Source organism: Stegodyphus dumicola, chromosome 3, assembly GCF_044657685.1.
Source record: "Stegodyphus dumicola isolate Sdum_Otavi_A_Nest chromosome 3, ASM4465768v1".
Lineage (NCBI taxonomy): Eukaryota > Metazoa > Arthropoda > Arachnida > Araneae > Eresidae > Stegodyphus > Stegodyphus dumicola.
In genome coordinates, this window is record NC_140770.1 from 22,092,103 (window position 1) to 22,164,191 (window position 72,089).

The 72,089-nt window shown below is 31.0% G+C and overlaps 2 protein-coding genes across 2 annotated transcripts; one reads left to right on the forward strand and one right to left on the reverse strand.

The window, feature by feature from the left end:
• Nucleotides 1–7,065: 7,065 nt before the first annotated feature.
• LOC118192421 (NAD(P) transhydrogenase, mitochondrial-like) lies at nt 7,066–56,044 on the forward strand. The gene is made up of 16 exons (XM_035363386.2): nt 7,066–7,184; nt 13,953–14,233; nt 17,806–18,172; nt 22,654–22,841; nt 24,331–24,486; nt 28,533–28,737; nt 29,197–29,406; nt 29,519–29,608; nt 31,589–31,858; nt 33,824–34,069; nt 34,990–35,235; nt 38,776–38,964; nt 45,675–45,826; nt 45,941–46,205; nt 47,023–47,234; nt 52,179–56,044. The coding sequence occupies exons 2-16, from the start codon at nt 13,958–13,960 to the stop codon at nt 52,326–52,328; spliced, it is 3,222 nt and encodes a 1,073-aa protein (XP_035219277.1). The 5' UTR covers nt 7,066–7,184; nt 13,953–13,957; the 3' UTR covers nt 52,329–56,044.
• Nucleotides 56,045–64,569: 8,525 nt separating this feature from the next.
• AP-2sigma (adaptor protein complex 2, sigma subunit) lies at nt 64,570–65,687 on the reverse strand. The gene has a single exon (XM_035363385.2). It carries the CDS (start codon nt 65,565–65,567, stop codon nt 65,139–65,141), a length of 429 nt encoding a protein of 142 aa, XP_035219276.1. The 5' UTR covers nt 65,568–65,687; the 3' UTR covers nt 64,570–65,138.
• Between the last annotated feature and the right edge of the window lie 6,402 nt (nt 65,688–72,089).

Below are 72,089 nucleotides of genomic sequence, written 5' to 3' on the forward strand. Positions count from 1 at the left end.
TGTTATGTACACTGCGAAAAAAAAAAAAAAAAAAAATGGTGGGGGGACAATTCTATATCTTCCAGTCTACTGGATCGACTGACGGAATTCAAATTGCGTTTTTCATGTCTCGAAAGCACGAATTAGGATATATATTAGATTTAGATCTAGCATTGTTCTAACATAAGGATTTGGGCACAGAATCGGACTTTTTCTGAAATGACATAATAATTTGTTTTCCATATCTCGATTCTACGACTCAAAATTAAACCTAAATATTAAATTTTGTAAAATTTGGTGCGAAATTTCAAAACTTTATCTTGGCGTATTTTTTCCAGTTTGGTCCAAGAATAATTCACTTGGAGAACTTCTTAATTTATGGCAACCTATTTTCCTTTTCCTTTCTACATTATGCACGAGAGATCCTTCCTACTTTCAAATAATTTTGACAAAGTTCCTAAACCAGATTTTTGTTTTATCGCTTTCAATAAATATGCCAAATTTCAAAATGCGGCAATATATAAACTCATGCATAACTTTGAAAATTTTGAATAAAAAAACTCTAATATTTTTGAAGGTATACTTAGAAATATATCTACTTTAAGATAATGTAAACATTTTATAGGTTATAATTCAAAATTGTTTTCGAAAAATTTATGAAAATTATGAAAAAATACAAATTAAAAAAATAAATCATAAAAAAATGAGCGAATTTTATTTGGAATGAATGTAAATTTTTGAAGAAAGAATCAAGTAAGTTTAATAAAAAAGAGAAATATTAATAAATATACACTGAAGTGCCACTGAATTAGGCATAGATATGGCTATGCAAATTTTATAGCGCTGCACGGCATCTGTGCTCAGGTGAGGAAGTTGTGGTAAATGCACATACAGCTGTTACTATGGTAGTTGTTAATCAGTTGTGATGATATGAGACGGCTCAGCTGTCCTTTACACAGCCAGCGAAGCCAAACATTAGCTCAAATTACCACCCAGCTGAATCAAGGCACCAGTTGTACAGCAAGTGAATGGACCGTGCATTGCTTGCTTCACTATATGGGCTTCCGAATCCGTAGACCCACATTATTGCTCAATGCATGCCATCGAGTTGCACGTCTTGCCAAGGCAAGAGAACATACAGAATGGACTCTTAGAGGACAGGCTCATGAAGCCATGGATCCTGCACATCAGGTTGGAACTGTACAAGGTCTTGGCGGCTTAGTCATGGGGTGTTCCCTCTTAACAGTGTTTGGAGTCTTTGGTACTTGTACCAGCCTCCTTCAGTATGCTTTGGTACATAGAGTTGCTGGGCGATCATCCCAATTCGTTTATGCCGTCCTGTCGCTCACATGGAAAGGAACTATTCCAGCAAGATAACTGCACCTCTCACAGGTCCCATTTGGCTATTACCTGGTTGGATGACTACTCCTCTGACTTTTCTGTCATGAACTAACTACCTAGAAGCTCTGGCTTAAATCCTATTGAGCATCTTTCAGATGTTTTGGAGAAAGGTATGAAGCCACACCACATAACACTTGCTACCCTTCCTGAATTATGGAGAGTTCTATCCGATGTTTGCCAAGACACTGCCGTAGAATGCTTCCGCAAACTTATTAAATCTATGGCTCGGCGTGTGCAGCCATTATCAAGGCCAGAGGAGGCCTAACTCAGTATTGACTTGTTATCCCTAATTCAGTGGCACTTCACTGTATATCAAATTCAATTACCATTGAGGAACTAAAATTGTTAGAGTTAATTTTTTTAAAAACTACTCGTGCGATTTTTACAAAACTTGGCAGTTTGGTATAATTTGAGTCGTAGAATTGAAATATGAAAAAAAAAAAAAAAAAAAAATTGGCATGTCATTTCAGAAAAGTCCGATTTTGTATCAAAGTGCTTATATTAGAACAATGCTATATATGATTCTAATATATATCCTAAGTCGCGCTTTCGAGACCTGAAAATCGCAAGTTGAATTTCGTCAATCGGCCCATTAGAACGGGAGGTATAGAACTGTCCATTTTTTTTTATTTGCGTAGTGTACAACCTACTTTTATATCTTAAACTCAGTCCTTGTTTTTCTGCATGAAACTGAAAAAAGAGAATGAAAATTCTTAATTGATTGCAGATCGTAATTAATGAAACTGCAGCACAAATAAACGTGAAAGTTAATGCAAGTACCTTGTCCACACTTGTTAATATTTTAATTAAATTTATGAATAAAATGTGGCACTAAAATATACATTTTCTTCTCATTGGGATGAAACTGTTTCTTCGACTTTTTTTTTTTTTTTTTTTTTTGATATCATCAAAGGGAAACTTGTCATCTCTGCTTTCAAAATTATAAAATGTTGTAGTTACTTAAGGGGACTCATACACCTTAAAACCCATAAGATCATCGAATACGTGACTGTTGCAAGAATTGGGACAACTCATTTATGCTAAAAGCAATTACTTCCATATTTTTACAGCTGACTACATAATATAGCTGCTTTCTGAAATAGTAACCAGAAAGTTTGTGTTGCCACAAATATTTTTATAATTTAATTCGCTTTGTGACAAAATGTTTCGTCATGTTTCCACCTTGCGCGCACAGGTTAAAACATTCTTTTGCATAATATTATTTCATATTTAATATATAGCTTTTAAAACATTTGAGAACTACTGTGAACCAAAAATTCTGAAAATTTCATGTTAAATTTTTATTTTATTTGTAATTGAGTTTATAAAATGTATTTTATTAAAAAATTCTGTAATATTTTCGTGCAAAAAAAATCTTTTAATATTAAAATATTCTTCAGATTTTTGGTTCAGTTAAAAAATAGTGCCCATATAAAGAATTCCATCCAATTTAAAGAATGTACCATTAGCCATTTTTAAAATATCATGCGCGCAAGGTGGAAACATGACGAAAACTTTTGTCGCAAAGCGGATTATTTTACAAAAATATTTGTGGCAGCACAAGTTTTCTGGTTACTAGTTCCCAAAGCAGCTATATTATGTGTAGTCAGCTGTACAAAGATGGAAGTAATTGCTTTTAAAATAAATAAAATATTCCAATTCTTGCAACAATCACATATTCGAAGATCATAAGGGGTTTAAGGTGTATGAGCCCCCTTAATGCTAGTCAATAAAAATATCCTATTTTGGGGAAATAAATAAATAAATAAAAGGTCACAAAAAAGGTTACAAAGGTCACAAAAAAGGTTACAAAAGTCACCCTAAATCCGGACTCGAATTCCGAAGATGATATTAACAATTGTATGTATCCTTGTAGCCTTTCTGCAGGTGCAGTATTGGTCCACCCCCCTGTGGCGCAGCCTGGGCAATGCTCTCCTTTATAATACTGCTATGTGAAAGATGGGCTGTTTCTTGATAAACATCAAGATCTCTCTTTGTAAGAATTTACTAAGGAACTCTTTATCACAAAGCCCATTGTGGACACATCTTTTAAGTTACAGAAAAGTGCTAAGATAATGGTAGAATGCTCTCTAGAGTGGACGTATCAAAGTATTAACTTATTTATGATGGATCTTTGGGAAGAAAGTATCCAGCCTTTTTTTGGAGGGGAGATAATAATAATAATAACAATAATAATAATAATCAGATGAAGACGACTGAAAGAGAGTATGTGCTTCTTTTCCAAGTCTTTCGTTATTTATTTATTATCAGAAATTTAAACTCTTCCCTCAATTCAAACTTTCAAATTCTTCATTTATTTATTATCATTTATTTAAACATAAACTGACATCCGGTCTACAGTTTCGTTGTATCAGTTGCACATTCACCCTTTATAATTATTTATGGATGATATGGATAGATTTATTATGGATTTGGCCATAAAATGCCAAAAACAACAGAAAGAACCTGCGAGTATCACGTTACAGGGAAGTAGAAATGAAGACATCTTGTTATATACTGTACTGTTACTATTAGTGTGTATTCTTATTGAAATGTAGATATCTATTAAAGAAATATTTTTATAGTTACCTACAGTTTACCTATGACTATTTTCATTTCTCACCGCATGTTTTGGAAATTAAATGATTGGTATAATTTTATCCTATCCATTTTCGGGAGACAAAATTAAGTAAAAGAAAGTGTGGGGGGGGATACTGTATTTTATCCTAACGATTTTCGGGAGACAAAATTAAGTAAAAGAAAGTGGGGGGGGGATACTGTATTAGAGGAATCCTTTTACGACGAATACATTTTAGGCTCATGACTGGCTGAGCGATGAACAGTGGTTTTTATATCTGGGGTTCGAATCCCGGCTGGCTCCATGGTCGCCTTTGTGGTTTTCTCCATCTCTAAACGTGTACATAAGCCAGTTTCTCGTAGGAATTTCTCCACGAATGCCTCTCTTCCCTTAGGCAGACAGCACTGGAATGCTCTACTTTAATCAAATAATCCAAAACTGAAAACGTCTTAGGATCTATACTTCTGTATTGATTAAAATTATTTATTTTTAGTCCAAAAGAGCAGTTTGCCAGAAGAACTATTAATTTCGTTTTGGCATTTTTCGTTGATTCACTACAAGCGTTGTTCCAATTTTCAAATTGTTGCCACCAAATATTACAGCCCTGTATTATATTTAAAGAAATTAAATAATGAAGACTCCGCATGAATGTATCGCATTGTGATAACACAACGGTACCTAGAGCCATCAAATTTTGAATGACGTAATCCTCCTGCGAATATGGGCATCTGGAAGTCCAAATTTGAAATTTGGAATTTGTTTTATTATTGATTTCATATTTTGTAAAACTTTAACGAATTTTTGATTAACAGTCTCAAGGATTTCAATACCGGCGATGTCAACGTTGTACAGAAAAAAACATTTTTATCTCCAGCGCGTGAGACTGTGTATGGGAAATTCTAATGATATACTGAATTTTAAATTATTTTGCGATATTGCTCTGGAACTGAATTTTATGGTTTAAGTGCGAAGAACATGATATTTAATAAAAAAAGGTAACACGCAAAATGTTAAAAAAATGCCTCTTTGGACGTAGTTTAAAATCTGAAACCTTTCAGATTTTTTTTATATACTATATTTATTATTATTTCTGTACTATATTTATTGCTATTTCTGTACTATATTTATTCTTATTACAATGTTTACTGTTATTTAGAACTATATTTATTGATTGTTTTATGACTTGAATTCTTTACTTAATCTGACGTCTCGCAAGCGTCTGAATATTGAAGGCGACACGCCAGTTGCTTGAAAAAGTCTACAAATCGTCGAATCCGCTCATTTTCTGTTGAAATAATAAGCTTCTATACTTTATTATTACCAATCTTAGAATACTCGAACTTAAGTCGTATAACTTTTCATCTGATGTTATTAAAATACACAGAAAGAACTATAGAAAATTAATTAACAAGGACTCCGGTGCGCCATAGCAAACATTTTGATTTCTACTGAAATAAAGATGAATTTTTACCAGATCTCATTGCTTTGTAAATGAAATTAAGCAGTAAAAAATGTAGTGTGACATATATTCAAAGTCACTGACACTACATATTGCAGCTTATTCGATTATGAGGAAATAGTTAATTTTAGTATGTTTGATTATGGCAAATCACTCGAGGGCTGTCTGCCTAAAGTAAGGGATGCCTTCTTGGAGGACCTTTCTAAGGGAACTGGATCTTATCTACGTTACACAGAGGGAAACAACGAAAACGTCCATGCAACCAGCCCGTTTGCCTGGAATCGAACCCCGTCAAACTACCAGTGTTCAGCGACATTAACCACTCTGCTGCTGATCGACGAAAACAGGGTGAAGGTAGAGTCGTAGCTAGGGTTTTTAGCGCCCAGGGTCAACTGAAGATTTCGCGCCCCCTACTGCTTGCCAAGGATGGAAAACATTTAATTCTAAAATGTCGTAACATCAGTTTGGCGCCCCTTGGATTCTGCGCCCGGGGACAGATGCCCCCCTTGCCCCCTCTAGCTACGCCTCTGGGTAAAGGTTAGCTGCTGATGGGGAGAGATGAGTGAAAGAAGAAGCGGGTCGTTTTTTTGCTTTATACCAGGTAAAAACTACAAATATGTCAACGTAGAAATTCATCAAAAATTGAGCCTAACTACATTTGTTTACTAAGTTTTTAATAGAAATTAAGTTTAATAGAAAAAGTTGTAGAGACATTAGGTAATTTCGAAGCAGGAGAGATGAAAAATGAGCAATGCCCTCGCTGGGACTTGAACCTCGGACCTCTCGAATGCGCGCCGAGTGTGCTAGCCATTACACCACGAAGACATGCTAAGAAGGTGGGAGAAATACCTTATAATGTAACTAAATAATGACGCACAAGGAATAACGGAGGATAGTATAGTGATATTATAGTACATTAGTAATGTCTATAGACTTAGTTCCAAAATCACTTCATTTAAATCAATTTGATATTTTCTTTAATAAAACATAGCGTAGCTGACAAGCACTCTTTCTTAGTACATTCTAAATCCTGGATCACTCTTGTTACTAGTACAAGAATTTGCACTGATAAGAGAAAAACGACTCTTTAAATCTTGTGTTGTAATTAACTCAAAGGCAACGGAAAACAAATTATTTCAAGATTTTAAATGACAATGCTTATTTATTTTCCAGATTCTAGTTTTTTCATGGATATTTTTGTCATGAAATAAAATTTTTTAAGTATTTGCTTATTGAAGGAAACAAATTTTATCTAGCAATAAAAATGTCTGTTAATTTTCTAAAATTTGTACTTAAATACTTATTTTTAGAATTTTAGAAAGAAAGAGAAAAACATTTAAAATTTAGTTTCCATTAACCGAACTTTGTATAATTCGAAGCGACAGTCGTTATAATTATCTCGGATAATCAAGTTCTACTGTATTTAAATAGAGAAAAAAATTAAAACTAGTAAATAAATTAAAAACTTAATTTTACTGAGTACAGATAGAAAAAAAAAGATCTTATAACCTGAAATCCGGATAACTAGAATCATAACATAGTTCTCATTTAGAGCTAACTCGGATTTGAACTACTTGTTCTCACATGGTCCGTCTTGGCTACTTGGCATATTCTACTTGGCCTAATTCTCGCGTTTGTTATTTAGATCATGGCAACCCTGTTTAGACGTCGGAAATTGAAAATAAACGACCAGCGTGGCGGAGAGTGTTAACGCGTTTGCGGACATTCACGCAAGTTATGTGATAGATCTGTGATAGATACCAATAGGTAGGTTTGTAAGTGCTTATATATTTGAAAAGTATTTTCAGTTATAATCCATTTTGTGATTGAATTTAAAACTAAATACTAACTCAGCAAAGCAACTTTTGTAAATGTGCAATAAGATTACAATTATTTCAAGTATTCGAATGTGGTTTCTGATTGTTTATTAAAATAACAATTCATATTTAATGTTATATCTTTGCTGTAAATAAAAATAAAAATTATTTGAACATTCTTGATTTCAGTAGCTGTTTAAATCTGTAACCACGTGCAATGTATGACAGTCTGTTGGATAAATAGTAACCCTGATAAAAAAATAAATAATACCTTGCGAAAGCTAGTAGTAGTTTAACAATGTAACGACACTTTTAATACTAAATAGATAACTTTTAATGACAAGCAATATTAGAAACTAATGGTCCTCTTGCATTAAACGTTGTGAATGTAAACGCCGGTTGCCGGCGCGTTTTTATGTGAATACAGGTCCTTGATTGAGTCGAATCTATTATCTTGCTGTTTACTCCCATAAATATAGATAATGAGTGTAAACTTAATAATTTAAATAAAAACATAATATAATACATAACTAATTTAGTATTAACATTTCATGAAACTCTTGGTAGATTTTTACATAGAGTTTCATGAAACTCTGTAGAATTTAATTTTGGAGGGGTACAGTCATTATCATACTGTCAAAAGTTGTGCAGTTTTCTTATTTATAATTCTATTATTTAAAAATTGAATTGAATTTATATTCATATATGTGCAATTATGTCAGGTTATTTAAGTGCATATTCATTTATTAATTATGTCATAAATGATGAAAGTTTAATAAAATACCAATTAGCAGTCAAAAACATTATTTTATCAGGTAAACGGTATTCCTAAAATAGTTTTTAATTTATACGAAATTATATATTAATGCTCATTCTGCATTTTTTTAAAGGTGTAAATTCAAAACCTATTCTAGTTGTTCAGTGATAGCAGCAACAAATGGTGGTAATAATGCAAAATAAAAAATAAATGCATTTAAAATCCATTCCATATTTAATTTAGAGGGAAAAAAATAACTGCATGAAAAAACAAGCATAGCACAGTGGGGGAAAAAAAAAAAATTGGGAGAGGGGGCAAAAAATGTCACCAACCCCCTAATGACATGAAATGAAAGATGAAAATATCATTTTTTATTTTTTGTTTTGGCATGTTTTACTTATCCGTTTGAGGTTTGCCACTATGCTTCTGTTTTTTGCTTTTTGCATGTGGTTTATTCCAAATTAAAACTTCTGTTGCAGATAAGGTATTTTGCTTTTGATACAATTTTCTTTGGCATATTTGATATTCCGGTAGTTTAAGTACATATATTACAATCACAGAATCAGAAGGATACATAGTTAAAAATAAAAATATTTTGAATTTTCCTTCATATTCAGATTTCAGAGGAAATTAGTTTTGAGTTATTGAAAGATTAAATGAATTTAAGATTTTATGTTTAATAAAATGTTTTTATTAGTGCTAGGTCACATCATTTGAATAATTAAAAATAAATATTTAAAAATAGGATTTAGTGAATATAGTTATAATATTAAAACAACTTACCAGTCGTGAAAAAAACAAAATTCTTCATTTATTCTAAATGAATTGCATTCCAACCTTTTTTTGAACTATCATGAACTTTTTATAGTTCTCTTAAAATATTGTCACATGATTAAATTCTGTATTGAAATAGATTGATTTTGACAGAATTGCACTTAATAATTATATATATAAGTATATATACTCTATAAAAATATTTTTGCAGTTGAAAATAATGCAATCACAAAAGCAGACTATTTCAATGAGTATATAAACCCCAGAAAACAGTGGCGTAGCTAGGGTGGGACAAGGGGGGACACTTGTCCCCGGGCGCAGCATCCAGGGGGGCGCCAAATTGATGCTACGAAATTTTTTAATGAAATGTTTTTCATTCTTGGCACACAGAAAGGGGCGCAAATTCTTCAGTTGTCCCCGGGCGCTGGAATCCGAGCTACGCCACTGCCAGAAAATGATTCGTTATCATTCCAATTCTATATTATTTCTCGTGCAGGAGTGAAAGGTTTTAGTAATTCCACAATAACCATAACAGATTCGTGTCTTTCCGTCCTGTAAGTGGGACATAGTTTGATCAAAGATGCTTTTCTTGAAAATGGACACACCTTCTCTCAAAATAGAATTTCTTTTTGGAGTGTTTGTAAAAGAATAAAAAAATTTGCTGACTGCAAATAATATTGTTAAAGAGGCTGATCAGAAATTACCAAATTAAAGATTGAGAAGCAAAGTGTACAAAAGAGTGTTGAAGTTTTCTCTCACTTCACCTTGTATGCCTTTGAATGTGTCGGACATGGCTGCGGCACCATCATAACCTTGACCTCTCATGTATTTCAAATCTAAAAACCTATTGATATCAAACTGTCTATAATGGCATTAGCCAAATCTTTTCTGTAACTCTACAGGTATGAATTGTAAAACATTTTTCTGTTGTAGTAGTTCTTATTTCAATTTCTTTTACATATCACAAATAGAAATTTACTCTGGTAATGAAATATGTGTATTTTTATCAGCTGTAATTGAAAATTATTTCCTTATATTCTCTTTTTCAGTTATGTTTACCATAACAAGCATTTATAATTTCATTTGTATGTTTGGTAAAATATACATCGCATTATTGTGGCAGGATTCTAAATGATTTTTTATATTTCATCTTCTGTATTTATTAGAAATCCAAGGGGTTGTTGCAAGTTTATTTCATTCTGATGACATTTAACACTATTGTCATTTACTTTCATTTGCCCTGAATCGCAATAACCTTTTTGTGGAAATTTGTTTCTCTTGCATATTATAGTAATAAGCTTTTCTGATTTTCTTTAATTTTACGAGCATTGGCAATATCATTTGCATCAACTGTATTTATGGTCAAGAATGATAATTTTAAAGTATCATGAGATGACAAAGAATGCTTTTGATTATATTTCTGTTGGTGGTTTCAGAATTTTTCTTTAGATTTTTCTCTATTGGCGGTTGTTTGATTAGACTGCATATTCCTTGGCAAATGATATGAATATTACACAATATTTACAGTACACTCTTTAAAATACACCAGTCAAAGGTAATCAAATGATAATGTGTATTTAAATTTTACATTTACGTACACTTTCAATTGCCACATGAAGAATGTAGAAACATGAACTTTGTCGTTGGAGCCCAAGTGTTTTCAAGAAAATCAGGTTTTTTTATCAGTCAATTAATATGCGATTTACAAAAGCTGATACCTCATATATTTTATCTGCATTTTATTTTTCAATTTGTCGTTATGACAATTTAAAAAATAATTTAAAATAAAATATCTCATCTAAAATTGGTACGGTCAAAAGTCGTTAATCCGGACTCGTCGGGACTTCGGCGATTCCGGATTATCGATTTTTCCGGTTATAGATCATCAGTTTAAATCTGGTAAAATGGCATGCAGAAATTCTAAAATTAAAAATATGAAACCGTAACTTACGAAATAAAGAACAATTATGATCTAAAGGGTATCAAAATTTACAAAAAAAAAAGCTTAATATTTATTTGTTTACTTTATTAAACATTTCTTTCAATGTAAGTTGTTTAAGAGTCTTCGCTTTTTATGTGATGATACATTCTCTTTAATTCTATAAACAGACATAATTTCTTGTTCAGTTACAAAGTTCCACTGTTCAAGTCCTATAATTGTTGTGTCGAGAATACCGACTAATTTGTCAATCGAAATTTTTTCGTTTTCAATAACCTCTGTCACTTTCTTTGCTATCGGAAGCGAATTATAATGACGAGGCATTTGATTTAAATCATATCAAAGATGGAGTACTACATTTAGTAAGCAATTATAAGCCAAATAAAATAAAAACATTTGCTCTTAAGATAAGTATAGTGCTGACAGATCAACTTCCAATTCATTGTGCGGCGGCGCAGCGTTAAAGATAAACAAAGTTTAGATAGATAAACAAATGTTAAAGTTTAGATTAACAAAGGTTTTAACCTTTATCCATTTTTGCAGCAATTCCACTTTTTGTTGAATGGACTCCGAAAGATACTTTCGCTTCGTATATCCTTTACATATTAGTAAATATATATCGGAAATTCTATTTGACATAATCAAAAGTTCAAGCTTACTTTTATAAAATTGCTCTAACAGTCTTCAAAAAATAATACGCCGGATCCAATTCGAAGATTAAGAAACAACGCAATCTGCAACATTAACTGAAATAGATAATTAGATAATTTTAGCTTAGCTTTTCCCGTCCGTTATACATTAAACGCGTAAACGTATTTTGCACATGCGCACACGCAAATTCGCAGCCATAAAGGTCTTACACGCATGCGTCAACGCGTCGCATGCGCAGAAAGTTTGTAGCTTTGAGGTCCGGATTATAGATCATTCCGGATTATGGGTGTCCGAATTAACGACTTTTGACTGTATCTTATCTACTACCAACCATCAATAGTGCTCCAAAGGAATACTTTCACAAATTTTCATCTTCGGGATATCTGATTGGTTGACCTGCACAAAAACCAGTTCTTTCAAGAAAACCTACAAGATGCAGATTTTTAAACAAAACATTTTCTTCTCAGTTGCAAAGTGTCCACATAGCTAATCGGGAGATCTGCTGCAGAGAAACATGTTTCGTCTATAAAAGGAGAAACTCATACAAGTTACTTTATGCTTCACACGTTGTTAGATGTGATCGCCTCGTTGCTTGGTTTGAAATTAGCAGATTGGCTTAGATTTTCTGCCTGTGTAATTTTCAGTTGCTCAATCATAAAATTAATGATGTTTCAGTTTATTTAATCGTGTTATGCTTCGCCAATGCTATGAGGTAAGAATAATTAGAGTCTGGAGTATAAGTCTAAAGAAAAGATAAAATGAATGGGCTCATTTTAGCAATATCCTGATATTCAGAAATGTTTTAAAACAAATGGCAGGAAAGAAGGTAAAAAAATAGTGGATACCATTTAACTGAGGATCGCATAATGAAATTTTTCTTCAGTAGCTCATGGATGAGAGAGACAGAAGCATTGCTGACTGATTGATTGATTGTAAAGAGGCAGTGGGACCTTAGGTTGTAAAGGAATTCAAGTGCCCATTTCTTAATTTTTTAATTTTAAGAGCTATTTTGGCAAATGAGATCATATGTCAGGCTTGGAGCTCAATTCAGATCAGCAGCAGGATCCTAGTTGACTCTTTAAGGTTCTCCCATGTATTTTAAATTTGGACAGTTTGAGATATCTGATCACTTCTTGGAGGGTGCTTTTAACAAATCTAACAAATGTGATTACTTTACTTGTATAAAAATGGTTAACCATCTTGCAACATTCACTAGCTTGATTACTAATGGTATCATTATCGATTATCAATGCACTACAGCCACGTCTATACCTCCCGGGGTCATGGTGCTTGTCTGAGGTAGGGTTATGCTCACAGAGACCTTTAAGGAGGATATTAGGTATGCCTTTGACCCCACAACTTCAGTGGAGTTGTCTGGAGTGGTGTCGCAGTGATGAATCCCGCTTCATTCTTGAAGCAGATGACCACCGTATTCGTGTCTGGAGCGGATGGGGCCAGCGGTCCCAATCATCTTTTGTTTTACAAAGGCATACAGCCATAACCATGGTGTGGGGTGCTATTTCTTATGACAGCAGGTCGTTTTTGTCATCCTCTGTACATCTTTTAACAGCTCAATGATATGTTGATAATATCCTGCGGCAGTTTGCATTACCCTTCGTGGCACGTCATTCTGGGGCCATTTTCCAACAAGATAATGCCAGGCCACATACCACTTGCATATCTTTGGACTGTCTCCATGCGGTTGATACTCTTCGTTGGTCAGCAAGGTCACCAGACCTTTCACCAATCGAGCATGTCTGAGACATAGTAGGCCACCAGGTTTGGGCACCACAAAATATCGCAGATCTGGAGCGACAACTCGTGAATGCCTGGCAGAATGTGTCACAGGGAGACATTGGGAACCTCTACCACTCCTTGCCTCGACAAATTCAAGCATGCATTTCTGCCAGGGGTGGTTCGACCAACTACTAATTTGAACAATCAATGGGTGATTGTGAGCCATGAAAAGGAACTATGACCTTGATTTTTTTAATCATTTTATTACCTGTGTATGAGCTATACACATAATTCAGTTTTATCTAAAAAAACCATTTCCTTCATGGTGTTTAAATTTTTTTGCAAAAGAGTGTACATGCATACATGAAAACATCCATCCATACATGTATGCATACATTTCTGTACCCGGTCCCCTGATAACAGAACAGTACCTGTTAAAATTATGAAATCATTATTATTATTTTTTCTGCATGTATGTTAAAATATTAGTTAATTTAATTTGAAATAGTAGTAGTAGCAATTTTCTGACTCCAATGTTTTTAACTACACCAGTATAATAAGGTTGAATTAATAATGATGCTTGCAGGTATTTTTTATTCTGAATTCTCCAAGAAAATGAAATTTAAATAAAATTTTATTTTTATGTATTAATTAAATATTTATTTTTGTTCAGTTTATGTTGTGCTTTTATTGATATGTGACAATTTTTATCCTAATTACTATTAAAATGTTTAAAATTTTAGTTTAAATTTGTTTATTATTTGCTTTATTATTTTAAAATTTTTTGCTTTTGGAATTTTAAGATGTGGAAAATTTTTTTTAATGCTATAGAATTTTAGTAATTCATATTTTTCTTTTAGGCACAATGTTGTTTCTATTAAAATCATGCACCAACGTTAGCCAGGCTAGCCTGTCTGCAGTTCTGAAAGGTCAATGGACACTATCTGTTAAGGGTTTGCATACGAGTGCATTGTTGAAATGCAAAGCAAAACAAGCTGAAAATGCACCAAAAGGAACACAAGTTCAAGGAATACCATACTCAAAACTTGTTATTGGAGTTCCAAAAGAAAGCTGGAAAAATGAAAGACGTGTAGCTCTGTCACCAGCTGCTGCAGCTACTTTAATCAAAAAAGGTTTTCAGGTATGTAACAAGAAAAGTAATGATAGTGAAGTTTAGTGACATTTATTGTGTATTATGTCACACACTGCTCTTGTGATTTTAATGTTAGCTTTGTAAAATATTTTATTAATACACTGTTCTCAAATTCAAATTGCACACAGCCCAAATGCATGATCTAAAAGCAGGTAATGGGTCGAAGTACAGCAAAATTAACTAAAGTGTAAGCACTTGCCCTACATATTTGTCAAAACATAAGTATGAAAACAATCTAAAGAAAAAAATTCCAATTTATATTTATTTTCTGTCTGAAATCTAAAGGTGGTATCTGCAAGAAATTTCTGTTGGTTATACTTTTTAATTCAAATGTAGTGACAGCTAAGTGTCAAAAGTTTAAAACTGACATTCATTCAAATAATTCTAATATATTGAAGTAACCACTTAAACTATTATCATAATAATTTACAGGAACTGTTTTCGAGGGCTGTATATTGCTAGTTTGAGACCATTGCATTAATTTATAGAACAAAGTTTGTATATCATGTTTACAGCAAAACTTTTTACATAATATTTTGAAGTATGTTGTTATACAACAATTATGTTTATCAAGCATTAAGCTCAATATCAGTATTTATGAATAGTTTCTGTAACAGCTAGTTTTTTGCTATATGAAATTATTGCAACACATAATAAACATTTTTCTATAAATTGAAGAATAAAATGAAATGTTATAATTGTTGCGTAAAAAGTAAATTAGAAATTTGCATATTTGTTTGTCATAAAATATAATGCTAAATCAGTATATCATACACAAAAGGTTTTCAATGTTGATGATATGGGCAATGCACTGTCTTAATTTTCTAGGATGAAAGAAATATCAGGCAGGTTGTTTTTGGAAGCTTATTTAAAAACTTAACAATTGTAATTCATGCTAAACAGGAACAATATCACAGTATTTTTAAAGAAAGAAAAAATCCCCACCGACACACAAACTCTTCTTTTCCTAATCAGCTGTCGAAACATTCTCTTCCTTATCTTTTGTACTTTCTTAATAGTAACAAAAAAATAGCTACAAAATAAAGTCCAAACTACCATTTCGGGTATTTATTCTTCAGCCATGAAGAGAGACTCTAAAAGAGCTGACTACTCAGCTGGACTTTTCCGATGGAAAATAAAAGAATTGCTAATTGAAAACTGCTGTAATGGTACAACATTCCTCCTTTGGAGGGTGGGTGAGTCAACTCAGAAAATTTCGTATTAGCTCCTAAATTACATCACCTAGAGATACATAAATATCAGTTAAATGATAATCAGAGGAACGCAAATGATCAAAAATAATTCTGGGTTAAGCATTATGGATTAAAATAAAGTTTTACATTGAGACCAGTGTAGAAACATAATACACATTCTGAAACCAAACCAGTTAGCAAATTTGTAATTAGAAATATTTTCTCTGCAGTTAAAACACTGGTTATTGCCACAAACCAAAAAAAAATGTAGTACAGATACTAATTTAATACTGTAACTAAATTATAAACAGTAAACATAAAATTTTACATTAACTGAAACGTATACAATATCAAGTACGGTCAAAAGTCTGTAATCCGGACTTGTCGGGACTTCGGCGATTCCGGATTATCGATTTTTCCGGATTATAGATCATCAGTTAAAATCTGGTAAGATGGCATGCAGAAATTATAAAATTAAAAATATGAAACCGTAATTTATAAAATAATGAGCAATTTTGATCTAAAGAGTATCAAAATTAACAAAAAAAGAAGCTTAATATTTATTTGTTTACTTTATTAAACATTTCTTTCAACGCGCGCATGCGTAAAGCATACATTACGCATAGCCAAAATTAGAAAATTGCAACCAGAAAACTATTTGATTTGTATTCGTGATATTTATAATGACAAGGAATTTGATTTAAATAATATCAAAGACGGAGTACATCGAGATGAAATACTACATTTAGTAAGGAATTATAAGCCGAATAAAATAAAAAATCTGCGCTGAAGATAACGATAGTGTTGATAGATCAACTTCCAGTTCATTGAGTGCCGCAACCCCCCCCCCCCCCCGCGCAGAGCAGCATGATATTGATAAACAGGTTTCGGAACGGTTAGATAAACAAAGGATATGCCTTTATCCATTTTTTTGGAGCAATTCCACTTTTTCTTTGATGGACGTCGAAACATACTTTTGTTTTGTAGATCCTTTGGGAGCTCCAGCATCGGAAATTCTTTTTGACATAATCGAAAGTTCAAGCTTACTTTTATAAAATTGCTCTTACAGTCTGCAAAAAATAATAAGCCGGATCCAATTCGAAGATTAAGGAACAACGCAATCATCAACATTAACTGAAATAGATAATTAGATAATTTTAGCTTATACCGTCCGTTGTACATTAAACGCGCACGCGAAAACGTATTCTGCGTTTGTGCAGACTCATATGCGCAGTCGTAAAGGTCTTGTGCGCACGCATAAACGCCTAGGCGCATGCGTCAATGCGGCGCATGCGCAAAAAGATTTTAGCTTTGAGGTCCGGATTATGGGTGTCCGAATTAAAGACTTTTGACTGTATTGGTTTTATACATTTATCTTGGCTAACAGAAAGCCTTGCTGATATTTATTAACCCTCTCACTGCGTATCCCACAATTTCCACGGGCAACGTAAAAGTAGCAAAATTTGTGCAACCTGCAATTTCTTCTGGGATGCATTTTTCCATTTATTTAGTTGTGTATCCCGTTCATGATTTTATGTAAGCTTTTCTATGATGGTTAATTGTTTATTCAGATCTGGGTTAACAGATGGTGTTAGTTGTCCATATTTCTGCGAAATATATAAGCATATTTTGCACTTATTTTTCAAAGCTCAAAGATGTCTGTAATTCAACTCTCAATCCCATGAGACTAACTGCTGAGCATTTTGCTAGCCATATACCCCCCCCTCCAAAAAAAAAAAAAAACTCATTAAGAAGGGGTATCATAGACAGTGTGTTGTTTATTGCTAAGAGAAACTGAAACTGGCAAAAACATTCACAAGCTAATCTCTTTGCAGATATTGTAATCTTGTTTCTAAATTACTGCAATCAATGACATCAGAATAGTCATGAACATTTGAACTGGCATCAGCATGAGAAGGAACTATTTCATTATCAATCTGAATAAAATCATTTATGATACAAGATACATAATTATTTCCTTTAGGCTTTTTAGAATAAGGTTTTAACATAATGAGATAGTAAATCTAGGACTTTTCTTTCTTCCCTGGTAAAGTTACAATGCAGTTTGTTTCAGTTGATTTTCATTTTTTTCGGGTCCAGTTGAATGAACCAAATGTTTAGTTTGGTTGGGAAGTGGCTCAAACTGGCACAAGCTCACCTTCCATAATTTCTTATTTCATGTCATTTTTAGCATATTTATTTTCTCTTTTCATTTAAAAGCCAGTTCTTGACATTTCCCCCGCCAATTTGCGAGTCTGAAAATATACTTGGCTACAGAATATTTCTCCTTCATATCAATACAATGTTTGCATACAGTTGTGATTTTTTTTTTCTGTAATTAATTTTTATGTGTTATTATTGTTACAGGTTAATGTAGAGAAAGATGCTGGATCTGAATCAAAATTCAGCAATGCAGACTATGAATCTGTTGGAGCAAAAATTACTGATCTTTCTTCCTCTTTCCTTTCGGATATTGTTTTAAAAGTACGTGCACCATCTGCTGCAGAAGTAGGGAAATTTAGAGAAGGTAGTACTGTTATAAGTTTTCTGTATCCAGGACAAAATCAAGATCTTGTCAAGTCTTTAGGAGATCGTCACATGACTGTATTTGCGATGGATTGCATTCCAAGGATTAGTAGAGCTCAAGTATTTGATGCGTTGAGTTCAATGGCCAATATAGCAGGATACAAAGCTGTTGTCGAAGCTGCTAATAACTTTGGAAGATTCTTTACAGGTTAATACTAGTTCTACATTTAAACTATTATAATTGACAATGAAAAGTTTAATTGCTATAAGCTTAAGTTTGTCTATACATGTTGTTTGAAACTGTGTGTTACTTTTAATTCATTAATAAGGTATTATTTATATCATTTGGTACAGTGGCATTTAATGGGAGGAAATCTTTTTATATCAGAGTTATATTAGAATTTTATTACTACTGGCCCCAAACTACTATCTGTAATTAGGGGTATGTGTCAGTTATCCTGACTCACATTTTCTTGGTAACACTTTTTTTTAGCCAAGAAACAAAACATAATAAAAAAAAGGAAATAATGTCTTATTCTTTTTTTAGCTTTATTATTAAGCATCACTTTCATCGCACTTACCGTGGATAAAATTTGAGCAAAATCACAAACTATTTAAAAATAGCGTATCTTTAGAATTTCCAATAGAGTGTTGGGTGTTGTCATACACTTTTTTATATTCACTATATTATTTCTTTGAAAAACTCGGACCTCAAGCAGCCAGCAGTCTAAAAGAATTATCATAAAAAAAATGGATTTTAATAAGTTCAGAACTGTTATTTCATAAAATATGTTTAATATTTCCAATTGGGCATCTCATGGTTTAAATTCATTTTGGTATACATAAATGAGTCAGATTAAAAAGTAGAAAGAATATTTTTGAGAATTGCCTTAATTGCTTTTCAGTCACTTGGCTTGCTACTCAATAAGAGAAAGATTAAATGTGAAACTTAAATATCTTACACATTGCTGAATGGCAATACTCTGGTGTGTAGAGATAAATATATAGAGACAGTGACAATACATTCTTTTCAAATAACCGAATTTATGTATTAAAACTGAAAGATAAATAAATGTTACATTTTACTGAATGGTAACAATTGGTGCATTAAAGATAAAAATGTTTTATTTTGAGCAATGCTGTCACTTCTTACTTTCAAATCACTGGGTTTTTTTTAAACAAAAGTTCCTTAAATTTGCTCAAAATATGAAATAAAGCAAAAACAAATTCAAAATTCGGACTTTGAGGTTCTTTTGTTCTGATGGAGTATTTGGGTGGATTAAAAATTTGGTAGCTCTAGCTGTTATTCTTTTTTCACAATGCAAGGAACATATACATACATTTTCAAATACTTAATTATTTAAATAAACACCAGAGGATAGATAAACTATCAAATAGCTGAGAAAACTCAACTTTATTTCGAAAGAATTGATAGCTATGCAAATGATAAACTGTAAAAAACAAGGGCTTATAATTTTTTTTTTTGATGTTGCATGTGGTTGTATATAACAAATGAAATATTGTAATGTAGTTTTATAAAACTATTGTTTTCGATAGAAACAAAATCCAGTTGCCACCATAATTGCTTAAAAAGACTTCCTTCTTTCAAGTGCTTATGTCTTAAGAACTCTAATAAGTAAGTGTTGAATACTGCTTTGCAGTACCTCATTGTTTCTTGTTATGCTGTTTCATGCAGCCATTTGAAGCTCTGAGCATGCATCTTTGTGCTGGATCAATCAAATTATATTTGTGATTTAGAATTTGATGAGTATACACAGCTTCATCCAAGTGTTGCATTGAATAGCCTTTCCAACAATTCGTACATAGAGCTGTCTGCCACACTGTATGTAATTTCTATTAAACTTTTTTTGTGTTCTATAATCAGTTGAAGGATATCAGAATGTCATTAGAGTTTGTTCTGACACCAGAAAATTCCTCATACAAAAAATTATCGTAAAAAAATGCGAGCTGGAATAGTATATAAAGTAAATAGTCTTTCCATCAATGATGCAAAACGCGATCTGTTTTGTGATAGGTGCTGAAAATGCTGTCCTTTCACATTCAAGTACAGTTAAATATGTTTATCCAAATCTGAAGGACTTTTTTAGAGCATTTTATGTTAATGTCTTAAAATCTCTTTGCATATAAAATCTTTCAGTTTGATTTTACTGGATAACTTTGTTTGCCCGGCACTCAGTTGTCTGACAACCCAATTTTCTGATGGGTATGTTTGCCTGACAGGTATATTTGACCAACAGGTTACTTTTGTTTTTCATCACTAGATAGCAGATAATAGAACATCATAAAAATGACCCTAAATATGTATTGGGGGGAGGGGAATAATTTAATTTATGAATATTTCATTCATATTTGGTATGTATGGAGAACTCCCTTTTTCACCCTGCTTTTATGCATTTACTGCTGTTAGTATCTCTTTGCTTGAATGTTTTCATGTATACTACTCCTTCTTGAGCTTATTCTTAAAGAATTTCCTAATTTCTTTTTCAACGAGATAGAATCCCCCACAGAGGTGTTGTTAGCACTTTTGGTCACTAATTGGAGGGTCTGTGTGTGTTAACTTTTGTCTCCCGTGTTCTGTATACATAGCCGAAAGAAAGAATGTAGAAAATTAACACTTCACCTTACCGGCTAAAATTTAAAAGAGAAATGTAAGACATCACCATACCTCATTCTTCTAGACTCTTATTGTCATTTCAGTTTCATTCTTTGCCACATATTAGGTGAATGCATTAGGGGTTTATATATCCTCAAAGGTTTGGCTATTTCAACATAGCAAAATGCAGGAGGGCTATCTACCTAAAAACGAGAATATCTTCATGGAGGATTTTCTGAGAGAAATTGGCTCAGTTTCACATTCATGGTAAAAACCACAAAAACTTTCATGCAGCCAGGCTTCACCAGTGGCCAAGAACTCGTGAGCATCAAATACAGGGAATTGAACCTGTATTTGATCACAGGCAAACTGGCTGCTTCATTGTTGGGTTTTGTGGTTTTACCCTATGTGTAATGCAAATACAAGTCAGTTTCTCTTACAAAATGCCCCTCGAAGACTCTTCTCTTATTCAGATAGCCCTCGTGTTTTTTGCCATATTCAAATAACCTGACTTAAGCAGTGTAGCCACCCTGTTCTCCCTGATGTAAAGCGAGGCCAAACTACAAGTTTTCAATAATTTTGCTGCTTGGTCTCTGGTTTGCTGGATGGATTGCAGAGAAAGAAGTTGACAAGTACTGATCTTACATGTACCTTTTTTTTCATAAATTTAGATTTTTAAATAGATTTAATTTGTAATATGCTATATTATTTTAAGTTTTATTTTTTGACCCAAAACCTTGTTCAGGTTGTTTATTCCTATAAATAAAGGGTGTTTCACATTAAATGTTACCAAAATATATCCATGAATGTTGCAATTTATTTTGATAAATCAAATTTACAGTGAAACTATACTTATCCAAGTTTCTATAGATGTTCTATATTTGCCCCCTCCGGTGACATGGCAAATACCTATCTGGTATGCCAATCCACCATTCAGAAAGTCCTGGGGAAATGGAGGCACTTGTCTTCAACATTTCTTAGGAAAAAATCACAAGAGGTTAGATCAGGGGATTTCAGTGGCCTGCAAAGCAATGCCATATTGTTTGACCTAGTGCGGCTCATTCACCAATGGAGTAAACTATCGTTCAGATAACTGTTTTACATTTTTATGCCAATATGGTGCGACATCATCATGGTGCAAAATGAAGCCTAGAACCACTTCCTCCAACTGAGGGAATAACTGCTTTGATAGCATATCTTCGTAAATGCACTCACTAATTGATTTTTCCATGAAGAAAAAAGAACCAAAAAACAATTGTTAGAACTGGTGTAGAAAACATTCATCTTTGGATAATCAAGCTCATGTTCCATTACGTGTGGATTTTTCATGCCCCAAAATCATAAATTATGGTGATTAACTTTGCCAGCAATGTGAAAAAATGGCTTCATCCATAAACATAAGTCTGGCTGTGAAACCATCTACCTCCAGCTTATCTTGCAGATTCTCACAGAAAGTTTTATGCAATGGTTTATCAGAAGGTTTTAATGCATGCACCATCTGAAAAGTGTATGTCTGGAATTGCAGACATTTCCGTAATACACGGCACGCTATTAGATGAGGCACATCGAGTTCAGAACTTGCACAATGTGCTGATTTTCTGGGACCTTATTAGAACATTTTGTGATTTTTTCTAAACACTTTGTGTTTGGCTGCTGTTTATTCGGGTTAGTTTTTTGTACACAAGCAGTTCATGGCCTGAAGCTGCTTCAGCCACTTCTTTGATGCTGTGATGATGTGGTGTTTCTTTTTCTGGATTTTAGACCAGATTTTTCATGAAAATATCTTCGAACGATAGTAAGTTATAAAGTTTTAGCATATTCCAAAGCACAGTACTCTTTTCTCTTGCATGGATGATGCCATTTTTGATTAACAGTGCCTCTAGCAGCGATTTTGCAACCAGAAATTTTTTTGCTGTTACCAGATAAAATTTGTATAATTGTAGTTTTGTTTTGGCTTAATAAATCAATTATGGAATTTGTAATTTGCTATTTTTATGAAACACCTTACACAAATTTAATTTAATAACTGTAAATATTATAAGGGTAATTATGTAAACAAATTTATTTCCATTTAGGTCAAATTACTGCTGCTGGTAAAGTTCCTCCTGCTAAAGTTTTGGTCATTGGAGGAGGAGTTGCTGGTTTATCAGCTATTGGGACTGCCAAAAATATGGGGGCAATTGTCAGAGCATTTGATACCAGAGCTGCTGTGAAAGAGCAAGTTGAATCATTTGGAGCTGAATTCTTAGAATTAAATGTTAAGGTAACCTTTTTTCACCATCTTTCTTAATATGAATACTGAAGGACTAGTTTGACCTTAACCTTTTTCTGCTTCTGGCATAGAAAGAATAAAGGGTTTTCTTGAATGCTAGGAGTCCTGAACCTCTTCGTGTGCCCATTAAAATCTTCTTTTTGTTAAAATTTTGTATTCTTGCACATATTGCTTATGAACATATAAATAGAAATCCCGAGTTATACAGTTAAAATAAAAATTAAAACAAACTCAGGATTTACTAATTATGATTCATTATACAGTCAAAAGTCGTTAATCCGGACTCGTCGGGAGAGCGATTTCGGATTATCGATTTTTCCGCATTTTAGATCATCAGTTTAAATCTGGTAAGATGGCATGCAGAAATTATAAAATTAAAAATATGAAACCGTAATTTATGAAATAAAGAACAATTATGATCTAAAGGATATCAAAATTTACAAAAGAAAAAAGCTTAATATTTATTTGTTTACTTTATTAAACATTTCTTTCAATGTAAGTTGTTTAAGTTGCTTCGTTTTTTATGTGATAATACATTCTCTTTAATTCTATAAACACACATAATTTCTTGTTCAGTTACAAAGTTCCACTGTTCAAGTCCTATAATTGCTGTGTCGAGAATACCGATTAATTTGTCAATCGAAATTTTTTCATTTTCAATAACCTCTGTTACTTTCTTCGCTATCGGAAGCGAATTATAATGACGAGGAATTTGATTTAAATCATATCAAAGACGGAGTACATCGAGATGAAATACTACATTTAGTAAGGAATTATAAGCCAAATAAAATAAAAACATCTGCCCTGAAGATAAGGATAGTGCTGACAGATCAACTTCCAATTCATTGCGCGCCAACGTTAAAGTTTAGATAAACAAAGGATATGCCTTTATCCATTTTTTGCAGCAATTCCACTTTTTGTTTAATGCACTGCGAAACATACTTTCGCTTTGTAGATCCTTTACATATTAGTAAATATATATCAGAAATTCTATTTGACATGAAATGGCTACTTTTTGTTTTGATGCAGATAATCAGAAAGTAATAATATTTTTATGCTGTGAATCATGAAATTTACAGATATATAGTTACTGAAAGTTTTTACCAAAAATAAAACAGTCTGCTGCTGGACCTAGCAATTGCAAAAATAAGCAAATTTTATTTTTTTTTTAATGCTATTTCTTAAATTTGCTGTCAAAAGACTTGAATAAGTTGCTAGAAATGGTTTGAGTAAAATATTCTTGAATGTTGCCATAAATTTTGCAAAAATGCAAAATTTTTGAAACTGTTAAAGCATGATAAATATTTATTCAATTCCAGGCAGCAAATAATTCATATTATTCATTCTTAGAATAACAACTGTTTAAAATAATTTGTATTTCTTAGAATGACAACTGTTTAAAATATGGGCAAATAAAAACATTAATTGAAATATTTTCCAAAATATATATGTAATAATAATAGTATTTATATTTGTGAAGGAATCTGGAGAAGGTGTTGGTGGTTATGCAAAAGAGATGTCGAAGGAATTTTATGAAGCCGAGATGGCATTGTTTGCAAAACAATGTAAAGAAATTGACATTTTGATAACTACAGCACTCATTCCTGGAAAACCTGCTCCTCGTCTTATTTCAAGGGTAAAATATGTTATGCTAATCTACGTTTAGAGTAGAAATAAAACATTTTAATTTAAATTTAATTTCATGTGATTAAAATTTCATAACCGTTTATTTTCTAATAGTTAGATTCTGCTGTTAAAATGACTTGCATTTAATATTTTTTCCTCTTGTGCAATTAACACATTCACTGCCAATTCTTATTTGAGGGATTGTCATCAGTGATCATCAAATTTTGTTTATGTTATCTATGAACTCCTTTTACAATATTTTTTTAAAAATAAATTTTAGTATATTCTATGGGCCTATTAATGAAATATTATAAAATAATGTGGCTGCAGTACTTGGTCAGTGCTATTGATAACAATTGATAATTTTCTTTTTGAATTATTATTTTCCAAGGAAATGTATTAAATTTTAAAATTGTTTCTGATTGCTATAAAAGAATTCACCTTTAAATAGATCATTATTTACATCAAGTTCAACCTTAGTGAGCAATGGAGTAGCCTCATTGGTTTTACTCATATTTTGAATGAAGTTATAAATAATTTGTATAAATTAGCCATTTTTTGTGAAATTTTTAATATACATATATCTAAAATATATAATATAATACAATTCCAAACCGCAATTGAAAAATATTGGGAAACTTATTTGGATGCCATGCCAAATGCAAAAAACTTAAAACTTTTCATCAGTGCTTCGAACTTACTAAAGCATATTAAAAAAAAAAAAAAAAAAAAAAAAAAAAACTGGCTCCAAATAAAACCACTACACATGCGCATGATGTCCTCATGTGCATGTAATTCTGATAGAACTCTGATAGAAGCTTTTGGCAGTGTCAATGTTCAACGATCTTTGTGCAAAAATTATATTTAGTGAGCAAATTAAAAGATCTGCTGATGTTTAAAGCAAGCTACCAGAACATGCATTACTGACTTCCATGTTTGATCAGTGTTAGACTTATTTTAGTGTTAGGGATTATGTGTAGAGATTACTTTTTTTGGCCTTCCTTTATCTTTTAAGTCTTTTATTTAATAATACAGAGGCTGTTTGCACATGTTTTAGACGATTTTGTTTTGCTATAAAAAGAATATTGCCTGTTTGAAAGTTACTTTTTAAACTGCAGTTACATTTTTAAAAGTATGAAGTATCATCTGCAACTTGACAGTTTTGTTTTCATGCAAAATGTCACTTTTAAAGAAGCAATGGATGGAAGGTTGCATTTGTGCTTTTTCCGAAGAAAATTATTCGAATCTAGTGATTAAAAAACACAGTGAAAGTCATGGTTTTTCAATATCCAAAGCTGTGACAAGTAATATTGTCAACAAGAAAGGGAAAAAACGTGAAAGTTGCACTTTGAGTAGAAAAAATTTTCCAAATACATGCCCAAGGGAAAAAATGGAATGTTTTGAATGCTGCAAAGGTAAACTCTTTAATGCTAAAAAAAAGGGGGGGGGGAAAGCCAAGTAAAAGGCCAGTTGCAAAATCATTAAAATGTTCGGAATTAACTGCAAAAAAAGGCAATTAATATTAATTTGAATCTTAAAAGAGGCAAAAATGATAATGTGCATAGTCATTTCTCCACCACATATTGACGAATGCAGAGTGCATAGTAGAATTCTTTATGAAACATTTATCCAGACAAAAATGGGAAAATTTTATCACAATAGGTTATTCAGGTGTATTTAATGACTACACTAAAAAGAGATCCATTTATTATCATCAAAGAGGAGGAAAAAAATCAGAAAACATGGTTCAAAGAACCTAATGAGAGTTTTTCAAAGGGATTTGCGATTGCTGCAGGTTTTTCAAAAAACGGTAAATTAAAAAGTAAAGAGAGTGCAGAAAACTGGTAAGGGCATCTCCTCATATTATCAGGAACATATATTTTGTACACCATTTTCATATATGAAATACCTTCTCTTTACCCACAATCTTACTAATTAGTAGAACTCTATCAATCGAAAATAAGCAACTATATGTCAAAATCCACTGTTAATTTTTTGGAAGGAAATGGAACATGAAACGATTATCAAGGCCATAACCTACACACATATCCCTACTAAATTGTCCTGATGTATCATCCATGAATTTTTGCTTTTTACTTCCTTGTATGAAGTAAAAAGGAAGTATTGTAATCGTGAAAAGTTTCAGGTATCATATTTCAACGCAAACATCCATTTTCACCACTATCGAATGCAATTTAACGATGTTTTTGCTTGACATCTGTATGTAAGGACAGAATAAAGGACTCTTCTCCCTCCCCCCCCAGAAAAAATGTAAAACTAATTTAAAATTAATTCTGAAGAGAATTTTTCATGGCGTCTGTGCATACGTACGTATGTATCTCTCATAACTAAAAAATGAGTAGCCTCAGAACGTTGAAATTTTGTTATAGGACTGCTATAACATGTAGATGTGCACCTCATATTTTGGTTGTAGTCAGCCACACCAAAAGTATATAAATATATTGTATATATATCCACTCTGTTACTCAGCTCAGTGATCTCAGTTTCTTTATTCTTATATGTTTGTAAATTGTGCATTTTTTGCTCTAAAAATGATCGAATTATGTTGTTCTTATCTTCCGGTTAAGGTTTTTATGCCTTTAGTAAATCTGTATGTAATATTTTTAGAATTATCAACAATTTAAAAGTTGTTTAAGTGCCACTAAGCCTAATAATTTTTGTCATGATGTCCATTGCACGTTTACATTTGAAACATCAGAATAATAGATTTGTTGCCAATCTAGAGAAAGTAAGCTTTGCAATAACAAAGATAATGCCTTCTTTTATTATATCAAATTAAATCATGCTTGATCCATTCTGGAATTTATTTGAGGAAATAAGTGTTTGAGATTTACTTTATAATTTTCAATGCAGACATTTTGAGTTTTTATGTATTTTTGCCTTGTTGCGAAGTGAGAACTGAATTAATTGAATGAGAAATACTGAATCGTCTGTGAAGCACTGTCTTTCTTTTTTTTTCATATTTTCTAAGATTTAACGAATTTTTGAGTAACAAACTCAATGATTTAAAAGCGAGCAATGGCAACACTCTACAGGGAAAAAAAGATCTTTTTATCTACAACCCGCAGAACTGTGTATCAGAAATTCTAAAGATATGCTCATTTTAAAATTATTTTGCGACATTGCTATTGAACTGAATTTTATGGTTTAAGTGCAAAGAACACGATATTTAATAAATACAGATAAAACATAAAATGTTAAAAAAGACCCTTTGTACATAATTTAAAATCTGAAAACTTTCAGATTTTTTTTTTTTTTTTGTTCTTTGCTTAATTTCTTTTATACATTGTTTTAGATTTATTACGGTATTTGAATAGAACATGTGACAATGATTAGATAATTCTTAAGATGATATAAATTTTGTGCATTCTGAGTTACAAAATAAATATAATATAATGTAATGTTTTTAAGTGAATCTAGGGCCAGAGTGTCGCCATGGTAAACAAATACAGTGAATTTTAAAGAGTGCATTTATTCTATTGTGGTTTATGCACTATCGACAAAGTAGATTTAATTCAATCCCATAAGTTTAAATGAAATGCAAGAAAAATTGCATATAATTTAATATTCCATACAAGGAAGTCGTGGTGCACACTGATTTTTTAAACTTTTAAGTTTTAGTTGTTATAAAAAAGCCGATTGTCCAAACATCAACCTATAACCCTCCTTGGATTTCGGAAAACCGTTCAGGACAAATGGGACAAAATATATCTTGTGGTATTACCAAAGGCTTTATTGTCTTGAAAATCATGGTGTAGGAAGATAATGAAGGGTTATCAAATAGAACATTTAAAACACAAAAAGTTTCAGTAAGTATTTCTGTAAATACAGTGAAAATCATCTAAAAAATGTACAAACAGCCTCTGTAGTTTCATAGCTTCTGATAATGGATAAGACTTTGCCTCTTCTATTTTATATCAATAATATGTAATTTTGTACTTTAGCAATATGATTATATTTATCAACCAGAAAGTTAGTACGTTTTTCAAAATCTTAATATATGTTATCTAACACTCTAATATGCTTTTTCTTTAGGCAATGGTTGAATCTATGAAACCAGGATCTGTAATTGTAGATTTAGCTGCAGAAGCTGGAGGAAATGTAGAAACTACTCGTCCTGGAGAGTTGTATATTCATAATGGTGTAATTCACATCGGGTATACTGATTTACCCAGTAGACTTCCTACCCAGTCTTCAACTTTGTATGCTAATAACATATCAAAATTCCTTTTATCAATAGGTTGGTAACTAAATCTGTTATGTGAAAATTTAGAGAAGAAAACTAAAGCATATTTGAAATAAAAGTTACCTATTATTATTCGCTGTTTCTATTTAATGTTATATGTATTCTTTTTCTTCTGAATGTTCATTTTTTACTGAGTAATTCTGTGCATGGATTATATATTAGATACATATTGTAATTATTTTTATAATGTATTAAGGTTCAGTGGCAATCTTGAGTAAAATTCTGGGCAGTTTTATGTTTTGATTTCACAACTTGACGATCAGTTTTAGTTGTTATAAAATTAAGATAAAATTGGTGAATCCAAGTTTGGACATTGTCTTAATATAACTTTCATTCCAGTTTCACTAAACTTATTTTACTTGACTTTTAAAATTCAAATAGTTTGTTTTTAAATTTCAGTTTTCTCAGTTGTATTTTCTTTATTATAGTAGTTTCATATGTTATATTTTGTAGGTAGCAAAGATCATTTCAATATTGATTTGTCCGATGAAGTTGTTCGTGGGTCTATTGTATTACATGAAGGAAAGCTTCTTTGGCCTCCTCCTGTTCCCAAAGAAACAGCTGCTCCTGTTTCTGAAAAACCTGCTCCTGTTGCTAAAATTCAACCTCCAGAGCCTAATTATTTCAATCTGACATTTAAGGATTCGCTTATGTACACCACTGGTAACCACAGTTTATAAATTAAAATTATTTACTTACAGCAATATGTATTTCAACCATATGCTAAAAGGTATTTCGAAGTAATGTGGTATTATAAACATATTTTTTATTTTAGGTTTATCCACTTTATTGGGCTTTGGAATGGTATCACCAAATCCAGCTTTCACTACTATGATGACCATATTTGGACTATCAGGAATTGTAGGTTGGTACATTAAAAATTCTGATTTTTTGATTCTTTTGTTATTAGTTTTTAAAATATAGTTTTTGAATTATGTTTGAAATAATTCTAAGAATTAATATTTGGTGTCTTTTGAAATATTCTACATTTTTCTTATCATTACTATTTCATAATACATTTTCAGAATTCTGTTTATTATGTTGAAGCATTTTATGCAATTTTTTTTTGAAATTCATCAGCATTCAGTACCCAATGGCAAACATTTTCATTCTATAAAAAAAAGTAGGAGTAGATTAAAAAAAAAGGCAATCTGCATTCCATGAGCTAACTATTTATTCTAATTCTTGCACTCATTGCTAGTTCTAATTCAAAGTATTTTTACTAAACTGATATTGAAATCCAAACACTGTAATATATGTAATGTGTCAGATACTCTGATTTAAATTCTTGAATAGTGTTCCTCACCAGAGCCAGATTTAGACTTGGTAAGGCCCTAAGCTATTTGAGATATGGGGCCCTTTATATGTCTGTTATACTATATTTAAATTTTTTAGGCGGCCCTAAGCTATAGCTTATGTAGCTTATATGTGAATCCTGCACTGTTCTTCACATTTCCAACAGTTAAAATATTTTTGGAAATTTAAATTGCCTATATGCAGAAAAGTTGCCTTTTGTTAAACATAGTTGACATGCAAAATTACTGTTAGCCTATTGCTTTTTTTTTTTTTTTTTTGTAAGTTTTAGGCTGTGAAATATGGTTTTCCTTGTGATTATTCCCCAAGTTTTTCATCTCCTTGCAATAAAATTACTTTTCTATCTGTAATCATTTGCAAAATTTCTAGCTCTATTTCTTGTACACTCTTGTTTGCATTTAAATAAAATCGAAAGGCAGTGAGAAAATATTGTAGTAACATAAGATTGCACTTCTTTCTTTCTTTCTTCTTCTTCTTTTTTTTTTTTTTTTACAAATTTTATTGAAACTGTAATTTTTATAAAATAATTTGCTATTTTTTAAAACTAAAAAAAAAAAAAAAAAAAAAAAAAATTCGGGACAGAAATGCCATAGTTTTTAAAATTGATATTCTTTTTGGGCTGAGTTTCGTTAGTAAAGATTTAGTTTTATAGTTTGATAACAGTAAATATTTTTATTAAAGAAGAAAAGTTAAGTATTTGTATGATTTCTTATGTATTTATAATTTATTTATGGTAAATTCTTCTTTGAGATGCTATATGTAGTCTGAAGTTTTCACATTGGAAATTGATCTTTTTTTTAGTTCGAAAGAGCTATTAATCTTTAAATGTGATTTTGCGTTGTTTCTGTTTAATGCATTGTTTCACTTTGAATCTGTTGCCACTTGGAAAAGCATAAGATATTATTTTTTCATATTTAATCTGCCTATTTCAAATTCTGTTGTTCAAATTCCTGTTTCTGGCAGTTTAATTATTCAATTAAGAAACTTAACTATTTAAAAGCAGTAGATTCAGTTCTTAAGAATATTTTTTTTTAACTTTTTAATCTGATTGTTTTAAATAAAAATTGCATTTAATTCATTATATATCTAATTAAAGCTTTAAATATTTTTATAGAATTACATAACATATTTTTCATTTTTTAAATATATAGAAGATATATGATGCTCCTTTATTATTCTATCTATATGCATATTCATCTAATATCTTATCAAATGTTTGCCAATAATCTCTGCTGATATGCATATTAAACTTAAAAGAGCCCTTTTTGGTGATCATTAAAATTTGAATCCTATCAGATTTTTTTTTTTTAAATTTTAATGACATTCTTAGAAAATTTTTGAGTTTGCCTCCATATATGGTGGAAAAAAAATTATGATGAAAATTCGAAGGGGAAACAAATTTTTAATCACAGACATAATTTTCATCTTAATCTATTTAAGTAAAATCATTAACAGGTATGATATCTTAACGAACAGGGAATTCGAATTTCATTATAAGAAAATCTTAAATAAATGATGTGTTATTCCATAGGCTATCATACAGTGTGGGGTGTAACACCAGCACTTCATTCCCCCTTGATGTCTGTGACTAATGCTGTGTCTGGCATTACTGCTGTTGGTGGACTTCTGTTAATGGGTGGTGGAGTTCTCCCTCACACTATTCCTCAAGCACTAGGAGCTGCTGCAACATTTATGTCAACTATCAACATATGTGGTGGTTTTCTAGTTACTAAGAGAATGCTGGATATGTTTAAAAGACCGACTGATCCCCCTGAGTATAATTACTTATATGGAATACCAGGTAACTAAAACTGTACCAGTTTGTTTTTAAATTGTTAAAATTATTTTAACAATAATATTTGTGGTAAATTATGTAACAATTTTGTACAAAAATAATTAAAATTTATTCTGCAAAGTGTGCAGCTTTCAGACTTTGTTATCTTTAAATCAATTAGATTATAGCTTTGATTATTTTAAATGAAATAAATTGAGAAATAGAAAATATATCCTTTGTTTAATTCTGTATTTAAATTAAAATTATTTTAATGTATAACATTCTTTTTACTTTTCTAAATTAATAAAGTTGATAATTATGGTAATTTTGATGTGGAAATCATAAAATCAAAGCTAAAAATCATGGTAAATTTTTATGTTTACATTTATGAAAGAACATATTTGGATCATATTTAATGATAGTTTGATCTTTTATATAAAAATGCACCTTTTGCACATAATTATTCAAAACAACTCTGTTTGAAAAAATAAAAGAATTGTGTATAATTTGGTGCTGTCAATTACTGGCAACTATTTTATTATCAGTTAATCTCAAAAGAAAATTTAAAAATGCTAGTCTCCAAAATATTTTGATACTAAAGAACGAGGTGATTCTTCATTGTATATAAAGTCTTAAAATGTGAAGAAAGTTCCTGTAAGTATTTTTTTTTTTAAAATTAGCTTCAGTTTTATTGTTAAGTAGTAATAATTTATACATCTATTATACGAAAACAAAATGTGTAGTTTTTTAAGTAAGGACGGTATGAGCTAAAATTATTGAAAGAAAGGGTGACATGCTGATCAGCACAAACTTATATACTCTCTACTAATATAATTTTTTAAAAAATATTTTCATTGAATTTTAAAATTTAGCATTTCTGATTATTCTTAATTGAAAATAATTATTAATGCTTTGATTTCTTAATTCGTAGCTTATGTCTGAATAAATTTATTTTTTAAATTGTAGGTATTTACATATATCTCATTGACCATTTTTAACAAACAAAAACTGTTACCAAATGTCAGTAATGCTTAAGAATGGCCATAATTTTTTTCCGGAGTCTGTGTAACCCTGATTAATTCTTAATCAACCAATTTACTTTTTTCTTTTAAAGAAGAATGTAAGGTAACTTCTGTTCTGTATTTTTCTCTTTGCATCTTAAAAAGAGAATAATCATGCCTTCTACGGAGTAGCAAGTGGTAGAGAATTTTCAAAGTCATAGAAACTTGGTACTCCCCCACCAAAAAAAAAAAAAAAAAAATTTAATGTACATCCTTAGTTTGAATGCTTCACGGTTATACTTTATATTTGTAACTTGTATGTGTTGTTTGTCTAAAGCAGAGGTTCCCAACCTTTTCTTGTACTATGCCCCACCTAAACGTTTCTAAAATTCTTATGCCCCTTTAATTAAAAACTAAAAAAATAATATGTATTGGAATAAACATAGATTAAAAATGAATATTTAAATATTGTATGACCCATTTACCTCACCCTAAAAAAACATACCTTCTCATTTGACAAATTTTTCTGGGAAATGATGCTTCTAAAACTGAAATTAATAGAAATTACCTGTTGAATTATCATATCATTTTATATTTATTGTCCCCTTAACAATTGAATTCCCCCCTCCTCGGGAAACTGGTCTAAAGAGTGATCTGTTATTTCAAACTTGTGTCAGATTGATTGTTGCAAGTTTCATGGGATCTCTTCAACTTTCAGAATGAACAGGAAAGTGCGCAAGTACCAAAGTGTAATTAAATCAGTCAGAAACAAAAATTCAATGCAAAATTTTTGCACTGGAAATCAAAATTTTGTAGCTTATCTAATAAATTACACTAAATATTATAATATTACTATACTGTTTTATCCTTTTGTACAGGCTTTTTATAACAAAAATAATAAAATGCACATTCTCATTCTCAGCTTTATATGAAGTTTTTCTTTGTGGAATTTGAAATATTTGTATACTAATCATAAAATGATCTTTATCAGGTACTGCATTTGTTGGAGGCTATGCTGCATTGGCTGCAGCAGGTTATCCTGAAATCCATCAAATGGCTTATTTGGGTTCATCTTTATGCTGCGTTGGAGCTCTTGCTGGCTTAGCTTCTCAAAAGACATCACGTTTAGGAAATGCTTTGGGTATGGTAGGAGTATCAAGTGGACTGGCATCTACATTGGGTGTTATGAATATTCCTCCAGAGTTTGCTTTACAGATAGCAGGATGCATGGCATCAGGTTAATAGTTTGAACAAATTTTGGTGATACATTTATAAAATTTGCTATTTTTTATGCAATGTTGTGTTTGGGTAAAATATTAAATTGCTAGTAAGAGATAATTTTAGTAACTATACAGCTTTCTCAAAATTTATTCATTTTTACAGTCATATTTGTATAAAGTATACAAAATATTTTCATTTGTCTGTTGTTTCACAATTTCTTTTCTGTTCCCCTCTTTTTTTAAAAATTTTTTTGTCAGCTGCATCTGCATTGTTTTATGCCTGTGTCAAAGTCTGGTTTATTCTCAAAATATTTCAAGGTTTTTTAATGCTGTATTGAAATATGGAATTAGTTGTAGAGTGACTTAATTTAAGAAGTGTGATACTATATTTATGTCCTCAAAAGACTATTAACATATTTTTTTAATGAACGTATCTCTCTTTTCTCCAGAATACAGATGCGTTTTTGTAAATTTCATGCATTTAATATGAAAAATGTATATTCTCATTATTTCACTCATGAAGCATATTGCAGATGTTATAAGATGTTAATAACTGCATATTTAGCTCAAGTTAAAAAAAACATGCTCTTCATTTCTGATTTTAAATTTAAAGTATGAACATGTTTTGAAGTTTAAGATTAAAATGTTGTTTTATATTTTTATGCTGAAGTATCTAAATTCGCTTTTCGATGTGAAGCTCTTGCAAACCATTTTAGTGGCTTAAAGAATAAATACTCATTTCTTAAATATAGATTTTCTTTATTTTTTAAATTTTATGTGGAGCAGGGAAGGGCAGCTTAAAGATATTTCCTCTTTGTGTTATTTTTTCTTTATTAATTTCTAACAATTGCTGAGAAGGTTATTTTTGCTTTGATTATTGTAAAGATTTATATAAGCTTTAGGAAATTATGTTGTAATGTCAGTTTTTTTCTTTTAGGTGGAGCTATTGGTTTGTATATTGCAAAGAAAATTGAAATCACAGATCTGCCGCAGTTGGTTGCAGCTTTCCATAGTCTTGTTGGTATGGCAGCTGTACTTACCTGTATTGCAACATACATTGTTGACTTTCCAACTTTTGCAACTGATCCTGCTGCAAATGCAATAAAAACAGCATTATTTTTGGGCACGTTTATTGGAGGAATCACCTTCAGTGGCTCCCTTGTTGCATATGGAAAACTTCAAGGTAAATTTTTAATTCTATTTTCTGCAAATCTACTTAATACATATATGTGTGTATGAGATAAATATATGTAAAAAAAAAAAAATTCTGCTTTTAATTGGCAGTAGTGCCTTGTATTCTTCATTTTAATTTGGGTATTTTTGCTTTGTGTCATAAAAATATTATCTATTTATAATACAGTCAAAAGTCGTTAATTCGGACTCGTCGAGACTTCGGCAATTCCGGATTATCGATTTTTCCGGATTATAGATCATCAGTTTAAATCTGGTAGGATGGCATGCAGAAATTCTAAAATTGAAAATATGAAACCGTAATTTATGAAATAAAGAACAATTATGATCTAAAGGGTATCAAAATTTACAAAAAAAAAAAAAAAAAAGCTTAATATTTATTTGTTTACTTTATTAAACATTTCTTTCAACATAAGTTGTTTAAGTTGCTTCGTTTTATGTGATAATACTTTCCCTTTAATTCTATAAACAGACATAATTTCTTCTTCAGTTACAAAGTTCCGCTGCTGAAGTCCTATAATTGCTGTGTTGAGAATACCTACCAATTTGTCAATCAAAATTTTTTCGTTTTCAACAACCTCTGTGTCACTTTTTTCGCTATCGGAAGCGAATTCTAATGACGAGGAATTTGATTTAAATCATATCAAAGATGGAGTACATCGAGTTGAAATACTACATTTAGCAAGGAATTATAAGCCAAATAAAATAAAAACATCTGCCCTGAACATAAGGATAGTGCTGACAGATCAACTTCCAATTTATTGTGCGGCGTTCCCCCCCTTCCCCCACAGAGCAGCCGGGGGAAATTGATAAACAAATTTCGGAATGGTTAGATAAACAAAGGATTATGCCTTTATCCATTTTTTGCAGCAATTCCCTTTTTGTTTAATGGACTTCGATACATACTTTCGCTTTGTAGATCCTTTACATATTAGTAAATATATATCGTAAATTCTATTTGACGTAATCGAAAGTTCAAGCTTACTTTTATAAAATTGCTCTAACAGTGCAAAAAATAATAAGTTGGATCCAATTCGAAGATTAAGGAACAACGCAATCTGCAACATTAACTGAAATAAATAATTAGATAATTTTAGCTTAGCTTATACCGTCCGTTATACATTAAATAATGTTAATAACTGCATATTTAGCTCAAGTTAAAAAAAACATGCTCTTCATTTCTGATTTTAAATTTAAAGTATGAACATGTTTTGAAGTTTAAGATTAAAATGTTGTTTTATATTTTTATGCTGAAGTATCTAAATTCGCATGCTTAAACGTATTATGCGCATGGGCACATGCATATTCGCAGCCATAAAGGTCTTATGCGCATGCGTCAAAGCGACGCATGCCCAGAAAGTTTGTAGCTTTGAGGTCCGGATTATGGGTGTCCGAATTAACGACTTTTGACTGTATATCAATTTAAACTGCATCATTTCAAAATTCATCAGTATCATGCAGTCTTATCTAATGCTGTGATACAGATACCTTTTATCCAGTCACTGAATAAAATTTCACTTGAAACCAAACCTTTTGACACTCTCACTCACTACTTCTGAATGCAGTGGCACTTTACCTCACTTGCCTGCAGCTAACCTCTAGTGACTTATTCCTCTCTATCATTCATAGTTATGTGTTTAGAGTTATTAAACTTCCAAAAATGGGGGATGCATATTACACCCATGTTGATGTGTGAATTAGAATATGTGCCTCAGGAATTAATTATGGCTGTGTGTGTCTGCAAGCTTCATCCTTCTTCGACACAATTTGCATTCTTTATGCCAGCATCATCTAAAACTTTTGGCCGTATTTGTATCTTCTCTCTCTCTGCATTCTAAATTATTACATACATACTTATATGTATGTGCAGTACTTAATATTACATACATACTTATATGTATGTGTAGATAACTTTTCTTTGAAACACACTTAGGCGCAATGAAAGGCATACAAGCAGGATCATAGGATCCTGTTGGCTATTTTAATTTGTAATATAAATTCTTCAGATATCTTGAGTTTAGAAAACAGCTGAATAGACGCACAAGGTGACCTAATAGAGGAGAAAACCTAGCAGACATTGCTATAGATAACAAGACAACACTTAATTCTTGTGATACATATTTTCAGTCACACATCATTATTATGGCTGCGACAAGCATCCCACAATTTTATCTAACTAATCAGTATCTTGAGACAGTAGATTGAAGCAAAGAAATAAGCAGTAATGCACAGCGAGAAGAGTAAGAAATTTTGCCATAATTGCTGTGTAATTACTGCAAGAAATTTCTTTTCTGGACGTTTCCCATTTAAAGCAATCATTTATTTTATTTTCCCATAGTTAGTGACAAAAATGCTGCATTTAAATCATGTTTTTGCTGTCTCATGTCTTTCAAGTCGTTCTTGACAAGGATCCTTTGCAGAATGGATGATTGCAAACGTACGAGTTGTAATCATAACTTGTTTCTGCATGTCTGGACTATTGGTATGAGCTTGGGCATGTCATTTTTATTTGAAATAAAAAAAAAAGGAAGTTTCGAATTGATTATATTATTTAACTTATCTTTCTTTGATACAAGGAGCATATATTTTTTCGAACCTAAAGCTTATTAGTGACTCATCATCATTCATCTTGTAGATTCATTAGGTTAATTGGAAGCAGAAAAGATGAAAAATATGTACCCGCCTTCACCGGGAATCGAACCACGGACATCTGGAATACCGGCCCAGCGTGCTACCATTACAACACGAAGGCATGCTAGGGAAGTGGAAGAAATACCTTATATACTACCCTTTTTAAAGGGCGACTAGGGTTTTAGGAGACCTAGTCGCCAAATCCTGGGTGGGGAGAATCATCATCCACAATCCTTTTAGTTCGGGCGCCACTTGTAGAGTCATTAGGTTAATTGGAAGCAGAAAAGATTAAAAATGTGCAACCGCCTTCGCCAGGAATCGAACCATGGAACTCTGGAATACTGGCCCAGCGTGCTACCGTTACACCACGAAGGCACGCTAGGGAAGTGGGAGAACTACCTTATAATCTTACTACTAACTTGTATTGAATTTAAAAATGTCTGAAGTTAAGAGAGGAGCTGCACTCATTTGGAATAAATGGATTTTCTATGCTTAGTGATATAAACAATATGTGTAAGTTGAATTAATTAGAAGGAAAATATTAAATTGAAATAGTATTTTTATTGTAATAAATAAAGGGGACTTTGATATAATCTTTGGTAGGATTTGGTGCTTAAGTAGATGACCATAATTTTATTGAGATTTATTATGTGAGCTTCAGAGCATTTTACAGAGATTTGTAAATATTTTAAAGGGATTTAAATAAATGATTGCAAAGTATGAAACTTAAGAGCAAATTTTCCGTGTTAAAATAAAATTTCAGTATTATTATAATTTTGTAAAATGCTATAAAAAATTTATTCAATGAAGTTCTCGAAACTTCACTACAAATATAATCAATTTCCTTAAAAAGTTGGTAAATAGATTATGATATTCATATAACCTCTTGAAATCAATTTAGGATTGCTAAATTCTGCCCCATTGTTGTTGCCTGGACGTCATGCTTTGAACTCTGGACTTCTAGCAGGAAATGTAGCTGCTATGGCATATTATCTCATGTCCGGCAGCAGTGCAGCTGGTTTAAGTTGTCTTGGAGCTACTAGTGCATTATCTATGATAATGGGAGTTACATTAACTGCAGCTATTGGAGGTAAATTTATTTGTTTTTTAAGAAAAGAATTATATTTATTAAAATGAGTATATAACATTAATGTGTTCGTTCAGATATGTGTTTTATATTTAACCAATACTTCTTCATTTGTTAACAGCAAGGAAAGCAATCATAGTGAATTTAAAATTTTATATTTGATTAGCCATTTTTTTTTTTTTATCTGGTATATGCAATATGAGGAAAAACATTCAAAGTTGTCCTTGAACAGCAACTGATGCATGCCCAAATTGAAGGCTAGCCTCACAAGTGACTTGTGAGGCTAACCTTCAATTAATAATAATAATGATTAAAAAAGTTTTTTTTTTTTTTTTTTTTTTTTTTTTTTTTTTTTTAAGTATAGAAATGAAACAAAGTTTAGTAGAGATAGAAATAACTTATATGTGCATGTGTATGTATGCATATATAGAGAACATTATAAAAATTTTTAAAACCATAATTATTCAAAGTATTTTTGCACAATATGCTGCTGAAAATTGATTAGTTAGACAAAAAAGTAAGAAATTTAGAACCTATTTTATACTAAGACCCCCCAAAAAATGAAATTCGGTACAAATGACTTTCAAAATATGTTGTAAATATACAAAATAAAAATTAAAGAAATGTGAAATTAAATTTGAAAAATTATAAAAAACTGAATATATATACAAAAAAAAAAAAAATTATTTTTTTTTGAACCAGCTCTGCATTATAGCTGCAGTATTGAAGTAAATTAAACTTAATACATTTGAGATTTGATTTTTCAGTTTGAAATGAATTTTAATGACTTAAATGAAAATTTAATTGAACCTTGTTTTTTTACCTCAAATAAACCAGAACAATGAAACATGTTTTTGAAGTATATTAATTGACTTTTATAAAACTTTAATTCATTTTCCCCTGATGAGTTCTGAATTAGAGTTTCAGTAAAAGGAGATTAATTTTAATATTTTTAATGTTTTTATAATTTTGTATATTTTTTCCTTTTCGGATTTTTATTTTTCGAGTTTTTTCTACTGATGAATTCTTATTTAAATTTTGATATGCAGTGTTAAACCTTTTATCCACAGTTGCAATTATTAATATTGTTGAGCAATTATCTTGCTTTGATTCCAGTTTAAAATTTTAACTTTAGAAGTTTTAAGTTTAAACCTGAATATATATATATACATACATATACCAAAACCACACACACACACATATATATATATATGTAAGATATAATAAAATATGATAGCTATGTTATGAAATAATTGGCAACCTTAAAATTGAAAATTCTAAATTTGGTGTTCTCCCCCTAAGTTTATCATTTCTCCCAAATTCGAGAACTTTCCAAATTGCATAACATTGCTTGAAAAAGGTAACTAAAACTAAATTTAACCAATCATGGCTTGGCTTTACATTTCATGAGCAATATGGCCTCCCTTTTTTCCTGACTTTTGCCATGCAAACGTCTCCATGCTGCTTATGCTTTCCTGCTTACATCTTACTTTTAAAACCAGTGTATATAAGAATTATCTTATTTAAATGCCTTGTCTGCGAAAATGATCTAATGTAAATTATCATGGAATAAAAGTATGTTTCAAAACAGTCATGTCTCTAAGTTTTGTTTAATGCATCCATATATCTAACTATGCAGACTTCAAGCTGCAGTGCATAAAAAAATCCACTCTCAGCCATGACGATTGCAAGCTGCTAAAAGTACCAGTGTCATCTACGCACTTAAAATACATTAACAGATGGTTTCACTCAAATAAGAACTCCACAACATACGTCCCTCAAGCATTCCTAGTCACTCTCTTCCCCATAAATTACTTCACACAAGTCTCGCCGACTGATATAATTCAAAGCCCCCGCTGCCGATAAAGAATTTTGGAAATGCAACCCTTCTGAGTAAGACGCGAAGAGAACACTTTGCCCATTTCCCACTAGAAAGAACGTAAGTTAATTAATGTTTTTTCTGGCCTTTTATATCTTCATTGTACATTCCCTTTTCTTATTATATATATTTTAAATTTCAATTTTTATTTTTATTTATTTTTTTTATTTGTTTTTGCAAAGGTTGCATTATATTTCTTATATTTCATAATTTTCTAATGTTTATTTCAATTGAGTTCTATTTCATAATGCCAATTTCCAATGTTTAATTTTTACAAATAATTTTGAATTGAAATGCATAAACACGAGGGTGTCAGGGGACAAATACTTGAGTAATTTATCAATTTTACTGCAGAAATTGCTTTTCACTCAAAATTGAATTAGCGAAAATGCTTAATCAGAATGAGTTCTTTGGTGCTGTTCATTGGTTCTTGATCCGTTCAATTCATGGAAATATTTGGCCTAACTTAAATTACCAGTTTGACATCGCCTTGTTACTTGAGTAAAGGACGAAACACCTTCATATTTATTTCTTAATTATTGTTCATTGAACGGGAGTTGGTTTGTTCCCCTTGAAAAGTCAACTAATTTCCGATCAATGGCAATGATTACTTGCTTTTACTTTAATTACTTGCCTTTAATTTAATTTCTTTTTACAATGGAAATTTCAGTATTCATGATTTAATTCAAGTCCCTGTTAAACATTTTTAACAATTTACATTCAAGTTACTTTAAAACAATTTTCGGAATTGAACTTACTAACTATGGATTCACTCTTCTAAGATAATTCTAAAATTAATCTTAGGAGATAATATAATCAGTATTTCTTTAGTAAATAAATTATTCATATATATTCTTTTTCCTGTGGTTATTATTTTTTAATGGACAATTTAAAAATAATTTTTGTAGTTTTTTCCACTTATGACCTTTTCCCCTCCCAAATTATAAAAAATTAGGATTTTTAAATTGCAGAAATGGAACACCCTTTATTTAAAAGCCTCAATTTACAATGATATAAAATTTGAAATTTTGTAATGAGAAAATACCATTTCTTGGAGTGAAAAATATCTAAAATTCATCAAATTCATTATAAGGAAAAAAACTATTAATGGAAATTCAAAATTCAGGTTTCAAGGTACATATGCTTGGATGCAAAACCATTAAAATTTGGTGGCTTCCATTTTTCTACAGTAATGACTTGCATACTCACTCACAGATTCTTTGTTTTATAATAATAGAGACTTTGTTTATATAGTACAAAGTCCAAGATCCAGGCTTGTCAGTACTTTTGGGATTTTTCAGGGTTTTAGATCATCAGTTAAAATCTTTAAGATGATATGTAAAAATTATAAAATAGTGTTTTATGAATAATAAAGCATATAATCATTAAAAAAAATCCAAATAATAAAAAGAAAACCTCAGTATTTGTTTGCTTCATTAAACATTTCTTTCAATGTAAGTTAATTTGTTGGGCTAATACTTTCTGTTTAATTCTATGGATAGACATAATTTCTTGTTCAGTTATAAAGTTCCATTGTTCAAGTCCTGTAATTGACGTCTCAAAAATTCATACTAAATTGTTGATCAGAATTTTGTTTTTGTTTTGTTTTTATCAACCTCTTTGTTACTTCGTTCACTATCAGTAGTGATATTTTTTTGATTTAGAACCATACTACAGGTTATACCTACAAGTTTTGCAATCTGTTAGTGGATTGATGTTTGGGGCATTATCATCACAGTTAAAAACTCCTTTTAAATCATCTTCATTTATTATCACTTCACCACATTTCTTCACAAATTCTATTAATTAGAAAATTTCATCTTTTGTTTCTGATATCTGAAAACCTTCAGATTCATGACTATCATCATAAAGCTAAAGCCATACACTGACATACACAATTGTCAATGTATTATGAGACTGGTGATTGAAGACATGTTCCGCTAAATTTCGTCTTACTTTTATCAGACACTGACGAAGTAAAACCTGAATCATATTAGTTATATATTATACTTAAGCCTATTTGCCGCACATGCTTAAAGCTTGTCCAAGTCTGGAATAAATAAATTCCTGCATGTACTTAAGACCTTCTACAAGACCAGCATAGACATTTTGCAACTTGATGCAATCTCAACTTTGCAACTTGGTACAGGTTCTAAACTTTAATGTCAAGTGCCTGCCTAGATTTGAAAACTTTTGCTATCTCTTCATTTTATTGCTTGGAGCTTCTGTAAATTCCAAAAATTTTGCCTTTCCTAAATTCTGCCACCTGGTGCAGCCACACCTGGTGCCACCAATACTGGGCTTATCTGAATTACAGATCAGTTGTTCTCAATTCAAACAGCACTAAATGCTATCTTTTAGCATACAAGCATCATTTATAAATTCTATTTTTTATACATATGAAAAGAAATTTCTGTTAAATTTCTCTTGCTCAACACTTTGCAGTGCAGTTAGCTGTAACGTAGTCTGTAATCTTTGCCAAGCATAATGTTAACACAAAAGTTTGCCATGCTGTTTGGTATTCATTTGCTAATTAATATTTAACAGAGAAATTTAGACATAGCTGCATGAGTCATTTCCAAGATGTCATGCGCTGATAAAAGAAAAAAAAAAAAAAAAATAAATAAAATAAAATAAAATAAAATTAATAGTGATTCTCCAGGTTGTCATATAAATTAATCAGAAGGTCTAAAATCAAAGACATTTTGGTTTTAAATGTATGCCAAGGAAAACGGCAGTTACAAAGCCAAATTATTGATCATACAGATATATGCTCGTAAATGATCTTTTCGTCAATATGGAGGTACTTTATTTTAGCGCTGAATTTAAGTTAAGAATCCGGACTCTTCACATGTTTTTACTGTTAAAAAACATCAAATATGCATGTTTAAAGCATATACACACAAACACACACACACAAAAAAAATTGCTGTGGTCTGGCAGTCTGAATTTTATATCCAGAGTTGCCAACTCTCTCGATTTCCGACCGTTCTCCCACCGACTTGATTTGCAGCATATTTCTCCCGACTTTATTTTTATGTAGTTTGGCTTAATACTTTGTTATTTGCACAAAAACTTTGTTATTTGCAAGTTATTTTAGGCATCTGAAAGCTCTTAGTTTTTCTCTAGATCACATATAAAAGAAAACCAAATTCATTTCATCAGTGAGAAATTATGCTTCTGCTTTGTAAGAGCTCGTGTGTCTGAAAACATCATGTTCCAGTCCTCCAATGAGCATCAAGTGCCACTGCATGTCATCTGGCACGTCGTGGTCAATGAGCACAAAGCGAGATCGATGTTGTTATTTTGTTCATCTTGTCGCTGAGTGGTGTGAGTGCACATGCTTTCAAGAAATAGTTTAAGAAATTACAATCTTTTGTTTTAGTTAAGTCTGCAAAAAAGGAAAAATACTCATGTACTTTTCAAAAATTGTACAGAGATGACTTTCCTCATATTATTTCGTCAAGGAAATGTAGTACAATTGCGATGTGTACCATTTATTAATGTGATTTTATGATTTCATGTATTGGGAAAACTGATCCTCTTAAACATCTGCCTATACAAAAGCACAAGGAGAACATGAATTCTATTGAATAAAACAAAAAATTAAATTTTTCCATGAAAAACAAAGGATCAAAAAGTTATTAATGCAGAATGCTTGTTTTTCTTCCCTCTTAGTGGAGCACAACCTTCCACTGAATGCATCAGATCATGCATGCTGAATGAAAACTGATTAAAGTATTATTTTGTTTTTGTTAAATGATGCAATAAAAATGTTTTTTTTTACATGTTAAGTATTTTTGTAATGTTTGCCCTTAAGAATTAGTAACTAAACTTTCAGATATTAATTAATAACTGTTTAAAGTTAATATATATATTAAAAATATATTTTTATCATTTAATAAAATCTTTATCAGCAAGAAAAATTTCCAGATTTCTGAGTGTCATAGATTGGCAAATATGTAGATCATTCCAGGTATTGGATTCCCTGATTTGAGGTTTTGTACTGTGTATGAAAAGCCCATAAGAAATGCCAAAATAGTAAATTAATAATTGTTTATAAAAAGATGTAATTTATTGTATATATATAGCATGCACTTCTTTGTTGTGATATTAATAAAGTTTATATTGTATTACTAGCCACTTGCTTGGCTGCTTCTGTGGCTGATCATCTAAAACAATTATAAAGAAAAGGTATGCAATCGTTTTAATCAGTTAGGGTAATTTCATGAAGCCAGCCAGTAATTAGTAATATTGGAGGTGAAAAATTGTGTTTATTGCTTTTAAATTACTTAGTTTGTTAATACCAGATAGGTTAAATTTGAAAGAAAATTTAAAAACTTGCACATTACTGAATGGCAACACACTGGCACATGGAAGATAAAATATTTCATTTGGGTAGTGACAACCCATTTCTTTTAAATCACTATGTTTGTTGATTTAATTTAAAAGGCAAATACTGTATACTGTGCAGAGTGGCAACAGATTTCTTTTAATTTGATGAATTTGTTAATTAGAATTTTATAAAATCACACAAAGCGTAAGATAAATTGTTGAAATTTTTAGGCCCTAGGTGTGGCTGTTACAGAGTGAGAGAATAACATACATAAAGATTATTCGTTATTAAATAATTGAGAATGCAGTCTATTAGTTAATATTTGAAAACATTACACAAACTATGCTGTAATTTATTTGGAGAGAATAGATATCAGAACATTAACTCCATTTCCAGTTTCCATTATAAATAGAGTAGCCAAGCATTCCCCCAAACTGTTTAGATTAGAAAATTTTATTGTATTTTTACAATAAATTAAATATATAATTTTATTTTCAGGTGCTGATATGCCTGTTGTCATCACAGTATTAAACAGCTACTCAGGATGGGCACTTTGTGCTGAAGGTTTTATGTTAAATAATAATTTAATGACAATCGTTGGGGCTCTTATTGGTTCATCAGGTGCCATTTTATCATATATTATGTGCAAGGTTTGTTTTTATTTATATTTGCATCATTTGTTATGTATTTTATTTAATTTAACAATGAAATAAATACCAACTGTAATTTTTATTCAAAATGTTTAATTTATTGTACGATTTTAGGCCATGAATAGGTCTTTACCAAACGTCATTTTGGGTGGTTATGGCACTTCAAGCACTGGCAGTGGTAAACCTATGGCTGTGACTGGAGTTCATACTGAATGTGATGTATCCCAAGCAGTGCAGATGATCAGAGAAGCAAAAAATATAATAATTACACCTGGATATGGGTTATGTGTAGCAAAAGCACAGTACCCTCTGGCTGAGATGGTAAAGATGCTAGTTGACAAGGGAAAGAAAGTGCGTTTTGGAATTCATCCTGTTGCTGGTAATTTTTTTTTTTTTTTAAATTTTGAAAATTTATACATTTTATTTTAGTATGAGAAACAACAGTAGAAAGGGCAAGCAATTATTTAACTCCTCAGAAGGGTACTGTTGTTTTTATCTAGTAGATTTTATCTGTTGCAGATAAAAAATCAAGAACTGTTGCCAAATGATGAGATCTGTGCATAATATGTAAATAAAATACATTTATCTTCCATATTGGAAAGGTTTATAGCACATAAGCATGCTAAATGAATTTTTGAAAATTCATTTTATCTGTACTTCTTTATAATTTAGTAAGTTATTTTAATACCTCTGGTGTAAATAATAGCACGTTTCTAATGTCATATAATATGTTCAGTTGCAAAAGTTTTAATTCTCTCATCTGCAGGAAAAGTAAAATATAACAAAATGTTAAAAAAATAGTTCAGAAAAAAAAAAAAAAAAAAAAAAAAAAAATTTCATAGCTAAAAATAAAAATTTTAGTGCATTTTTTTAAAGTTCAAATAAGAATTAAATAAATTGTTTTCCAAAGGTAGGAAAAGGTTTTCTAAAGGTCTGTTTTTTTTTTTAAATTTATTTTGATGTTAATAATCATACACATCCATATTTACATATCCATAATATACATCCATATTTAGATTTCAAACAGTGCTCTTTATGTCACCGTTCATAAAATAAAATGTCTGTTTTGAAAATGAATTATTGTTGCAATTATTTTCCAGTTGACTATTTTCTTTTAACATCCAGAGTATTTTCTTTCTATTGTTTAATGCTCAGTATATGTCATTATAATGTGTATAACAATTTTATGTATATAGGACGTATGCCAGGCCAGCTGAATGTTTTATTAGCAGAAGCAGGAGTGCCATATGACATAGTACTTGAAATGGAAGAAATAAATGATGATTTTAAAGAAACTGATTTGGTTCTTGTCATTGGAGCTAATGATACTGTAAATTCTGCAGCTGAAGAAGATCCTAATTCTATTATTGCTGGCATGCCTGTTCTTAAAGTTTGGCTTGCAAAACAGGTAATGAATTAAATAGTTCTAGAGATTATGTTTTAAAATTATTTAGAGTAATTGCATATAAAATTACGTATAAAATAAATTGCTACAGGTTTTTTAAAGGTTTAACTTGAATATTAAGCAACTTCTCCTTTGAAATACATGGTAAAGTTCCTGAAATCACTCTCAGGGTAAACCTTAACTCATAATACAGCTAAGCACTAATTTTTGCAGCTGATTCTCTGATGAACACCCCAGCCCTCTGAACTATATACATACACTGAAGTGCCGGAAGAACCGACTTTAGAGATCCAAACTCTCAAAAATCTGCCAAACCAGCAAAAACCACCAACCTGGCATCAGAAACCATTGCCAAGGCTTGTTAGGAACACAGTTACCCACAACTCGCACTCCAACCAAGCTGTCTTCATAATTCCAGTGCCACTGCACCCAGAATTAAAAAAATCCACAGTCCCATGTAATAAATGAATACAGTCAAAAGTCGTTAATTCGGACACCCATAATCCGGAATGATCTATAATCCGGACCTCAAAGCTAAAAACTTTCTGCGCATGTGCCGTGTTAGCACATGCACTTACGCGTGCACGTAAGACCTTGACTACTGCGCATATGCGTGTGCGCAAGTGCAGAATACGTTTTCGCCTGCGCGTTTAATGTATAACGGACGGCGTAAGCTAAAATTATCTAATTATCTATTTCAGTTAATGTTAATGATTACGTTGTTCCTTAATCTTCAAATTGAATCCCGTTTATTATTTTTTGCAGACTGTAAGAGCAATTTTATAAAAGTAAACTTGAACTTTGATTATGTCAAATAGAATTTCCGATGCTGGAACTTCCAAAGGATCTACAAAACGAAAGTATGTTTCGATGTCCAACAAACAAAAAGTGGAATTACTGCAAAAAATGGATAAAGACATGAAGAATGTGACAGAGAGGTTTGTGAAAACGAAAAAATTTCGATTGACAAGTTAGTCGGTATTCTCGGCACAGCAATTAATGAGACTTGAACAGCGGAACTTTGAACTGAACAAGAAATTATATCTTTTTATAGAATTAAAGAGAAAGTATTATCACATAAAATGAAGCAACTTAAACAACTTACATTGAGAGAAATGTTTAATAAAGTAAACAAATAAATATTAAGCTTTTTTTTTTTTTGTAAATTTTGATACCCCTTAGATCATAATTGTTCTTTATTTCATAAATTACGGTTTCATATTTTTAATTTTAGAATTTCTGCATGCCATCTTACGAGATTTAAACTGATGATCTATAATCCGGAATCGCCGAAGTCCCGACGAGTCCGGATTAACGACTTTTGACTGTACCAAATACAAGACACGTGCCAATATAGTCTAAACACAAAATAGGTCCAAAAATCATCAATCCTAAAACAAGTGCTAAACAAAATAAATAAGCAAAACAAAACAACACACCATAAGAGAGAAAAGCAAAAATACAATCTGAAAAGATTCAAATATTTACAATAATGTTAAATATACACAAAGCCAAATTTCGTAATTCTCAGATTTTTTAAATATTTTTTTGAGGAAAACAGATGGCTGTGTACATGGGAAGATGAAACCTCTCCCGTGTGTGCAGTGATCTGTTTATGCTAAAAAAAAAAAAAAAAAAAAAAAAAAAAAGGAAATTGTACAAATTCATTGTCACACATAGCTTTGGCACTGTGTGCATTAAACATTATATGTTGTGCTGTCATTGCACATCTGCTCATGATGTGATATCAGTAGCCTCACACTGGGTGAATTGCACTCTGTTAAGAGAAGAGTATCTTTTTAGCACCAACAGTGGTTTCAGTCTTGATTCTAACACTTTTGTCCATATCACTTTTAAAGCTTTTGGCCACAAAAATTTATCGCAATATATTATTTTTAAAGAAAATGTATGGCAACTTTAATAAAAGAATGTTGTCACCAAATGATATTATACATATTATTTTTAAAGAAATAAGATAGTTCCCCTCATCTTTATTTAGTATTTTAAATAATATATTCATTTTTTGCTATGTTTATTTATAATCAGGTCTTGCTATTAAGAATATAAAATACTGGAAGTTGGGCAAAACTACTGCTAGTTTTACTATAAATAAAAATCAAACTAGAAACAAATCAAAACCAGACTAAATCTCTAGTGCAGTTTGATCTCTATTGATAAATCTAGCTTTAGAATTTATGGATTGATTTTTTTAATCACAATACTATACGAAGAGAATTTCACTAAATGTGAAACATGTTAATATCTGCTAAATAACTTAGAAAGATAAATGGCAATTTTTTTTTTTTGGCCATGGTTAGGCATAGTTTTGAATGGACCTATAGAGCTTCACATCTTTGATGAAGGTTTTTACTGGTTAGTAGTATAGTAATAGCATTCTAGAATTTTCTTTTTATTTATTTATTTATTTAAATGTGCAGTAGCTCACATTTTATACTCATGGATATGTATTTTTAAATTTCTACTATTAGCTCACACTCTTCCTATATCTTGGTCAAATTTTCAATTGTTAATAAAATATTTTTTATTCATCCACTAAAGTTCAAATACATATTTTTTAAATTTTATAGTGGATGACACTTGATGTTTTTTTTTTACATATTAAAGTCAATTAAAATTTTCTTTGTTGACCTAAGTAGGAATCGACTTTAATTAATTAATTTATTTATTTATTTTTAATATTTTGAAAATAGCCATTAAATGGAGTTGCCAGTCAAGTCTTTTGATATGAATCTCATTAAGTATTAGTAAGGTTTGTTAGGGTAGAGAGTTACATTTTTGTCAGCTTTCACCAAATGCTATTCTGGAGTTAAAAATAGCTTTACTTCAGGCGTGAAACTTTTTATCTCCTCAATTCTTTGGGCAGCCTTATAGAAAATATGGCTTAACTTTCAGTGATTTAGCTGCCCCAGTTTAGGTGATTACTGATTTTCAACTGTACTCCTGCTAGTTTGATTCTTCTGATTTCTTGTTTAGTTTAAAATTTCTTATGATTTTTATGTATCTTGGTTTAACCCATTGAGCAGCATGACTTCTTTCTTAATAAGATTTTCTGTTATTTAATATATACCAAATTTGTTATGTAAAATACTTTTTTTTTTTAAATATTCTTTAAAGATTTAAATATTATTCTAAAGAATAAAAGGTTATGAAAATGATAAGTAATTATGCAAATTGAATTAATAAATACTATTTAAACACAGCTTTTCATCAGTAGTTCAGAGCTATACTGCACTGATGGTTAATATTTCATTATTTACACATAAAAGTATGATTCGTAGTATTTTAAAAGGCTTAATTTTTTCTGGATTGCTTATAAAAGAATATCAAAGTAATTTCAATAATATAACATGGCATTCTACTATTATGCATATGAGAGCAGATATGTCTGAAAACATCAAACTTCTGTTGATAATCATTTGGCATATATTAGTCAAAGAATACAAAATAAAATCAAGGCTATTAATGCCATTATCTTATGACTAATGGTTTTGTGTATTTTGAGAAATATTTAAAGAATTTGTGATCCTTTGCCTTAATTGTGCATGGAAAATAAATAAATAAAATAACTGTTTTAAAAATTGCATTTAATTTAATTTTTCTTGTACTGTTTCATTGAAGTACTGTTTGTGCTCATTTTTCTTGTACTGTTTCATGTAATACATTTGAGATGTATACCATTTGTCACTATTATTTTTTGATTTGGTGAAAAGACTGATATGTGTAAACAAAAAGCATTTGTCTTTGTTCACAAAAATTTACAAACACAGATTTTGGTGGAAATAAGATTATGTGTGTTTAAATTATATATGTTCAAAATTATGGTGCTTGCTTTTTAAAGAAAGCTCAAAATTTGCCACTGTTGTACAAAAATTTATTAACACATTTATTGCTATGTGTATTTTACGTGGTTTGCCCATGGTGCTAACATAAATTTTTTTATTATGTATTGTATATTATGTTGAAATATTATTTATAAGAAAAGGTGAGTTATATAATCGTGTTTATTACATGTTTTGTGGTGAGGGTCGCCGGTGACCCTTTCCCCTCCCGAGGTGCCGTAGACCATTTTTGCAATTTATTATTATTCAAGCCATAATAGTAACAATGAATGGTATTTAAAAATTTGTCAGCATCGATATTTACTCTAATTATGTACTTTTACAGTTGGTCGTATTGCCGGTCCCTGGCGGACCCCATGGGTGTCAACATGTTAAAATTTTAAAAAATTACAAATAATTATGTTTTTTTTATATGAAAGTGTGCTCATTTCATTTAAGAATAAGTGACTGCTTTTGTAAAATTTACTATTTAAAATTAGGTCATTATATTAAAAACAATAATATCTCTCTGTATATTTTTATCATTTAAAAATTATTTTTACCTGAGAAAGGGATTAGCACCTCTGAAGTTTGCATCTCCCCTTTTTTAATGTGGGTGTGAAAAGTGACCATAAATCCATATTTTTGTATTCAGGTTTTTACTGCAAAAAACAGAAATTATGCTTTGGGAACTTTTTTTTCAATGCATAATAAAATTTGTGTTTCCTATTTTTATACTTCATTATCTTGTCATTATGAAGTATACCATGCTTCATTCCATTTTAATTTTTTATTTATGAGATTTGAAGTATGGAGATTATGATTCATTTATGTGCCTCCTTGTATAACTATTAAATTTTTAATTTGTATAATTATTTATTCATTTAGGGTAATTAAGAAATTTTTGCCATTAGATGTATTTTATACCTTTTTATAGAAGTACCATGATTTCACAATTTTGAACATATTTTAGCAATAAATTTTCTTCGTTAATAACAGTAATGAATTTTTAAAAAATTTCTTGCAATATATTGCTGTAATCTAAATGACGGATTGTTATTATGTGTTTTTCCTACATATTTTTTTTTATTTCAAATTTTTTCTTTAGGTTATTGTAATGAAGAGAAGTTTAGGAGTTGGATATGCTGCTGTAGATAATCCAATTTTCTACAAAGAAAATACTGCAATGTTACTTGGTGATGCTAAGAAAACTTGTGATGCGTTGCTCAACAAAGTTACAGAAGAGCTTGGATCTTGAGTTCTGCTGTTAGAATAAACTTTGTTGTTAAAATAAATATTCACAGTGTAAAGTTAAGGCTGAATGAGAGTCTTATTTGGCCTTTCCTTTAACTGATTTATTGATGCATTATGGCAACTCATGCTATGAAAAGATTGTTTTCATTACTCATGATCAATCATATGGTTTTACCAAAAAATAGAGGGAAGCAATTTTTTTAATGCTTGAATTAAAAATAAATAGAAATCATGTTTTTAAAATGTATGAGTTGTGTATTTTAAATAGTTTCCAATTAATGTAAGTATTTAAAAATACATAAATAAAATTTGAATAATTATTTTTATTTATTAAGGCACATATTGACACTTCGAACATATTTATACTAAAGAACATTCAAAACACTTTTTTTGGTGAATATGTTTGAATTTCAAAGTATATTCATTGATAATGTTGAGATGTTTTGTGTGTTCAAAAAATAATAATACATTTTATGGAACTTATTATGTATGATATTTACATAATAGGCAAAATATATTTAAAGTTTGTCTTTCAGAATATGTAATATACATGTCAAAAATGTTTTGTTTTCTTCATTGATAAATACAAGTATTTTTAAAGTAACTGTCTTCACTATGCATTTAGTTAAATTGTTTATTATATTGAATAAACACAAGTGTTAAACAAATTGCTTGTGTTATAAAATTGTAATATAATTTATTTATGCTTCCTTAAATTGTAAAATCCATAATTTTTAATTGATTGAAGCTATAAAAATCAAAACTTGGCTGATTGATTATAATTGGATATTTTAAAGATTTTTTTATGAATTTTAATAATTTAAATTGCAAGGGAATAAATGTATTTAAATGCTTTCTAATCGTAAAATTTGATAATAATTTTCATATTTAATCTGTATTTGCATGTGTAATATATACTAGTATTAAATATTTGAAATGTATTACACATGTGGTGTGTATTAACAAAGTGAAAAAAATTATAATAAATACTATGAATTTGAAATTCATATCTATGAAAAATGATTGTTCCTAATATTTTTATAGCATTATGTCAAATAATAATGCTCTCCCCCTTTTTTGCTTATTATTCATATGCTTTTTTTCACATTGATTTTTAGTGATGTAGGACATTTTATACTTCTTTTAACATTATTCTGTGAACATTGTGATATTTTCAGTCTGTTTAAATATTTTTGGCACTGTAATTAAAGAAAAGCTTAGGAATCAACCTTTTTGTTTAAGATAACATTATTTTAAATAATGTTTAAGGTATAATGACCATATTGATCATATTTTAAACCAAGGACTAAAAATAAAATGTCTTAGTAGTAATCATATTTTATGAAGAAAGGCAGAAATGTATATTTAGTATTCAAGATAAAAAAAAATCTTCAAAATCACGTTTCTTCATTAAATTATGATATTTGTGCATGAAAAACACGCATGCTTTATTATAATTAAAATAAGCAGATGGCATTGACCCTGTATTTCCTGTTGAACATTCATAAAAACGTGAAAATAATTTTCAAACATTATGAGATGATTTTATTTGAAATTTGAATGAAGGATTTTTTGTTTAATTTGTTATAATAAAAGATTCTTAATGTTACTCATTGTACTGAAAGGTGCCAATATTTAATTTTTTTTATATAATCAATAAAATCTAGCTTTCAGAACTTTTGGCATTTTATTAAATTCCTACTATTTATTAGCTCACATTCTCTCCCAATATGTTCAAATTTTTGATCGTTAATAAAATACTTTTTATTCAACCAATCAAGTTCAAATACATTTTTAAAAATTTCTAGTGGATGACACTTGATGTTAATACAGTTTTTTCACATATTAATTTTTTTTGTATTTTAAAAATTTTTCTTTGTTGACCTAAGTAGGAATTGATCTTAATTTTTTTTTATATTACTTGTTTTCCAGAAATTTCAGATGTATTAGAAATCCAGATATAAGTATAAACTAAACAAATTAAGAAGTTTTAATTTTTTGTATCTTTGCACTTCAATCCATGAACAAAGTCTATAAAATATATTATACAAATGTGGTGGGTACAAAAAATATGTGCAAAATTTATATACCAAGTATTTTTCAATGTATGATGGAACAAACAATCCAGAAACCACTTGAAAGTTATATAAATGTTAGTATACCATAGTTGCAACATTATATATAGAATATAATGGGCATATTATGGAACATTTTTTAGAATATCAGAAAAAAATGAATTTAATTTTATTTAGAGTGAAATTATTAATTCTTTCAAAGCATCAACAGGATGTCCCTTTAAACCCAAAACTCTATAATATAACCACCAGATGTCTTACTATTTAGTTTCTAACTCTGCACCACCAGATTTCTTGATTGGAATACATAAAAAAGGCTAAAAAACAGTAACTGTACAAAAGAAAAGTTTGACATTATATCCGATGCATGAAAAAAAAAAAAACTTTAGGACACACAAACATCGGTATCGGTATAGAGAGGAAGATGTCTAAAATGTCTGTGTAAATACTAACGTTCATGTTTCCAATAAAACTTTGTTCCCTTTGCACCAGATATTCATACTTTTTTTTTTTTTTTTTTGTATTTATCTCAAAAACTATGGGCCATACAGGTACAGCTCTTTAGGCATTTTTTTTATGTATTTCAAGCAAGGCATCTGGCCTTGAAGAAATTAATTGGTCTTAATGGGACATCCTGCACATTAGCTCAGAATTGTTTTATACTGCATTAAATTTTTCAGAAGCTGTGTAGTCATAGGTCTGAAATACGGTAAAAGCATTTATATTAAATTTCAATACTCTTATTTTATCATTTTAAATTAAAATAAAAATGCTAAAATGGAAACCGGGAAAAATTGATTATTTGATACTGTTAATGAAATAATAATGCAAGGATCGAAACTGGTTTCTTGATTGATAAGTAGTTTTTAATATATATATTATACTCTGTTTTATTAAGACAAGTGTAAATGATATACTTTTAATGTTTTTAGTCTTTCATTGAATTTTTTAATAACATAAATGATGGAAGTACCTGCAGCGGTACTTCGGTATACATCATTAATCCCAGAGGTAGCTGTACATTTATTATTGTATTTTTGTGCAAAACTGATTTTAGCATTGTTTCGATAGAGCTAAACAAGAGGAGTGTATGACTAATCAAATCTGAATCATTTTTTAAACAAAAAATTTCACATCCAAACAAGTATCCCAAGTTGGACTTATTCTAAAGTGAGCATATACCGAGGTACCACTGCATTCAGTTTTTGACAAAACTATTTACTGAAATGCATCATATGTGCTGTTTATTGTCTTTCCTGCATCCTATTTAATTTATTAGACATTCAAAATAAGTAACTATTTTTTAAGAATGCTATGTACCATGCTATTGAAACTTAGAATTTCTTTATATTGCACATAAAATTGTACTTTAGTTAAGAGAATTATATGACACATTTAGTGAAATGTACAAATAATGAATATTCTTCAAGTAAAATCTGCATTTATTGAAATGTATTTACATACTGTGATATTAGTGACATGTATTATATATTAGAAAACTGTATTATTTCCTTCTTCAAAACTTATCCATCATGTACACAGAATGACCAGAATTCAAATAAAATATCTAAATCAATTTTTAATTATTAAAAAAATGTTGCCTCTTTAAGTAAGGATATTTACCTAATAAAAATGACATTTATGATTTTGTGTTATCCATTCTTTCTTATGAAATTTAGCAATGCTCCACATATACATAATAAGTATTTAAATTTGATGAACAAATGAGCATTTTACTATATGTAATTCTGTCATTAAAAAAATCATTTTTTAAAATAAGTTTTATTTGTCCTGTAAATGTGATTCACTTTATAAATGAATTAAATTGGATTCAAAGTAATGCAATAAATGTAGAAAAATGTCATCTTAAAAGATATATTTATTCCTTCAAAATTGAAGTTGTTTTTTAGGTATATTTAGAAGTGAAATTTGTTTTTATATCAAATATTGAAGATTGGGAAGAATGTGAAGAACTGAAAAGGGATAATATAAACATGGCTTTTTTAAGCTTTCTATTATCTAATGAAAAATACATTTATATAGACATTTTACAAGAAGGCGGTTTTTATTGTTTCGTGTAAAGAAAACATGAAAATGTCCATGCAACCATTCCCTTCTGCCAATGGCAAATAAACCTTAGTATTCAATTGGCCATTAAGTCCAATTATTTTTCATTAATTCAAGATTAATTACACTTTTAGGGGGAACATTAGAATGAATGTTACAATAGTTTTAAATTATGACATAAGTTTTACTATAGCTGTAGATTTTTATAACAAGGTAATATTCTAGCAGCAGATTTCATTTAGTAACTGATTTTTTTTTTTCTGTTGATGTAATACCCAAAGGAGTACAACAAGTGGGAGCTTTAGGTTCAAATCCTCACCTAATAAATGGAATGGATCAAAGGTTTTTTTTTTTTTTTTTCCATTTCTGAAGTAAATGCAAGCCTCGTTCTCTCAAAAGGCATTTAGAAACGGTTAACACATGTTACAATTAACAAATAACAGCAAAGCACTCTGTAACATTTCTTAGAGGATATATTTGCATAAAGAATTTTCTAAAGAAACTGACTAAAGTTTATTTTGTAGAAGGAAAGTCTCGTGCAACTACCAGCATTTGTTGGTTTAATCTACTTGGTCATCTGTGACCTCAATTCTCTGCGCTGCTCAGAGTATTATGCAAAGGCATTTCCTTTAAAAATGTATTTATATTCCTTATGCACTTGGAATTTAATCAAAGATTAACTGAGCTATATGTACCTGTTTAATTTTGAATTATATACATATTTAATAAGACTAATTCTATATGAAGTATTAAAATGAAATATATGTTGTTTTTTGCATTTATAGTAAAATAATATGTGGCATTGAACAAAAACTGCTCATTATGATTTTTTTTTTTTTTGCAAATTCATAATAAAATTATTCATTCATTTGAAGCCATCCAGATGGTATGTTGGTTAGGAGAGCCCGACTCTGATACTGAAGGACCCGGATTCAAATCCCGGAGAATGCATAGATGTAAAATTGTCTATCCCTTCACAGAAGGTAACGGTAGCCCATCTATTGGGTGCCTCCATAATAAAGATACATCTGGTCTTAAGAGTGGCCGATGCTGGCATAGGCTAGTGCTCGCCATTGAAAAAAAAGTTTTTTAATTTAAATATATTGAGGCACTTGGTATTTAGAATGGAAGGTATTTTATTTGTGTATATTTCATAACAGTAGAGAAAATGAAGAGCTGAAAATAGTTTTTGCATTTATAAATGGTATTGGTTTGTTTCTTCAATTCTGAAAATTCGTGGATAAAACAGACTGAGGACTATTGCTACAGAAAATGAGAACTTACGGCTTGGCCCTAAAGACCAAGCCATAAAAAAAGCCAGTTTTGCTCCTAGGGGAAAATAATACTCCCAACTGCAAAAATATTCAAAAAAGCAACTAAATTATGAAAATTTCCCCCTATAGACCCTGATAATCTTTCTTCTTATTTATGAAAACAAACTGGGTGTTGGAGGGCCTACTTTGTAAAAGATCTTTATGTGGACCTCTCCCAACAATAAAAAATATTTAGTAAACACTTGTTACGCATATATCATTTATTATCTTTTAATTCAATGATAAAACTCTAGCTAAATTAGTATTAATTACAGGGTTCATATGGTCCTTAAAAGTCCTTGGATTTTTTTTTTGGAATAGATATTTTGGTTCTTAATTTTGGCCAAACTTGGCATAAGGTTCTTAATTTTAATCATCTGAAATTTCTGTCTGTTTTTAAGACTGCCATTTTAAGTGTGAATTAGCAGTTTGGAGGAATATTTTTGGTGATTCACTGACTTATATGGTTATCTTTTGAATGGGTTATAATTTGTTTCTATTTCTAATATAAATGATGAGATACTTGAGTTTCTTAGCAAGAAGTAAAACATAAGCATTTCAAAATTCTTTTTTTTTTTCTAATAAAGAGCTTTTAAACAACTTTTCGCTTTTGGCAATGTGAATTCTTTTATTAAACAGTACTAAATTTGGCGACATATCAACATATTGGCAATTTTAAGATAAGTTTTTATAGAAAATTTTTAATTCCGAGAATTTCTCAACGATTTTTTTTAAAACATCGTAACATTGATAAATATGTTGAAATTATATTTAAAAAATAACTTTAAAATAAAATTTTTATTTTTTGCTGTCATAAAGTTTTATTTCGGCAACTTATTATACAATACTTTGAATCTGAAAAATAAACAAGATATAATGTTCTAAAGCACACTTTATGAAACAGCTCTTAGCAAAAGCAAAATTAGCTGTGTAATTAATTAAAGATGTCTTCTTTTTAATTTTTTCATAGTAAGAGTTTTTCCCATGTAATTGTCTCAGAATATTCAAAATTCTCAGAATATGCATCAGTTTTCGCTATAAAATTAATTTTACACTTCTTCCCGCCTTTTTTTTTTCCAAAATATTTCTGGTTTTTTGCTATTACACAATTGGTAGGGATAATTTTTCTTTAGAATTTTAGACATTACAACTTGGAAGGTTTCTAAGGAAAGATTTATAGATCCATGATTCTAGAAGATTCGAGAAATATGTGACAAAATGAAAAGTGTCTCCATGTTATCAACACATAATGGATGTATTTACAGAAAGTTTGCAATGAATTTCTTACTTTTTGGAGAACGTCTGGAAGAACAATGAAAACATAATATTTGAATGTTTTACTTCCTGATATTAGAATCTTAACCTGTTTATCTTCTCTACTTTTCACTACACTCAAGCATGGAAAATATCAAAAATGTTTCTAATCTTATCACATGGGCAGGCAATTATAGAAAAGGATTTTTCTATCAATAAAGAAATTGAAAACTTGCAATTTAAAAGATTCATCTAATATGTCTTAATGCATCATACACATAGGCATTTTTCTACCTAATGCAATCTCTGTAGATCCTAAATTCTGCTGCCTAAGTGCCTTTCTAAATTCTGCTTCTAGTGTCTGCTCTAAATTCTAAAAATTCTGCCGCATCAGCTCTGTAACTGGCCTTTACCATATATATTTCAAATTTCTTCTAAATGTTCATATTACTAAAGAAATAAAATTACTCACTTTTTCTATACATTCTAAATGCATTTAGTGTATTTTTTAGAATAACAGAAATCCTTATTTAAATCCAAAAACTCTAAAATGAAATGTTGAAGAAAGAAACTGAATACATAAAGAAACTTATTCTTCAAAGATATTTGCAGTTATTATTACATAAATTACCCAATTCTTTATGATTTCAGCTTTTACTGTAATTTCCCATTTATATGTCATATGATAGAGTTACTGAGCCAGATTAAATTAAATTGTATAATCTTTGACCACTACTCCACATTTTTAGTTTGAATTTGACTGTTCTTGTTTAATTACGTCACTCTGAGATGTAATTGATTTTGTTAGCATCAGAACATGCCTTTATGTTCCAAGTTCTTTTTAAATAAGAGGCTTATTTAAATCTTTGTCTGATATTGTAGTTACTTACAGACATAGCGATAATATGCTTCATGTCTGTTGGGGGTTTTGGATTATTTAACTTTTACCAGATCAAGTAAACCCTCATAGGTACATTGTGGAGAGGTTGACAAGTTATGAGATAAAGCACGCAGAAACTAGCGAGAGCATTGCTTTGTATATTGAGACGAATCTCTAATTATTAGAAAAGAAGAAAAGGAAAGCAATAAGAAAGAATAAGCTCAAGAAAAGGAAAGCAATATAAACTAGCCAAAATGTTAGGGAAGGCTTCAAATTAAAATGATGCATAAATATTTTGTTTTGTTACAAAACATAAATGTTTTGTAGCTTTTAATGTGTAATTATCCTAATATCATTTAATAATCAATTTATCCTAATATCATTTAATAATCAATGTCATAAATTACATGTATTGTGTTATTGTTAACTGTTAAATTTTATTAGATTGGGATTTTAATAGGGCCTTTTTTAAACAAATATTGTTAAAAAAATAAATAAAATATAATAGTGGGCATGTAAATCTATAATGACTAAGGTTATCTTATACCTAATTTAATAACTTATAACTAAAAATTATCTCTGCATATTAAAGCGAGTTATTGCTTTTCACTAATACTCATTGTGGCAACAAGATAAAATACAAAAATGTAAAAATTCAAGTAAAACTTATTCTTTGCATCTAGTGAAACTTAAAATAATACAAAACAACTTATCACCTCTGGTGCTTTAATGGCTTTTTGGAATCTTAAAGTATATTAACTGGGTTACAACCCCTGAAACTCTACGAAACTAACTGCATCAAACAGAGCCTGACTAACTTTCAACACTTGCCAACTGTGCCTACATCAGGCCTTTCAGATTTGTTCTAATCAGGTGTCTCTAGACAAGCAGCAGCGGTGACAACATTCAGTCTTTTGTTATGAATCATGTTGATTATGATCTTACTTCTCATTTTAACCTATGCCGTTTGACATAAAATTCACCTTCTATTTACTAAAACATAAATGTGACTTATTTTCTTTCAAATATGTCCAACTATTACAAGAGTAATACTTAATGCTACTTGATAAATTGCTTAGTAAGTTTATTTTATTCTCAAACTTATTAAAAATTATGTTAATTAATTCATGTTTAGTAATAATGCATACTACTTAGAGATCTATTTTATTTTAAGGATGGTATTACAAAAGTGAAATTTACACATAGATAATATTTTTAATTGAAGTTATTCAGTTCCCATTTGCTAATAGGTCTTTAATTTTTTTCATTAATGGTCCTTAAAAGTACATAATTTCCATGTGCAGAAATGTGTACGAAACCTGTATAGTCCAGTAACGTGCATTTATGACAAAAATATATGGCAATCACTTTTGGATGTGAATTCACATTTGTATTAATCACATTTCTGCTCATATGATCTACATATATATGTATGAAATAAGTAGCTACTTTTAACACTTATTTCTACAACCTATTTTTATTACTGATACTAATCCAAAACTGTTTTGCTCTTATTACCTGCTTTGAAATACAACAGCATTTATGTAAAATAGGTTAGCACAATTCGACTAATAACACTAGTAAAAAAATCTTAAACAGAATCACAATGAACATAAGGATTTAAATATAACACTTGATGAAAGATTTAGAAATAACATTTTACTACCAAAATGATTTTAACAGATGAACTTCAGTATCCAATGTATAAGTTACTCTTAAAATTATCAGTTCCGCACTTAAATCATTACTAGTTACATTCAGTATTCCAATCTCATTATATTTCAGGGGATTTTTCAAGAAAATATAAATGCAGCAGAACTACAATTATTTAAAAATTTTTATTAATGAGAGGATTTATTTTACCCTCGTGAATGTTTATGAACATTAATGAATCATCTTTCCTTAAAAAGTCAGCTTTAGCTCCAAAGATATTACCAATCAAATAATGAAAGATTTTTTTAGTACTAATCTTCATAATTACCATGTTTATTCACTTGAAGGTATATAAAAAAAGATTTGCATCTGCTTTATAAAATTGTGTTGTATTAACTTTACTTGCTGGTAAAACTATATTGTCCAAAATATGAGTAACGTACCTACCACAGATTAGGAATTTTGGAGTACAAAAGTCCAATAAATGTTAAATTTAATTCTGAAAAATCATTTAATGATTTAAAAAACATGGAAATATTCCCTTCCATTATGCCGGAGTGGGAAAAAAGGCAACTAATTCCTACAATTTTCCATTGTCCGTGATCGGGGGAAAATGTCACTCCGTTCCTACTTTCAAATAATTTTAATAAAGTGTCTAAACCACATTTGATGTTTTATCACTTTCAACAAATACGCCAAATTTCAAAACGTCCCAATATATACTCACGTATATCTTCGCCTTTATTTCGGGAAGTGTTGCTCCTGTCAGGTTTCAAATAATTGTTAAATAAAAATTCATTAAAGGTTTACAACACATGAAATAGTGAAATAGACAATAAAACAAATTCCAAATTCGAGCTTCCAGAAGCCCATGTTCAGGTGGAGGACTAATTTATTCAAAATTCTGATTACTCTAAGTGCCATTGTTTTTTCATAATGCGAGAAATATACATACATTTATGTAGATTTTTCATTATTTAGTTTCTTTAAAACAGTGAAAACAGTTAAATAGTTACTCTTAAACAGTTATACAGGGCAATAATCAGAGTTGTAGCTAGGGTTTTCAGCACCCCCTACTGCTTGCCAAGGATGGAAAACATTTAATTCTAAAATGTTGTAACATCAGTTTTTCGCTCCTTCGATTCTGCGCACGGGGACAGATGCCCCCCTCTAGCTACGTCCCTGGCAAAATAATATTTGGTGGTAACAATTTGAAAAGTGATTCGACCTAAAATGGCATTCTGAACCTAATAGCCGTTCTAGGCTAACAATACTGAAAATTATGTATATAAAAAAATGAAATGAAAAATCAAAAAGTCACAGATATTACATAAAATAATAAATTTAATTATGTGGCAAAATTTATGGCAGAAGTTACTACACATTATTTTCTTCTTTCACATCAGTCAATTTACGAGGTTTTAAGTGTGATAATGTTTTTACATAAATTTTCTTAAATAGACTTAATTTCTTCTTATGATATTAACCCCTTCAGCGGTTGCAAGATAAAGCAATTTTTTTCTCTCAAATACATGCAATGTCTGTCAGCTTTTTTTTTTTTTTACGTTTTGGGTGTTACCTTTATTTATTAAATGTCATGCCCTTTGCACTTAAACCACAAAATTCAGTTCAACAACAATATCACAAAATAATTTTAAAATGAGCATATCTTTAGAATTTCCTACACAGTCTCGTGCGCTGAAGATAAAAAAGTGTTTTTATTCTGTACAATGTTGCCATTGCTCGCTTTGAAATCGTTAATAAAAATTCCTTAAAATTTTACAAAATATGAAATAGATAATAAAACAAATTCCACATTTGGGCTTCCAGATGCCCATATTTGCTTGGAAGCGTACACTATTTAAAATGTGATGGCTCTAGGTACCATTGTTTTATCACAATACGAGAAACATGCATGCATTTATGCAGATTTTTCATTATTTAATTTCTTTAAATATAATACAGCCCTCCAATACTTGGTGTCAACAATCTGAGAAGTGAAATGACATTTAGTTTTCAATCCAAATGAAATTAACAGTCGTTCTGGGCAAATTGCCACAAATTTGGACAAAAAAGCTTGCAGATTAGAAAGACAAATTAGAAAGAATTTGTATAAGCCCTTTAAATTTCATGATTGGTTAGCAGGTCTGTAAGTAATTTCTTACATACTCTAATCAACTCAGAATAAAGTTTTATTTTTTCAATTAACTCCCCATACACGTTTTGTGAAAATATGAACTAATAATGATTTGTGATTTTCAAACTTTATTTTCTCTTACCGTAATGTTCGAAAAGTAAACAGAAAATTTCCCTTTTTCTCCTTCAGGAAAATTCCCTGTGTGGGTTGCAACAATTATCAGGGTTGCCATATTCTGGTGCACATACGCTCTCTTCCGATGTAAACAGATCCGAAATTTCGCTAAGTGCCGGTTACGGAAACATCCCCATATTATTACATTAGATAATTTTTCACACGTTTAATATACGCTTTTTGGAGAAAGCGCAGAATCACCAACTGCTTGGCGCAAAAACTGCACAAACTCAATATCCATCGGCCTATTTTCACTTAAAAAAACTTCAGAGAATTGCACAAATTCACCAATGAGCACTCCCTTGATATTGTCCATGTACACATCAATGTATTTTTACTTAAAAAATCAAAGGAAATTGACAAAAATCCAATTCTTCTTACTCTTGTAAAAAGAGCCAAATAAGTGGGATAAAGTGAGTGATTTTGCACTTCACCCCCCTTTTTTTTTCTATACCAGTTACAATAGAGAACTGCTGTTACTAGTATCAACTATACTTTTTCGTAATGTTAAATATCCTACAAACCATATTTATGTGTGATGTATGCATTTATACAGAGCACCCAACTATACTTGAAGCTAATTATCAGATTCAGATATATTTTTATATGAGCTGGAAAGAAATTTGTTAAACCCGAAAGTATGGAGTAGTTAATTAAAAAATTCGAATAATTAGGAACAGATGAGATATACATATCTTGGAATGCATTTATTATTGATATTTCACACATTTAATATACACTACATACTAGTATTAACTTTAATATCTGTAACTTTTGATACAAAACAAATATAAGCATGAATCCACATTTTCTTTACTGTACAAAATTGTCAAATATTTTTACCATAGGTAAGACACTGTAATTATTCGGAAATAGCTACATGGATTTTTCTGGTTAAGCATGACATTATTTAGTGTTGAGGTATTTACAGAGCCTTTGTTAAACAAGCATATATCAACAATACATTTGCAAATTTTCAACTTACAAGTGAAAACATTTCAATTTATTTGAGATTTTCACAGAAAAAAAATGAACCATTCATCTAAGCCTAAATTTTGACTTCGAACATATGAAAACAGTCGTTATAAAACGTAAAATTCGTTAAGAAAAATGCATATTTTATCACATAACTTTGGATAATGCTATAAATAAATATTTAAAGAATAAAGTTTCGAAACAACAATTTTCCCGTTCTCTACATATTACATTGACACACATAAACACCGAGACTTGCTAAGTATTTCAATTCCAGCAGAACACGTCATTCCAGAGAATTGTACACTAGAAGTTGTTTTAACACCTTCGTCTGACTCGTCTCTCTAATTTCGCCGGCCAAAAACATTTCATCCACAACGCTGTAGACTTTGTAGAAGTTGAAAACCAAATCCAATTCGCATACATTGTGAAAGTACTCATTCAATACTTCAACAAAATTATGAATAGCTTCCAAATAGGCGAGGTTGTTATCACCTACATCAACACAAATACAGAAGTACAATCCAGCATAACGTCGATACACAATTTTAAAGTTACGAAATTCAACAAAATTTGTGTGTTTCGCATCTCTAACAGTAACAACAGCATGAACTTCTTCAATTAATTTTTGTTTCTCGTCGTCATCAAAATTCATATACCACTTGGCTAAACGGGTTTTGCCAGCCCTATTTTGAATTAATATAAAGCGAATCATTTTACTGATTTGAAAAGGGATAACAAAACAATGAATTAGATAACGAGTTACCCAAAACTCAAAACATGCAAACGCCCCTTTCCTATTTTTTAGTTCTCACGGTTGACACAGTCACGCCACATTCACGCAGCTTGTAACACAGACCAAAAGAAAATCGTGTTATAGAGATTTCTGACCGTTGAAAGGATTTCCTATCAGTAGCTACCGTCAGAAAAGCCTTCTTTACAAAGCTTTCCAAACACATAAAGCTTTACAAAGCTCTTTCAGAGCACATAAAAGCTAGGAGAAGCAAAATAAAATGGAGAAATCCGCGAAAAGCAAAATGAAGTTATTAATGACCAATGCTGTTGTATCAGGCACTGATCAATATAAAGAGTTTTCTGTAAGATGAAATACAGGTTTATTATAAAAGAAGTATTCAATTTCAGTAATTTATAAGCATAGCATCGTCAAAGTTATTACGATCATGGAGTATAAAACATTGTTATTCCATGGTAATAATTGTTTGTCATGTAACTCAGAAGATATTCAAGTTTGCAACTGTGAACCAGTATTGTTCAGGAACGTGCACGAACTCAGTTAATACACAATAATTTAATATGTTCATTATAATGTAGATTTTTTGTGGCAACAGTGATGTTTTGTTATATATTACTTTGAGCGTGATAACGCATGGAATGTTATTCTTTTTGATATGTTTAGAATGCTAAATAAACAAGTCCGTTGTTAATTAAAATGTTTTTCTCTGCTAAATATATTAGCTAAATTATATAATTATATACGTCCGAAGTTATTAAATAAGTCAAGAAATTGATTAATTTCAAACATCTGGCGTCCTTTGACAGTACGGAATGGCTATTTGAAGAAAACGAAAGAACGGTTTGGAAAGAACAGTGATTTCGTATTGGAATTTATCAAGTGAGTTTATGATTTATTTGATTATATCCTTTAATATTTGAATATATTGGGCATATTGAATTTAAAATCATGGAAATTTTATTAAAAAAGCGTAAGCCACTAAGGCAATCGTTTACGATTACTGCCAATGCTTTAGATGCTGAAATTCTAAAGCCCGACGTGGAAGTTAATCAACTCCAAGTATTGAGCTTACAGTTGGAAGGAAAATTCAACAGATTAGATGAAGTTCAGTCACAAATGTCCCGAATCAAATTTTATTGGAAGATCAAAACGAAAGTGAATATTTAGCTGATTTTGACACGAATGAAACATATCGTGATAACTATATCAGTTTAAAAACAAAAGTAGAAAACAAAATGGTGAATTCCACTCTTGTAAATACACCTGGAATTTTAGAAAATTCCACGAAAAGGAACTTTAAATTACGAAAGTTGGAGCTTCAAAAATCCAATGGGGAGACCCGAAATTGGTTAGGATTTTGGGGACAGTTTAAGAAGATCGACGAAGATGTAAATATAGATGACGATGACAAATTTCAATACCTATTGCAGGCAACGGTTGTTGGATCTCCATCGACAGAGCTCATAGATAGTTATCCTCCCTCTGGCGCGAGTTATAAAGAAGCTACCAAGCAGCTGAAATCTCGATTTGCACAAGACGAATTACTGGTTGAAATCTATGTTCGCGAATTATTAAAGTTGGTTTTGGTTCAAGCTAGCAAAAAAGGAAATATGACTCTATCCAACTTATATGATAAGTTAGAGACGCAACTCAGAGCTTTGGAGACGTTGGGGGTAAAAAGTGAGATTTATGCAGCTATGCTGTATCCTCTTGTAGAGTCTTCACTACCTGAAGAAATTCTGAGGGCATGGGAGCGATCTCGCCAGCGTAGGGAAAGTGTGGCACACACTGAAAATTTATTGCATTTTCTCCGAATTGAAGTTGAAAGTGAAGAGCGTCTTCAGTTGGCCCGTACAAGTTTTTCTGCTCCAGACAAATTGGACTCGGTTCCAGCCACAGCAGCTTGCATTTATGCAGGAGATTCAAAGAAAAAACAGCTTAATTTTTGTGTTTGGTGTGACAAGGAAACACATAATTCTTATGAGTGCTTTAAGCTGCACAGCCTTTCATTGGAAGATAAGAAAATTTTACTAAGAAAGAAAAAAGCTTGTTTGAACTGCCTAAAAATTGGGCATGCTGCCGAAAAGTGTAAAAGTTCAGTGAAATGCTTAGTTTGCAACAAACATCATGTAACGGTGATGTGCAGAGAACTAAAAGGTTCTGGAAGTTCAAAAAAGGAAGCACCTAAAGCAGCTAACGAAACGAGTGAGACTTTATTGTCTAACAAAAACTGCAAACAACTCTTTTCCAAATTATCATGGTGAAGATTGTCCATAATGGAAAAAAGAAGCTTGTGAGAACGCTTTTTGACAGTGGGTCACAAAGATCTTACTTACGGAAAGACATAATAAAGAGACTAGATTTAGTCCCATAAGATCAAGAGACTTTGAGCCACAATTTGTTTGGTGGAGTTGAAACTGAATATCAGGTCCATGGTATTTTTGATATCGAAATACAAGGAACGGAAAATAAATTCAAATACGAATTATCGGTTTTAGATAAAGACAAAATTTGTGGATACATTCCTAGAGTGAAACTCAAACATATATGTTCCTCACTTCGAGAACATAAAATCAAAATAAGTGATTCTGGAAGAGATATACCAGATATCGGATTGTTAATAGGAGCCGACTATTCCGGACAGTTGATGACGAATAATATCATTCCAATTGATAAAAACCTTATTGCCATTGAAACAAAATTGGGTTGCACCCTACAAGGCCCAGTGCAAAGTCATAATACCTTGCTTGGTACCGTCGGACTTTGTTAGTTGGATCTCACAGAACTATGGAATTTAGAGACAATTGGCATAAAAGATCCGGTGGAAGTGAAGACTAAGGTGAATTTAGACAATGAAACGACCAAATTTTTCCTAGAGAACATTAAAGTAATCGAAGGCAATAGTTATGAAGTCTGTTTGCCTTGGAAGGATAGTCATCGGATTCTTGAAGATAAAGCGGAAAAAAGACTTTTCGCCAATACACGAAGACTGCAGAAGATGGGATTTTTCGAAGAATATGATGGTATTATTAAAGGCTGGCACGAGGAAGGTATAATTGAAATAGCTCCGAATAATAGTGATACTGGTCACTATTTATCTCATCAAGCAGTAATCAAGGATTCCAGTCTGACTACGAAAGTGCGAACTGTATTTGATGCATCATTGAAGGATGAAAATGGGAATTCCTTGAATGCTTGCCTCGAAAAAAGGCCGAATTTAATAGAAATGCTTCCAAAACTTTTGATACAATTCCTGCAACATGCAATTGGTGTTACTGCCGATATAAGGAAAGCTTTCTTACAAATCAGTTAGTTTGTGTGTCAGAGACAGAGACTTTTTGAAATTCCTGTGGTGAAAAGATTCAAACAAAACCGAGATTATTACCTACAGACACTGTCGTGTCGTGTTCGGCATTTCTTCGAGTCCATTCCTGTTGGGAGCAACGATTTCTTACCATTTGGATAATGCTCCACAAGATTTAAGAGGAATGGCATTAGATTGAAGAAATCCTTTTATGTCGACAATTGTATAGCTAGTTTCGAAACCGAAGAAGAAGTAGTCAAGTTCAAAGAAGAGTCCCAAACTCTAATGTCTTCAGGAGGTTTTGACCTTAGAGGGTGGACTGCTGCACCATTCAAAGATAGAAGCATGACTTCCTATCAGAAGGTCATTCCAATTCTGGGACTCTCATGGGACACCAAGAATGATGAAATCTATTGCAATTTAAGCCCTTTGACATTTTCGGAGAGTGTCCACACGAAACGATCTCTTTTGTCAGTCTCACAGACGATATTCGATCCCATCGGATTTACAAGTCCAACCACGTTAATTCCAAAACTCATTCTGCAAAAAACATGGAAGATGAAACTTACCTGGGATGAAAATCTTCCACAAGGTATAGAAAGAGAATTTCAGACTTGGCTCAAAAGACTACACTTCTTGAATTATTGTAAAATTTCAAGAAGACTTGTGATTGGACCCTTCGAAGACTGCTCTATCTCTCTACATTGTTTTAGTGATGCTAGTAAGGTATCTTATGCAGCATGCATTTTCTTACGTGCATATTTTGAGGGCAAAACTTCAGTACAATTGGTATTATGTAAATCAAGAGTAGCACCTGCCAAAGAAGTAACTATTCCCAGATTAGAGTTGCTTGGAGCACTTATAGCTTCTCGGCTGTACCGTCAAGTCATCGACGCTCTTAAACTGACAAAGTGCCAAGTGTACTTTTGGAGCGACTCGTCTGTAGTTCTGACATGCATAAAAAAGACTTCCACTGGAGTGTTTTTGTGGCCAATCGTGTAGCTGAAATAAGGAGATGCACAAATCCGGACGACTGGCATTATGTACCAAGCTTACGTCTTGTGAAGAGAATTTGTTCAAAGTGTGTTATTTGTAAAAGATTCAAAGGCAAATCTGTTCAACCACCAGTTGCACCCTTACCAAAGGACCGAATTAAATATGGAGATTTTGAGGTCACTGGCATCGATTTGGCTGGCCCATGGTATGTATTGTCTGGCGAAAAAGCATGGATTGTGATTTTTACTTGTGCGATCTATCGTGCTGTGCACTTTGAATTGACGAAATCTTTATCAGCAGATTCATTTATAATGGCACTCCGAAGATTCATTGCAAGAAGGGGTAGAATAAGTATCTTATATACTGACAATGGTACCAACTTTGTAGGAACGAATAATGCACTAAACGAACTTGATTGGGAAAAAATAATGGAGTTCTCAACGATTGAGAAGATTAAATGGAAGTTTAATCCTCCAACCGCTGCCTGGTGGGGAGGATTTTGGGAGAGGTTGGTACGGATGGTAAAAGACTTTTTAAGACGCGTTTTGGGCTCTAAAACGGTTAGTTACATTGAGCTGGAAACTATACTATGCGACTGTGAAGCAACAATGAATTCACGACCCTTAACTTACTTAGAAGACGGGACTGCGGAGTTAAAGCCATTGACACCTGCATATTTTATACAAGGAATCCCTCACCATGATGTAAAGGATCTGGATACTATAGATAGCAAAAGTTTAAATCGTCGCTTGCGGTATTTACAAAATCTTCGGGTTGATTTACGCTCGAGATTCAGAAATGAGTACCTAGCCATGCTAGTCCATAGAAGAGAACGAAAAGGAGACACTTTAGAGGTGGGTGATATGGTGCTGATTGGAACTCCGGAAGAGCGCATCAACTGACCACTGGGACTTGTTGTACAAGTATTTCCATGTAAGAGTGGTCATGTAAGAGTGGCAAAAGTAAAAACGGCTGACGGAGAAAAATAAGACCCGTCCAAAACCCGTATCCTTTAGAAGTGACTCGTTCCTCAGAGCTAGCTCATCCTCAAGTCTCGCTAAATCCAGGTCAAGATGCGGATCTTAGAAGTTCCCCCAACTACCAACAGGTCTGGATGGTCAGATTGATACCTCAAGGATTGTTGAGCCTCTGACTGAGTCCCCTACAATTGACAGACCCATAACCACTAGGGTCGGAAGACAAGTAAAAGTTCCTCATCGACTGAATCTCTGAACTGAGTAGAGAATATGTTTCAATTTCAAAAATTGCAAGGTGGGAGGATGTTCAGGAACGTACACGAACTCAGTTAATACACAATAATTTAATATGTTCATTATAATGTAGATTTTGTGTGGCAACAGGGATGTTTTGTTATATATTACTTTGAGCGTGATGACGTATAGAATGCTATTCTTTTTGATATGTTTAGAATGCTAAATAAATAAGTTCGTTGTTAATTAAAAAGGTTTTCTCTGCTATTCGTCCGAAGTTATTAAATAACTCAAGAAATTGATTAATTTCAAACAAGTATCTCATATAAAGGTAGTGTCTAGGGAGAAAGTACCATCTCTTTGGTCTGCCATTGGGGAAGACAATTCGTATTTTAAAATTCAATAAAACACAACTCACGAAGTTTACGAACCTTTTCCTCTGAGACAATGCTAAGATTATGTAGAGAAGGGCAAAATATGTGTGAAATTCGAGAGGGCTAGAAACTGCGACCTTCGAGAAATAATTCCCTCAACACTCTGATGATGTGACCATGGCGTATTCTCTTCGTTGGGAGAGAGTAATATTACTTGCTCCCAACGAATGGCAAAGATTTCTTTGCACTCTTCATGGTGATGTCCCGATAAGCTGGATGGCCTTGTTTCTCGAAGGTCGTGCATAAACACGTCACAAAAACGATTATAGCTATACAATTAGAAGCACTATTCGAAAGGATTGCTCTGGACATTCTCGAACAACCAAAAGCACAAATATGGGTAAAACTAAGGGTTGCAAGTACACTTTAACTACTATGGTCTACTTTAACACATTGCATTTATACCATCCGTGATCAGGAGGCTTTAACCGTCGCTGAAGCTCTAGTGGAAAATTAGATTTCCTGATTTCGAGTGCATCTTCGTTTTCACCGTGATTAAGGAAAAAGCGTCACATCTGCCATTTAAAGGATTTTTTTA

Excerpts from the sequence above, each read along its gene's own strand:
- LOC118192421 (XM_035363386.2), top strand. The coding sequence starts at position 13,958 with ATGTTGTTTCTATTAAAATCATGCACCAACGTTAGCCAGGCTAGCCTG. Across the intron at positions 14,234-17,805 it reads TAATCAAAAAAGGTTTTCAG|GTTAATGTAGAGAAAGATGC; the intron begins GTATGTAACAAG and ends TTATTGTTACAG. Across the intron at positions 18,173-22,653 it reads CTTTGGAAGATTCTTTACAG|GTCAAATTACTGCTGCTGGT; the intron begins GTTAATACTAGT and ends ATTTCCATTTAG.
- AP-2sigma (XM_035363385.2), bottom strand. The coding sequence starts at position 65,567 with ATGATTCGCTTTATATTAATTCAAAATAGGGCTGGCAAAACCCGTTTA.